The sequence below is a fragment of the Rhinolophus ferrumequinum genome, chromosome 6, assembly GCF_004115265.2.
Source record: "Rhinolophus ferrumequinum isolate MPI-CBG mRhiFer1 chromosome 6, mRhiFer1_v1.p, whole genome shotgun sequence".
Classification (NCBI taxonomy): Eukaryota; Metazoa; Chordata; class Mammalia; order Chiroptera; family Rhinolophidae; genus Rhinolophus; species Rhinolophus ferrumequinum.
The window spans coordinates 95291229-95363317 of record NC_046289.1 but is presented as its reverse complement, the minus strand read 5'-3'; positions in this window follow the sequence as shown (position 1 = coordinate 95363317).

The following is a 72089-nucleotide window of genomic DNA, read 5'->3' as shown; positions in this document are numbered from 1 at the left end:
CTCCTCACTCTGCTTTGTTTCTCCTCTGGGTTATCATTACCTGATATGCGGCATATTTATGTATGTTGTGGTCCTTACCATTTTAGTGTAGTTCCTCAAAGGCATGGCTTTTTCTCTGTTATTAAAGTAACCCATGTTCATTCAACCAAATGTATAAATAGAAAAATAGAATAAAGGATACTAAAACACAATGGTTCCTATTTTGATATGTTTCCCCTAGTCTTTTGGTGTTATTTTGATTTTAACATAATTAAAATCATACTGTCTATATCCTCCTGTAACAGCTTTGTTCAATGAACAGGGGACCATAGATATTGCATCACAATCTTTGGAGTGTGTGTGTGTGTGTGTGTGTGTGTGTGTGTGACCACTGACTGTTGTAACCCATTATGATCAGGTTTTTGCTCCCACCACACCAGGGGCCTGTACTGGAAAGGTCACCTCTGGCTTTCCAGTCTCTCGATCCATTGCCACCTTTCAGTCTTCATTTATTTGACCTCCAGCACCCTTGAAATGCTTCTTGAAGTATTGCTGTCATGGGGTTCAGGGGTACTACCCTCTTCTATTCCTTCTTTCTGTCATTTCAGCAATAATTTGGTGGTATTATATTTGGTTTGGGAAGGTAACATTTTCAAATAAATTCAAAACCCCATGATTTATCACTTATTTTTATACCAACGTGGCTTGAAAGGAAGTTTGCAGTGCTATGAAAGTGAAGTGTTTTGAGTACTTTCCAGAAAACACTAGAAGTCGCCTCTACTCTTGGAGCTTCATTCGTCACAGGCTTGCCGCCCTCTTTCCTTCCCTGTTCTATTCTTTTTGTTTGTTTTGACGATTTTTTTTTATCGTGGTAAAATATACATAAGACTTAGCATTTTAACTATTTTTAACTGTCCAGTCAGTGGCATTAAGTACACTCACACTGTTGTGCAATCATCAGCACCATCCATCTCCAGAACTTTTTCATCTTCTCAAACTGAAACCGAAACTCTGTACCCATGAAACACCGAGTCCCATTCCCCTACTCCCCTAGCCTCTGGCAACCGTTGTTCTACTTCCTGTCTCTATGTTTTGGGCTATTCCACCTCATAAGTGGAATCATAAAATGTATGTCCTTTCATGTCTGGCTTATTTCACTTAGGCTAATGTCTTCAAGGCTTCTCTCTATTTCCTTGAATACTGATTGTGCACCTGCTTTATCTATGCTAGTTTTACACCTGAGCCCGGTTATACTGAGGAGATAGATGTGACGTGGGACAGGTAAACACCACGGCTGACACATCCATCGTTAAGCCTATAACAGGGATTAGCCTATTATGTATTTTCCAAGCTCAGGAACAACAGAGAGGGAAGCGGATAAAGGGAAGATTAAATTTAATAGAGGGAGTAGAGGAAGAAAGACCTGGGACATTGGCTAGGGGACAGGGAGGCTTAGCTGGGATGGGGCAGAGATCAACCTGATTCACCAAGATGTCCTTGTTTCCTCTCAAGAATGGGGGGTGGTAGAGGGTGACAGCGTCAAATCCAAACTCTGTGTTTAGGATCAGAAGATACCATGGCTGGAAGTGGGCTGAGAAATACATGACTACGGTCTCATTATGAGTGATTTGAAGAAACAATCTCAATTCTCACTTGAATCTTTAGGATCCAATCCTGGAGCCCTCTCCAAAAGTTACCACTGTTATCAGTTGGCATGTGTCCTTTTAATTCTTTTCCTATGCTTTTCCAGAAATGAATATAGACAATAGAAATCTATATGTTCCTCTGTGTATGTGGGTTTGTGCATACTGTAACCTAAATGAAATCATGTTCTATGTGTTTTTCTGCAATTTTCCTATTTCATCCAATAGTAGATCCTGGAAATCATTTCCTACAGGTACTTACAGAACTACTTTGTTCTTTTTAATGTGTCTAGAGTATTCCGTAGCATGAACACTGGTTTGGATATTGTTTGGTTGCTTTAGCAAAGAACAAAATAGCAGAGGTTTAAACAAGGTAGGAGGTACATTTTTCATGTGACAGTTCCAACAGGTGGTGAGGCTGGGGCAGGCAGCTCGGCTCCACGACCTCATCCAGGTACCCGGGTTTCTCCTGTTTTGTTGCTCTGCCTTTTCCCAATACGTTGTCCCCGTGTGTGGCAGAAGCTAGCTGACCACCCTCAGATAGGGGGAGTCCAGGCCCCGGGAAGAAGAAAGAAGAAATGGAGGACAAGCATATCCCTTTTAAGGGTATGATCAGGAAAATGCACATATCACTCTGCTCACGACTCCTTGGCTGCTTCTGTCCCTCAGGTTTTGTCCTTGGCTGCAAGGGAGGCCGAGAAACATAATTTTCAGGTGCAAGCACATGAGCCCAGCTATTACTAAAAGAAAGGGGAAGATGGATCCCGGGCCCCAACGACAGTCCCTTCCACGGTATGATGTATGTTCATTTCCTTCATCATTTCCCTATTAGTGGATCTTTAGATTTGTAACTGACGACACTGCAGCTCAGGTAAGGCGACGATTTACCTGTGCTCTTAGAGCGAGCTGGGCAGAACTCAGGTCTCCTGTCCCCCAGTACAGTGGTTTCTCCTCCAGCATTGAGTGTTTACTGGCCAAGCCCTTGGTACCTAGGTCAGCCCACCGAAAAATGTTCTCTTGGTGAGCAGTCTTTATGTGGCTGGGGAAGAGGTGGCCTTCTGACAGGAGTGACCTCTGTGCCACTGTGGACTGACCAAGCAGATGACTCCTTGACACGGCCAGTGGGTGCTGCCACTTGCTGGTCAAGCTCGTGGTGACTGGGCCTGGGCTTATGGTTGGGGCAGCCTGTAGGGTCAGATGTCACAGGCACAGTGCCTGGCGTGTGGCTCAGCACGTGGCCCAGGCCCCCAGCTTGTGTAGAGAGTGGGCACATTTCTGACAGCAAGCCAGAGGCCGCAGAAGAACTCAAGCTTCTCCACACCGTGGAGTGCCAGGGTGCTTTGTGACCCACAAGCCCCCAAGGCATACTGTGTGACAGTGGGCTAAACCCCTCCCTGCTCAGTAAAGAACTCCGCTACCCGGAGCCTCCTCCCAGGCTCCTTTGCACCACCAGCTCCACCATCATCGCTCTGGCCGCAGAGATTTATCATAAGTGCAGCAACACATCTAAAAGAGAAGCGTGACAAATCATACCATGGGGTGTCATGTTGACTCTGACTGACAAATACCCCAGCGGGGCCTGGGATCACACACGGCGAGCCTCCCACAGTGCTGCCTCATGAGCAGGTCACAAGCCACATTCAGGTCCCTAAAGCCTGGATCACTCTCACCCACAGGTCACAGGCTGTCCAGCTCCAGAGCAGCACACAGTTGGCTGGGGGAAGGCAAAAAGAGAAGGGGGAGGGAAAAAGAGAGGGAAGAGAAGAGAGATGAGAGGGAAATAGCAGAGGAGGCCATTGGAAATCAAGAAGCTTCCCAAGTCCACAAGGCTCAGGGAAGTTGGAGTAGGGAGTCAGTCAGAAATTGAGATACATTATGAGAGAGAGAGAGAGAGAGAGAGAGAGAGAGAGAGAGAGAGAGAGAGAGAGAGAGAGAGAGAGAAACGGAGGACAGAGAGAAACGTTGGGCAAAGGAGCCCAACAGGAGGGAGATGGGGACATCCCAGAGGGGCAGGGTAGCTGGATTTTAGGGGACAGTCCTTTAATACTTCCTGAGAACAAAGTCTCTGGATGCGATGAGCCTGGTGCCGTCACCCTAGTACCCCAGAGATGGATCATATCCTGCTGCCAGGCACAACACTGGCCATTTTAATGAATCCAGAAGCAGGTCCTTGAAGCCTAAAGACTGACTCAGATCAATTGACCATAATTGTTCATTCCAGCCCAGGAGCAGTCATGTGATTTCAAACGAGAGAGACAGAATGAGAGCGAGAGTGAGAGTGAGAGAGAGAGAGCAAGAGAGAGAGAAAGAGAGAGCGAGAGAGAGACTTGGAGATGCCCAAGCGTGACTTTCTCCCATGGCCCTCATAGGGTTGGATCAGTCCTAGGCATCTGTCACTTGTCAAGACACCAAAAGCATTTGTGGATATTTCCTCAGGAATCAATGAGCCTGTTTATTCCAAGGTGGCTTTGGGGCACAGAAGCGACCCTCAGACATGCTGGCTTATGAAGACACGAGAAGAGGCTGTGTCCTGTCCTGTTAGGCCCTCACCACTCACCACTGCTGGACGGCTCCACCTAACCAGGGAAGGCCTGGCAGCTTTGGGGGTGGGGGTGAGGCTACTTGGGATCTCATTCCAGTTCTGGCCCTGCCTCCACGAGCAGTGGAGCCCCTCCTGCTCTGAGTCTGTGTTGCCCGGTCTGTGCCAGGAGGAGGTTGGGCCCGGGGCAAAGGCCCTGTGAGCTCTGCTCGGAAGCTTTGCAGAGTCTGTGTGGTCGGTGAGCTAGGCCCTCAGCGTCACTGAGCTACAGGCAGCCCCCTGCGTCCCCAGACTAACTGGTTTGGGAGCGTCCTTCGGGGGACCTGCCTGCTGAGGACAGCTGCCTCCCCCATCACTCTTAGCACACTTTCCTTGCATTTCCAGTGGACCCAAGTACCTTGCAGAGCTGCAGAGCTGGCAGAGATTGGGCTTCAGGCATCACAAACTAAAATGTGCTCCCTGTTCTTAGAAGGTCAAGACCGAGAGGGTGGCCTCTGAAATCAGACACTTGAATTTGAATTCCAGCCTTGCCACTTCCTACCTTTGTGGCTCCACATGATTGATTTAACCTGTCATAGCCTCAGCTTTCTCATCTGTGAATGGGAATAATAACAATGTCTAAATCATAGGGTCGTCACGAGGACTAAAGGAGATAAGGCGAGTAAAGTGCTTAGCACAGTGTTAGGCCCATAGCTCCTCAGAAAGTGCTCTGTCAGCAAAGTTTAATATGTGGCTGTGAATACGTGCGCATATTTGGACAAATCAATGAGTATACACTGACGAGAGCATGTCACAAATTCTGACAGATCACAGAGAGATACAGCAAAAGCAAAAGTTTGCTTTCACCCTCCCTCATCCTAATCCTCTCTCCAAAAGTGCTAGCTGTTAGGAGTTTGGATTCTTCTAGACTATCTTATAAGCATTTATATACGTGTGTGTTAACAAAAATACATGATTTGTTTTGTTTACAAAATAGAATATGTATTCTTCTACAACCTGCTTTTTTTCTTAACAATGTTTCTACAGATATCTTCATTTTTTTTACATACATATATTCCTTAAAACAAAAACTGCTGTGACGTGTTCTATAATACGAGTGTATTGGTTTAACCTCTCTCTGTTGATGAACATTGAGTTTGGTCCTTTTTTCTCTTGTTATGGCAATACAACAATGCATATCTTAGACATACTGCTTTGTATACATGTGCAAGTATTTCTCCAGGATGACTACCCAAAAATGTCTTGGTGGAAGGGTATGCACATTTGAAAATATGATAGATTATGCCAAGTTGCTCTCCAACAATGATATTCCAATTTATATACCTGCCAGCAACACATAACATCATTTCTTAATTCCATCTCCAGGATTATGTTCTTTCTGTTTCCCCCAGTTTTTCCCCATTTGATAGGTGATGAGCAATATCCCGTTACTGCTTTCACCAGCATTTTCCTGATTACTTGTAAGCACGAGCACCTTCTCATGGCTTATTGGCATTTCTTTTTCTGTGAACATTTCTGCCACATTCTTTGCTCCTTTTTCTACTGAATTGTTTGTCTCTTTTCTAATTGATCCATACGTGCAATTTATATATGTGGGATATTATTTCTTTATCTTTTAGTCATGTGGCAAGTATTTTCTCCTAGTTTGTCTCTTGTCTTTTGACTTTATTTTGTCCTTCCTCATTTTTATGACACTTTTATGTTGCTATTGAGTTCTAAGACTTTTAGAGATATATTCTTTCCCCAAGGTTATTTTTTCCCTAATACTTTAATTGTTTCATTTATTATATTTAGTTCTTTAATCCAATTGGAAATTTTTATGGGGCATCGTGTGCAGTAAGAAACCTAACTAGTTGTTTCTTTTTTTTTTTTTTGCCCTAGTGTTTACTCTGTTTTTCTAACACCATTTATTTAATAGTCTATACTTTCCTCACTGATACAATTTGCCACCTTTATCATAGAATCAAATACCATTCATGTGGATTGAAAACTGGCAGCTGTCAGGCCAGACCTAACTCTTGTTTTTTCACATTTAGTCATTTTATTATTTTGAATAATACAGTTATGTGTTTCAAAAGTAAAAAGGTACAGAAGGCTAGTTCAGCAGTGATCTGGAGGCTGTCTACCAAAACCTGCTCTTCCTTTCTCCTTGGGCATTTCCCAGCCTCCGTTGCGACTGTGGTCACATGACTGGGCTCAAGCCAATAGTATGTGAGTAAAGATCTGTGCTTCAGGCCTGGCCCATGAAGACCTCCCCTGATGCTCCTGTAGCTCTGTGCCCTTTCCCAGGCATTAGAACAATAATGTGTACACTTCAAGTCTTGTATTCAAGATGGGGCCGTCACCATCAGTTGGGGCCCACGAATAATCCTGCTTGTCTACAATGCCCACCCTGGATTACTAGATGAACAAGAAAAGAACTAATGTGACTATGCCAGGAGGTAGGGAAATCTGCTTTTTCCAGCAATTCAGTTTATTCTTACTAATGCAGGATCTCAGTGGAAGGTTCCTCTCCTCACTATGTCTCCAGCCCTTTAGTTTTCTTCCCTAGAAACAGCTGGTGTTAGTCTCTGTGTATACTTCTAGAAACAGTCTAGGCATTTACAGTTACATGCACGTGTGTATATGTGCATGCGTGTGTAGTTTTTTCAACTGATCGTACAAATACTAGCCCACCATACACACCATGCTGTGGCTTGCTTTTTTCAGGGAACAATAGATTTTGGAGACCTCTCCATATTGGCACACACAGAGCTTCCTCGTTGTTGTAAGGCTGCATGGTATTCCAGTGCCTGTACGTACTCCACTCTATGGAGATACCATCGTTTATTTAATCGGCCCCCTACTGACAGACATTTGGGTTGTTTCCAGTCTTTGTCTACTGCAAACAATGCTGCACTAACTTGTGTAACCTGTTTTGCAAGTGTTTGAGTGTATTTGTAGGATAAATTCCTAGAAGTGGAATTTCTGGGTCAAGGGTACATGCATTTATAATTTGGAAAACATCATTTAACTGCTAGCAGCAGTGGTCTAGATAGGTTAATGGCCAAGCTACAAGAGGGTCTGTTCTCTCACACCCTCACCGACACAATGAGGAAGACAAATGCTCAATCTGTCCAATTTAAGAGATGAAAACTGGTATCTCATTGGACTTCTAATTTGCATTTTTTATATTATGAGTAAGGATGAACATCTTTCAGTCAATTTCTGTTCATATTCTTTCCCAATATTTCTCGTGTTGTTGTCTTTTTTCTAAAGGATATTTTTATATATTAGGTTCTTTACTCTTTGTCTATTATATGAGATAGAAGGGTTTTTTCCCACCAGATAGTCACTTTTTTTTTTTACGATGGCTTTTGCCATGAAGAAATTTTTTCTATGATCAAATTTATCAATTTTTTTTCTTTTATGGCTTTTGAATTTTTTAATTCTTAGAAAGTGTGATCTGTAAGATTAGAAAAGTATTCTCCAATGGTTTTCCTATAACGTTAATGGTTTTGTTATTAACATTTAAATCTTTGATTCTCTTATTCAACTCATTTATCAAATATTTATCAACCATAGACCATATACCATTGTTCTAGGCCCTGAGGGATAAGCAGTGACCAAAATAGTCAAAAACTGCTGGCTTCCTGGAACTTACATTCTAGAGGGGGAAAGCAGACAACAAACAATCTTTTTTATTTTATTTGTTTGTCTCTTTTTCAATTTTATTTCATTTTTTAAAAATAGTTGTTTTATTTTTCAATTGCTGTTGGCATACAATATTGTATTAGTTTTAGGTGTACAACATGGTGATTAGACATTTATAAAATTTACGAAGTGATCACCCTGATAAATCTAGTATGCATCTAGATTTACATAGTTATTACAATATTTGTGGCTGCATTGCCTATGCTCTACTTTACATCCACGTGACTATTTTGTAACTACCAATTTATACTTCTTAATCCCTTCCTCTTTTTCACTGATCCTCCAACTTCCTTCCAATCTGACAACCATCAAAATGTTTTCTGTACCTATGAGTTTGTTTCTGTTTTGTTCATTTAGAATTTTTTTTAATATTGTACCTATAAGTAAAATTATATGGTATTTGTCTTTCTGTGTCTGACTTATTTTACTCAGCATAATACCCTCTAGGTCCATCCATGTTGTTGCAGATGGTGAGATTTCATTCCTTTTTATGGCTGAGTAATATTCCATTGTATATATGTATCACTTCTTTATCACTTCATCTTTTGATGGACACTTAGATTGTTTCCATATCTTAGCTATTGTAAATAATGCTGCAAAGAACATATGGATGTATATGTCTTATTGAATTAGTGTTTTGGGTTTCTTTGGATAAATACCCAGAAGTGGAATTGTTGGGTCCTTTTTTGTCTCTCGTTATAGCCTTTGTTTTAAAGTCTATTTTATCTGGTGTAAGTATTGCTACCCCAGTCTTTTTTCCTTTTTAATGAAATATCTTTTTCCATCCCTTTACTTTCAGTCTGTATGTGTCCTTTGGTCTGAAGTGAGTCTCCTGTAGGCAAGGGAGGGTCTTGTTTTCTTATGTCATATGTAAGGGTCTTGTTTTCTTATCCATTCAGGCACTCTATCTTTTGATTAGAGCATTTAATCCATTTAATTTAAAGTAATTCTTGATAGGTATGTAGTTATTGTCATTTTATTATGTAGCTACATCTATATATCCATATATAGATATAGATATATATGCATATGTTTATATATATATGTATATGTGTATATATATGTGTGTGTGTATATACATATAGATAGATAGATAGATAGATAGATAGATAGATAGATAGATAGTGTGTGTGTGTACTCACCACCCAAAGTCAAGTCTTCCATCACCTTATGTTTGACCCCCTTTACCATGTTGTACCTCCCACAACCTCCCTTTCCCTCTGGTAAGAACTATATTATTTGTGTCTATGAGTTTTTGTTTGTTGTGTTCAGTTTTATGTCCCACATATGAGTGAAATCATATGGTCCTCGGCTTTATCCATCTGACTTGTTTCACTTAGCATGATATTCTCAAGATCCATCCATGTTGTCACAAATGGCAGTATTTTATCTTTTCTTATGGCCAAGTAATATTTTATTGTATGTATGTACCACATCTTCTTTAGCCAATCACCTATTGAAGGACACTTTGGTTGTTTCCATGCCTTTTGGTTGTTTCAATGTTTTACATAGTGGCTGCACCAATTTACATTCTCACCAGCAGTGTACGAGGGTTCGTTTTTCCCACAACCTCTCCAAAATTTGTTATTATTTGTCTTGTTGATAATAGCCATTCTAACAGGTATTAGATGGTATCTCATTGTGGTTTTGATTTGCATTTCCCTAATAGCTAGTGAAGTTGAGCACCTTTCCATATACCTGTTGGCTATTTGTATGTCTTCTTGGGAGAAGTATCTGTTCAGGTCCTATGTCCTTTTTTTAATTAGATGGATTTCTTTTTTGTTGTTGTTGAGTTGTGTGAGTTCTTTACATATTTTGGATATTAGCCACCTATCAGAGGTGTCCTTTGCAAATATCTTCTCCCAGTCAGTTGCTTCTTTGTTTTGTTGATGATTTCTTTTGCTGTGCAGAAGCTTTTTAGTTTGATATAGTCCCATTCATTTAGTTTTGCTTTTGACTCCCCTTGCCTTTGAGGTCAAATTCATAAAATCCTTTCTAAGACCAAGGTCCATAAGTTTAGTACCTAAGTTTTCTTTTATGCATTTTATTGTTTTAGGTCTTATATTTATGTCTTTGATTTATTTTGAGTTAATTTTTGTGTGTGGTGACAAATAGCAGTATAGTTTCATTCTTTTGCTTGTGGCTTTCCACTTTTCTCAGGACCATTTATTGAAGAGATTATATTTTTTATCATTTTTTTCTTCTTCTTAAAGAAGTCCCTTTAACATTTCTTGTGTACTGGTTTGGTGTTGATGAACTCCTTTAGCTTTTTCTTGTGGTAAGCTCTTTATCTGTCCCTTCATTTCTAAATGATAGGTTTGCTGGGTAAAGTACTCTCGGTTGTAGGTCCTTACTTTTCATCACTTTGACTGTTTCATGCCCATCCCTTCTGACCTGCAGAATTTCTGTTGAGAAATCAGCTGACAGTCTTATGGGAGCTTCCTCACAAGGAAGCTGGGTAGAGAGATGGCAAAACAATCATATAGTCTGTCTAGTCATTGGACAAAGGTTTGGGGAAAAATTCAGAGTTGGCTGAAGCTTGCATGCTGGTGTGGTTATATGCACTTGTTAACTGGTGACTGCTCGATAAGTAGCAATTAAAAAGAGTATTGTCACCCTGATGGGTCTCTCATGATATGTCACGGGATCCTGTCTTAAATGCTGACCGATTAATGTTTCAATAAAGTTGATGAAGACAGAACAACTTCTTGCCAAATTTTCTAATGACCTGAATTTAGGAAAGACAGTGAATACACTGGAGGAAAAATAGCATGCATACACATCTGGACAGTCTAGATTGAAGGGGGAAATCCAATAAGATAAAATTTAATAAGGATAAACATTCAGACCTATATTTGGGCCCCAAAGCCAACTACACAAATCCTGGGTGCACATTCAAAATAGGCATCGGGGGTGGAGGTAGCAGCAAGTTAACTGTTAGCAGGGGTAACTGTTGGGGGGTGGTGGTTGGCTTAGCGTGTGGTATGGCTAAGAACAGAGAGGGTGTAGTAGGGTAGCACTAAGAAAGCACAGCATCCAAACCTGGAAGCAGCGAAGCATGCATGGTGTGAGCTGTTCAGCCAACATCTGGAGGAGCCCAGCGTGGGGCCTGCCCCAGGGGAAGCAGAGCAGGAGAGGAAGCCTGCTTCTGCAGCAGGACTGCCTTGGAGAGAGACAGTTTCCTCAGGTTTGAGGTCAGAAACCTGAACACTGTCCACCTGGAGAGCTGGTTCTACAGCATAGACTTAATTAACTAATTAATTATTTCAACAGATACTAATTGAACTGCACCCTGGGCCGTTTGTGGGCTAAGGGCTGGGCCAACGCAGTGAACAAGACAAACAAGTCCAGGTCCCCACAGAGTCGTGGTCTGGTATGGATGGCAGCCACGAAACAAGAACCACTGAGGGCCAGGACTTTTACAAACAAGTGCGGGGTGCTCTGGGGCAAACAATAGGGACCTATGGTCGGGCTGCGCATGGGCTTCCCTGAGGCCACAATGAATGGTGTCACCTACATCCATCATGGCTGGCTGGAGAGCTACACGTAAACACCTTGAGCCCATTGTTTTTCCAGGAAAATTATCCTGAATTTAAATGGACTTTCACATCCAGCCCCATAATGCAGCCACCTGAAGCTGGGGGAGCTCATGCCTCTGGTAATCCAAGTGGACGGTGTGAGAGGCCAAAAGCCGAGGGCTTAGGCCAGACCCACCTTTGCTACAAACTCTCTGTACAACCTCAGGCAAGCCCCTTCCCTTCTCTGGGCCTCAGTTTCCTCATCTGTAAAAAGAGGATCCTCAGACTCAATTATCCCATGGACTTCGTTTATGTGATTTGGGGGTTCCATATTAAACACCCACACTCACATGTGCACACTCACACACCCACGTTTGACTGTCCCCAGGGGTCCTGTGAGCTCCCCACACTGCTGTATTCACTGACTCAACCAAGCACTTACAGGGTCTATAACTCAAAGGGGCAGGACTCTGCTGGCTCCAGAGACCCTTTGGACATTTGCCTGATACTTAGGGAGCTACAGGGAGACAGGGACCTAGAAGTTCCCATGTGGTGGCACTCAGGTCTGTGCATGAAATGCACCAAGCAGCCAACTTCACGGGTTCTGGGGAACAAGCGTTTTGCAAACCCCACTCCTTCAGAGGGCTTACCCAAGTAGCTGAGATATATGTCAGAGAATCACCCAGCATGGAGAAGGGCTGCCTGGCTCCCCGGACAACTTGTTTCTGGGGCCTGGGTGCCCTTTGGAAACAACCATGACACATACTCACTGGATCCAGCATCTGGAAACTTCTCTAAAAGCCAATTTAGGGGAATCTGCTCATTCCAGCTTCCCCATCAGAGCAAGGGACAGCAGAGGCTGCTTGCCTACTCTCTTCAGGAGAGGCATGGGTGAAGGACATGGGACCCTCTGAAGGAAGGATAGAGGGAAACTGATAGACTCTCTTCTTCCTGTCCCAGGTGGAGGCAGTGGGACTTGCTAAGATTTCTTCCTTCCTAAAAGAAATCCCCAAATGCTCCATCTCCATATCTCTTTCCAGCTGCTGCCCTATTTCTTTTTTCCTTCGCAGTCCAACTTCTATAGAGCTCTGTGCACTAAAGTGCTCTGTTTCCATACTTCCCACCGCTCCGTGACCCACCACCACCTAGCTGCCTTCCATCCCCATCCCCTGAAACTGCACCACCACAGTCACCAACAATGTCCTGTGGTCACAACTGTCGAAGCTGTTCCATTCTCATTCCCTAGGACCACTTGTTTGCATTTGACCCTACTGGTACCTCCCTTGTTCTAAAACCTTCTCTTGTTTTTTACGACACCATTCTCTATTGATCGTCTTTCTACCTCTCAGATCTCTCTTCAATCTTTTTTGCAGGCTCCATTCCCACAGACCAGTGCTTTCAACTCTGGTTTATATTACATCATATTGTCATCGTGTGCTACATGTTTGGCTCTGTTAGTGGACTGCATTCATCTCAACCTCCCTGATAATTACTACAAGGATTCAGAATATCCTCTTTATTGAGTGAGTGGATAGACGGATGAGTGGACACATGAATGGATACACTTAGCACTACTCGTAAAGTTTTGCCCAATGAAAGAGGGTGGAATCCAAGGCCAGTATTGATGGTAACAACTCATTCACCTTTGAAGCACTCTGGCACTTTCTTGACTAGCATGAGAAATGTTCCAGGAGTGGGTGGTGGAACGTGGGAGAGAGATGTGGAACCCGAGTAGAACCAGGCTCATACACGGCTCAGTCCTGCTCGATTCCTGTTCTTTTCAGAATCGGAGTTTTCTGTCACGTCCACTTAACCACAGATAAGAGCGGGAGGGGAAAGATGGAACTAAAGAGGATTATTAGAGGGAAGGGATGGGAAGATAAAGAGGGGAGGGAAAGTTAAGAGAAAGGGTCACTGAAAGAGAGAGAGAGAGAGAGAGAGAGAGAGAGAGAGAGAGAATAAAGGAGAGAGAAAGAAATAGGAATCATGAATTAGAAAAGAGTAAGACTTTGTGTGCTAGACCTTGTATGTACTGAAACGTGTTCACAAGTCATAATTGTGACAACGTAACTGCTTAAAAGAATCTAAGGGTCCTGGATATTATTGCCACTTGGCAGTTGGGCTACTCTTCATTGGTCTTCTCCTTTTCATTCTTATAGCAACAGAGACCCTGTGCTACTGAACTGGCTATAGCTGCCTCCCAGGAAGAGCTGGTTGCTCACTTCTCTGGGCTGTTGGCACCTTTTCTTTCCTCTGATCCAGCTCTGGCTATACTGTGCTACCTGTTAGCTCTTTGCCCATCTGTCTCCCTCAGAATGTGAGGACCTTTTTATTACGGTACCTCTGACCCCAGCTCACGCCTGGCACCTGATAGGTGTTCAATTTAATGGTTTTTTTTTTTCTATCATGGTTTAAGGAATTTTAAAGAATGAAAGTCACAGACTCTGCCCTCAAGGGCCATACAGTTTCCCTGGAGATGTGAGCCAAAACAATATGAGACCTAATAGATTGGTTGCTATCATCAACCGTGATGATAGATGCCAACAGAGCTTAGCTTTCCTGTTTCACTTCTTACCAATCCTTCTGTCACAGAAGCTGGGTCCCATCGTGAAAAAAAAAACAAGAGCCAGAAACAGGCCTTTCTATGCTTAGTAGCCTTTGTTATTACATTTGTCATCTACAGTACATTAAAGTTATGAAAAATTGGAGTTGGAATTAATGGAAATAAATATTATAGAAGTTACAGCTTTTAAATGTTCAGTGCGTACTTGAAGCACTTAACATGAAAATTTAAATGATCTGTTTTTGGGTCTGCTTCTGTTGTTGGACAGTAAGCTTTTGACAGGGTTTTTATTTTCTTTTTCTAAAGTGATTATGACCACGTATCCTGGAACCAGATTTCTGAGGTTCAAATCCTTGCTCTACCACTTACCAGCGGTGTGCCCTGTTTCTTCATTGGTAATGGTACCAATGGAATCAGAACAGTACCAATCAATACGGTGTTAGGAGACTTAAATGAATAAGTGCTCAATAAGACTCATGATTCTCATTATCGTCTTCTTTGTGTCCACAATATCCAGCATCATGCCTTTCACCCAGTAGGGCTTCAACGTTTGTCGAGCTGGAAACGTCAGGAAAAATATTGCTTGTATTTGGAGTGGAAAATTAGAATTATGCTATTAAACATAGATTTTGTAAATTCAATGAAAGAACACAAAGACAATAAAAATAAAGTTAGTTGTCAAGGAATTGGGAATATATGTTATTGCTCTGACTACAACACAAACAAGACTAATAATTCCAGGATCTGTGATGGATCCCCAGAATTATTATGGCTGCAGATGGCTGGCAGGGGAGTTCTGAGCAAGGTGCATAATTGCAATACTATTGCAATACTCACTTGGACCGTAGCTGCAACCCTGTGCTCCAGTGTGTGCCCCTGGCCAGAAGGAGGTGTGCAAGACTGGAGCCCCTGGGAGGCCCCCCTAGAGCAGGTGGCAATAAGCAGTAAGGGTTCGGAGCTTTAGGAGGCAAGGAACAGACCCCTTAAGGTCACGGGGCTGACCTTAAGGATACCCGAATGTACCATGGTGATGGGCTCTCTCCACACCCAGGAATAACCATCTCCAGTGGCCCAGTTGTCTCTAGGGACCAGCTAATTTTATCTCCTCCCTCAGAAGCACAGTGGTAAATTTTTACTCCCAGTTCCACCATTAAGGTGACTGCTCCTCTCTCTGAGTCTCCATGTCTTTCTGCTAGTCTCAGCTGGCAGATTCTACAATGTGTCCCCACTCAGATTCCAGATGGGACAGTCTGATTGACCGCCCCAGTCCTGATTTCACCCCTGGTCTGCCCATTTGGGGCCCTTCGGTTGGGAGTCCTCCATCCCCTTCCTCTAGCTCCCAAGGTTCAGTCTGGCACAAGTTCTTGCTTCAGCCCCAGCCTGGTCTCTGCTTCCCTCGGGAGGGGTGAAGGGTGGGGGCAGAGTCCCTGAAGAGGATGGTGTGCAGGGCAGTCCTGGCTTCACAGGTCTGTTCTAATAAGCATTACTGGTTCCTAGAAGACACTGGGCAGAGGGTAGGAGGGTCATGAGCGGTGGAGGAAGGTTCTGGTGTGAGCACTTTGCTGATGTTTCTGCAGCTCCCTGGTGTCTGTCTGCTCTCTGAGGGCAAACACGCTTCACTGTTCCCACCGTCGTTCTTTGGAAAAGAGACTGCTCCTGGCCTCTGTCGTACCTCTGTTTCTGGCTGCCTCTGTCTGTCACCCTCTGGAATGTTGGCTGATGGCTGTAGCAGTGGGGCTGGGGGTTGGGCGGCCACCTGAGGATTTGTGCAGCCTCAGCTCTCTCCCATGACTTGGTCTCAAGTGGGCTTCAGGGGGGAGTTCCCACTTGCCAGTAGGAAGGCAGAGTGTGCTGTCAGCAGCCTCCTCTCAGGTGGCCCTGACAGCAGCCACTTGGGCAGGAGAGGCTCATTGCCATCTTTGACAGGCTCCGGGAAATACCTTATGCTTATGGCTCAGGCTGTTTCCTCACTCCCTCCCTTCCCACCACACACACACACACACACCACACACCACACACCACAGTGTATAATCATACTTTCCCTTCTCATCTTTAAAAAAATAGAAAAAAGTCAGGAAATACTTCCCCTTTGATTGTCACAGGGAGAGAATGGCCTGCTGGTCTTCCTGCCTGTCTGATGTTATATGCAGTCTTCTCCCAGCTCCTACCAACGTGTTGGAGGTATGGAGCTGGATTGTGGGAGAAACAGTTACCACCAGGCTGCCTCACCGGCTGCATGCGGCACAAGGGAGCATGCAATTCTACCTACACCCCCATTTTGAGAGAGGGTGTGTGGCCCAGATTCATCTTTGTTAGCTCAGTCTCCTGGGCAGGGTCTGTTTCTTTGATCTCACAGTCCTTGGGGTAGGGGTGACCCCTATGTGACCCGGCAGGTCTGAGCCCTGGGGTGCCCTGCCCCCAGTATCACGGATGAGGCCAGGGAAGCAGCGGGATGGGGCGGAGGAAGTGCCCTCCTTCCCACCCTGCACAACGATCTGTGGCTCAAGTCACCCCCAGCTAGGCAAGAAGGGCTGTCCCTGCCTACCTTCCACACACACTTTCCGATTGCTCTTCTGGCTAAGTTCCCTTCCAAGGTTTTTGTTCCTGTTCTTTGAAACATGAAGTCCAAGGTTCATTTGTTGAGCTAGGTGTGGTGGGACAGAGATGAACAAAGCACCATGCTGCCCTCCCGAGGGCAGCTGTCTAGTGCAGAAGGGGGTCATGCCAACGAGCAATCACCACAGGGTGGCGGGCTGGAATGGACGTGGAGGGTGCTCACAAGCACTGGGGGGGATCACCTCAGCCTCAGGCGGTGGAGGTCACAGAGGGCTCCCAGGTGAGGTCCACGGGCTGAATCTTAATGACCTGGTAAAGGCGGACGTGTGGACCAGGGCCCTCAAAACCACCTGGCCCTGAAAGCCAAAGGCAAGGCACAGCTGCTTGTCAGGGTGCTGGCCTGGAGGGGGCCAATGGCCACGGCCTCCAACGGAACAGAAAACTGCAAAATCAAAATGACTAAATGGTCTGTTAAATGCCTACAAAACGTGCTATGATGTCATCCAGTCAAGTGCATTCCCACTCCACTCTTCCACGCTTGTATTTCAATAACATATATTTAATGTGGCCTGTGGGTAAATGGAATGGGCTTGATATGACTGGGGCGAGGCCTCCAAAGACTGCCTGAGGCCTACCTCGGGCGATTCTACAGCAGCCCCGCGGGGGGAAGCGCCCAGAGAAGGGCTGTTAAAGGAGCAGCCTGCGCCAAGGGAGCCTGGGGGGTGGGCTGCAGCACACCACGGCCTCAGGGGCAAGGCGCGTGTGTGTGTGCGTGTGCGTGTGTGTGTGTGTGTGTGTGTTGCGCGATTTGTAAGGACAGGCGCTGAAGAAGCGGGCGAGGCAGGGAACCCAAAAGATCTGGACCGGCCCTGCCTTTCTTTGGCTTCCCAGCACCCGCATTTCTGAGCATCCACAGCATTCCCGTGCCTCCCGCGCGCCCCTCGGCAGCCACAGCCGGCGCCTCTGAAGATAAACACGCATCCCACAATTCACCGTGGTTTGTTTTCCCCTCCAACTCCAGATGGCCTATCTGGGGACGGCCGAGGCCCCTGGGTGCGGCGGTTGCCGATTTTGATGAGCTGTGCACATATGGATACCCAAACATCTGGAGGGGCCATGTGCTGCTCGGGGCAGGCCAGCCCTGGCGAGCCAATCACGGGCCCCGGGGCTCTGGGGTGCTCCGGCCCAGCCAGTGAGCGCCGATAAATTATTCATGACCGAGTTATTTGTGGTGCAAGAGGTCCATCAGCTACTTTGATTAAAAATCCAATGAGTAATGAATATGCAAACGCCAGCGACTGCTCCCAGCAACAGATTTGTCAAATTGTCCATACTTCACCGAGATAAAGGAAAATCTCTTGGGGTCCAGAAATTGAAAAACCGCGCCGTCACATCACAGCATTATCTTAATTATGAAATCTCCTTGGCCTTGCAAATAGCCCGTGTGAAGCTGAGCAGGGCAAAGGAAAAAATCGACAGAGAGACATATATTTGTCTCGGAAACTGGGGGCCTGGCTAGTGAGAAACAGCCGGGGTGGAGGAGAAGCGATTTTAATTCACATGGTGACTCCACAGCCATTTAATTATTTTAATTAGACTTAATTAGTGGTAAATTTACAATGATATGCTTGATACCTGGCATTAAATCTTTCATGCATAAATGTTTTGTTAAAATGAGAAAAAGGCAAGTGGCATTTCGCCAGCAATTACTGCTGAATGTTCTAATGAAAGATTAGGCTGAGTGGTGAGTCATGGAGACAGGCGGCACCAAACTTGTTGGTGAGGCTCCCGCACAACATAACTCACGTGCTGCCCCCACATCACCACTGTCCTTGTAGCTTCGAGAACACCTGCTTTGGGTGGTGGGAGCAGGGCGGCTCCGGGGTGCTGGTTCTGAGCCCCGAGCCTCCGTGTGAGTGTGAGGCACCTAACTCGCCCCCAGAGGGTCTTCATCTGTGGTGCGTCAAAAGCAAGAGTGACGGGGGTCAAGTGTCACGAGCAGGGGGATCATTTGTGAGCACCGGGCATTGCTCCGTGCACTCTGCCTGGACTGAGCCTGGCACCCAGCAGCACATGGGACTAGTTGGCTGGAAGAGATGGGAGCCTTTGTAAGTCTTCGCTGAGCTGTGCTGTGGCCCAGCCTAGGACTAACCACTTACAGTAACTACTACTTGTTTGCCAAAAAGGCAAAGTCTAAGGCATGCCTTGCTCAGAGCTGCAACAGGTTGCAGTTTGTGCAGAGTGGGTGTAGAGATCCTGACAAGATGTCCCTCACCCCACCTTGCTTCTGTCCCCTGCTATTCCTTTACCAGGGAATAAAGACGACTTGTTCCCTGCATTCAGAGATCAGCTTCAGCTGCCTCCTTCCTCCCAAAGAGGAAACACAACAACTCACACCTGGGCCAAGATGGTGGCACTGGAGAGTCTTCTGGACAGGGGGAGAGGGCAAGGACAGGGAGGCAGAAGGTGAAGCAAACTACCAGTCCAGCCACATACACCTGTCACACCCTGATGTCTGGCTGGCCCCGTCCTTGACCACATGCAGGTGCCGTCCTTGCCAGAAGTCAGAAGTCCCAAGGGTGTGACTGGGGCCACTGGTGGGTCCCTGCTTCCCTTCTGAACTCCTAGCTCACGCCTGCAGCCGCTGCCGGCCCTCCCATTGGATGAGGAGCCGTGTTCGGCATACCAATGACGCTGTGTGCATGCTCCAGTCTCCTGCCTCCTTCTCTCAGTCCTGCACTTGATCCCTAGTCACCTTCCCTCCCCAGCCTCCTCCACACTCAGCTCCCTTCTCATTAGCTCAAGCTCCTCTTAATTCAGTGCTTATGCCTTTGGCTCTGACTTAACCATTTCCCTCGAGAGCCTGATGTTATGTTTCCTAAGCCCATTTTGAGTCTCTAGTCTACAAGGTTGTTTCCTGGTTTCAGCCTCTTAACGGGCTTTCAGAATTTTCTACCTCAGCTTCTCTTTCCCTTTCTAAGTAAAGATGTGACTATTGATGAGGCTTTTCTTTTTTCAAATTAGGTTTTCATCTTACTCATTCAAAGGAGTGTTCATGTAGCCAGGTGGGTGTTTCTGTCTTCCAAGTGGTCACTACAGATATCCACTAGAATGGAAGTTCCATAAAGGCAGGGACCTCTTCAGTCTTGTTTCCTGTTTATCTCTAGCCTACCGTAGTGCTTGACACACACAGGGCATTCAGTGAACCTTTTTTTCAACCAGTGAATGCTTAGATCCTGCTCAGCACATAGAATCACTTCTCCAAGGAAAAAGATATTCAGGGCTCCATCTTTGAATGTGAGAATCTGTCTCCCACTGCTGCAACCCAGGAACACAATGCGAATTTGTTTGGTGGAAAAAACTTACATACATACATGATTGTACTTATTCCAAGAGGGAAGACATCGACACCCCAAGATAATGCCTCGTATTTATCCTGTTTCCCCTGAAACAATGGCACCCCCTCCCCCAAGATGTACTGAACTCCTCATTGAGAAGCAATGATGTTGGGCCTGACCAGGCTGGACCATGTTGGGACCAGAATGCAAAAGAGAAAGGAGAAAACTTTTCAGATGAGGGAGAAGAGGTACGAGATAGTGGGTGGAGGCAATCAGACCCTACCCCCATTGTAGGAATTTATAGTCCCTTGAGAGTCATTTCAGTACGACATGGACAGTTTCACATACTCCACTCTTCTTAGAAGGTAAGATAATATAGAGCTGCGAAAAACTCTCTCCTCTCCAGGTGGAGGTGACAGGCAAGTTCTAACTAAAGGAGCACACTCTGCCATAGATGAGGAAGGGTCAAGATTCACAGACTACAGGATGGAAGGTCCTGGAAGTCCACGGAAGAAGAGTGCTGGGAAGACGGACTCAGACCACTTGCTGTTCAATGAAATTGCAATGACGGACATCCAGTAAACGTGGCGGAGTGAACGAACACATGTTAACTTTCATTCGCTCCCCAAACCCTACTAAAACAGCAATGCAGGAATACAAACACATCCACAGTCCGTAAGAGTAAGAGGAGATTGCATGACAAGAAATTCCAGTAAAATTTTTGAAGCTAGGAAGTTACAGAACAAGTGGTAGATAACTCATCAGATGGGCGACAGGCAGGGACCCTATGTAGGCAAGGGAGTGGTGGTGGACTGGGGAGATGAAACGAGGCAACTGTTTCCCACTATAGAACCCCAGAAAGACTCAGGAGCTGGAAGCACCAGGGCCCTCTGGAGGCGAGGTCTGAAAACGGCAGCACTGGTAGGGACGTTGTGGGATGTGTTGTGGTGTATTTCCCAGATGCCTCCGAACCCATTTCCCCAGTTTCTGGGAATGTTGTTCACTGACAGCTCTCAGCACAAGTCCCTCACCAAGAGTTACCCTCAGCCAAAGAGAGCCCCCTGCCCAAGGTCATATCCTCTCCCTGGGGAAGCCCCATAGCCAGTCAATGCAGGGGTGAAAAGGTCCTACTCTCTTGTTGAAGATGGGAAGACTGAAGGACCATCCCAGCTCCAGAGTTCCTGTAGATCAGCTGAAGTCTTTGTCACAAAAGTATAGTTCAACTCCTCCCTCTGCCAATATTATTTCCTTCAATCCTCCCAGGTATTGATCCCAAGGGTACTCCCAGATAAATCTCCTGAATACAAATTTCTGTCTCAGAGAACCCAACTAACAGGGTTAGTGCCAGGAGTGTTGTTCAAGGGCGTAGACTCTAAAATGACATTCTGGAGCTGGTTGGTGATGGGGACTCCATCACTGGTGGTAATGGAGTATGGTTATGGTGGTGCCGTATAGATAACTCCTGGCATGATGTCTTGGTGAAATTGTTAAAATTTTACTAATGGTGCACTGGAAGGGGACACCAGTGGAAGGCCGTACCCTGGTGGGGGCAATATCCAGGACACTTGAGAAGTTCTGGGGAAGTAGTAATTATAAAGACTATCAAGTTAAATGGCTACTGCTAAGGGGAATCAATACATTAGAGAAGGAAATAAAAGGCTGAGGGTGATTAATCACCAATTAAAGACTAAGTCTGAAAGCCTGTGAGCCCAATTGGCAGCATATAAAAAGACTTCAGCTCTTGTGACTGGAGGGCAGGAGAAGCTGAGGATCAGATCTGGGACTTAATTATAAGGGTAGCAGAACTCTAGAAGAGAGTGAAATCTTGACCTCAGAAAGTCCGTCATGCCAAGGTCAGCACCCTATGTGGGAAGGAGTGGGACCCTGAGAACTGGATGGGGCCATCTGGGACTCATCAAAGTTCTTATTCTTTGAACTTTGTGGGTCCATAGAAGCAGGACGTTTCTTTCAGTTAAAAGATGGCATTTCTTTCTTGCTTGAAGGTCGTGCAAAGACCTCTCTCCTGCAAAGCAATGCACACCTTTCTCAGGATCTATTGCCGCCTCCCGTCCTGATCACCAGACTAATCATGACCCATTGTTGGAGTTGGGGCACATAGAGACGCAGGTGACAAATGGAATCTTGACCCAAGTTAACTTCCATTGGGTCACTTAGGTCCACAGACCTACCCATTGTTCATTTCCTGGACTTCAAATGTCTGATTGTAATGGATAAACTTAGTACTTAGCAGAGCTACTCTTTGACACATGGGGTGAGAGTTATTGTAGAGAACGCCAAATGGAAGCCCCTGAAGCTGTCTGCCCACCCAGAGCCAAGAAAGTAAATAAAAAACAATATCACATCCCCGGGGAAATGGAAGAGATTCATGTGGGTTTTTAGACTCAGAAGAGGTGGGGGTGAAGAAGGTGGGAGGGGTCTGTGCCATTTCGCCTTTTAATTCAATGGTCTGCCCCCGACCCCACACTTCACCCAGGAGGATGACAGTGGACTGTCTGCACACTCAAACAGGCCATGACCCCAATTTCAGCCACTGTGCCAGTTGTGATTTCTGTTAACACAGCCTCATGTACAAGTTCACGGCCATTTTTTCGGTGAAGTCCTTCTTTTCCAGCCCTATCAGGAAGGAGGAGTAGAGATATTTTACTTTCGCTTGAGATGGATAACAAAATACATTTATAGTTTTACCCCAGAGCTATGGTAACTTTCCACGCTCTGTCCTAACAGCCTGAAGGGACCTGGGCCATCTGGACATTCCATGAACACCACCTTGGATCACCCTATTGGTGCCACGATGCTGATCAGACTGGGTGAGCAAGACCTTTGGGGGCTTTGGTACTACATGTGCTCCAGGGGTTGGGAGACCAAGTTGACAAAGACTCAGGGACGAGCCACAGCAGTTTTTAGAGGTTCAGTGGTCTGGGACATTCTGGGATATCCCCTCCAAAGTAAAGGACCAGTTTGTCATCTTGAACCTCTCATAACTAAGAAAAAGTACAATACCTGTTAGACCTCTCTGTGTTCTGGAGTCAGTATATCATGCACTGGGGGATACTGCTCTAACCTGTGTATCATACGAAGGTCAGACAATTAGGCTGTTCACAGTGGAAAGTTCGCTAACATAATTAATTGTCTGACCTTCGGGGTCCAGAGTAGGTAAGTTCTATAGCAGGTCTGGGCTGAGGTGTCAGTGCCCTCACAGTTTGGACCAGACCACCTGGTAGACATTAGCGGTATCACTGGTGGTACAAAATGCCGTTGCCCTGTGGAACTTGTGGAAAACACCAAGCAGACAACCACCAGGTAGACACATAGGGTTCTGGAGTAAAGCCATCCCAATCGCAGTGCAGAACGACACAGCTTTTGAAACCCAGCTCCTGGTGCGCTCCTGGGCCCTGGTAGAGAGAGAGAAAAGAACGTCAATTGACCACGTGACCAGAATCGTCCACGGAGAGCTGAGTTTTGTCAGACGTCTGCAGTCATAATATGAAGTGGGCCTCGCAGCCATCTGTCGTAAGAGGGACATGATGCTTCTGGGCTTGGTATGAGCAGGTCAGAGCGAGCAAGGAGCTGCCTGAGCAGGAGGTGGCTTCGACCCCGCGTCTTACCTCAGGCTGTCCCAGCCCCTCTGGCCAAGCTCGCACCCCTGGTTGCCCCTATGACCAGCACCAATGACTAGCTGATGGAGAACAGGACGGCCTCGGTTTGCTCCTGGATGAATTGATTTGGAGCTCGGGTGTGTAGCTGAGAATGGACTGCCGTTGTACTGCACCCCCGTCCCACCCCACCCCCGACACACACACAATTTAGCTGTGAGTGTCCGTCCTCCATTTGCAGAACTTCGGTCTGTATATCTGGCCATCCACTCTGTGTGGAGAGGGAACTGACCTGACTCAGTCATGGGCAGCGCCATGTGTCCCCAAGAGGTGGAATTCATGGTTCTGGGAACCCAGGAGTGACAGGGGCAGGGACCCGGCCTATCAGCGACCCACAGGTGGAGTTTATGCTTCTTTTTCCTGCAACTTTAGGCTTCGTGGGTCTCAAGGTCCTGGCTTTCAAGGGGGGAACGCAGCAAGAATTCCATGACTGCTGTTGATATCTGTGGGCTCCTTGGGCCGAGAGAGCAATAGGCAAAGGAAGGAGCCAGCATCCGGCAGGAGGAGCAGGCTCTGATCGTGGGAGGGAGAGGGGCTGCTGTTATAAAACGGGGCAGGGAGGGCTATAGGTGGCTCCACTCTGGTGACACTCTGGGTGTCCCTTCATGCTCCGTGGCTCAGTTTATACAGGTAACTGACATGTGCAATATCCACAGCTTGAGAAGGGCACGAAGACAAGGATTCAGGTCCCTCAGAGATGAGTCTGGGTCACTCCCCCAGGTTACCTACCCTTCATGTCCCACATAAACACTCGCTAAGGTAAGAAAAATCTAGAATGGGGGAGTGGAAGCACAAGAGTTGGGGTATCATCACGGCATCGAGACCAGCTTCAGTGGAGGTGGGGGTGGGGTGCGCCTTCCTCCTGTGTTTGCCCAGGAAAGAGGAGCAGACTCCTGAGGACCCTGTGAAGGCAGGCCGCTGGAGCAGTATGGGTACATGGCAGTGGTCCCTGCGTGCCCTGCCCAGATGGCTCCAAGCTCCAGGCACTCACTTGGCAGCTTGCTGGGAGGATTGGTGACGCTCTGCTCAAGTCTCTCCCCAGGACTTGCTCCTTGTTAAAGAAAATGCTCTTGCCCAAGGTCACCACCCCTCTCTGGTGGGACCCGACTTCCAGTGACTGTTCAGTGAGGGAGGATAAAGGCGCACCCTCCCACCTCCGGGCAGGAAATTCTTAGGGATGATTTCAGCTCCAGGGCTCCTGGGATTGGCTGAGCTTCTGCTGTGACTGCAGTTCTTTTCTCCCTGAGCCCAACCCCGCTTCCCTCACTGCAGCACAGTCACTCATCCTGCAGGCTCTCCCCAGTACATACATCCCAGAGGCAAAACCCAGGGTCTATTTCCCGGGAACCGGCCTGGAATGGTCTATAAGAGAAAAGGTTAGAGCATGGACTCCCCACCGCTCTCAGTGCCACCAAGCCACGGTTCCTTCCCGGCCTGCAACTTAGGCCTTGCTCTTGGAGAGGCGAAATAGGGGAGCCCCGCGCTGGGGAAGCAGGCCCCACTGAAGGTAGGATTGAGGCGGAAGTCTGAAGAATGAAGGTGGGGCCCTTTCTGCCACCTAACTCCCAGAATGCAGGCAGCCAGGCTTTGAGACCCACTTCTCCCTATCCCTTCCCCAGTGGGGAAGTAAGATTGAGCTATACTTTTTCTGGGGAAAACAATGGGCCCAAGAGTTAATACTTACAGAGACTGGCAGGGGGGAGTACCTCAGGGAATTGGCTCGTCTCCATCTCATGAGCCTACAGTGGAGCCACCCACCCAGTCACAGAGAGCATCCACTGCCTTTTAGCATCTCACTCGTAAATATGCCTGTAAGGCAAGGATTATCAGATATTCGAGGGCAATGTCGAACTTGAAAGACAAACGTCAATACGGAACCAATGGAAAAGGAATTCGGGAGAAAGAGAAACAGTACTGACAGGAAATGAAAACTTTAAATAAAAAATTAGAATCTCAGAGAAATAAGTGACTACATATTGTCTATGCAACAAAAGCAGGATGCTATATAAAGGGAGAGTCAGAGAGATTCTGGAAATTGTAATGACCAAAGCAGAAATAAACATTGTGATGTTTAGAGGAGGGGAAGTGTGTGTGTGTGTGTGTGTGAGAGAGAGAGAGAGAGAGAGAATGGGAGTATAAAAAACTAAATCTTCATCTTCCACAAGGATGATTTTAGACTATATCTAATTTAAAAACGTTAAGAACTGGAAGTACAAACATTTTACTCAGAAATACAAAGATAAATACAAGAAGAAATAACTAAGAAATGGAAAGCCTGTAGGTTTTAGGAATCTGGAGGACATGGACTGGCGGACTGCTGTTTTTCACTAAAAGCCTTGTGGACACACCTGACAGTTTGAATTGTAATACTTGTATTAGCTTGTTAAGAATGCAAATCAAATTTAAAAAATTCATTACAGTGGCATTTGAAATCTGAAACATTTGGGCTGAATCGAAGCTCTGCCCTCCACACCCTGGGTAACCTTAGGTAAACGCCCCAGTTTCCTCATTTATAAAATAAAGACCAGACTGCTTGCTCTTTCAGGCTGTTCTGAAAATTCTGTCCCATCATAAATACAGAAGCAACATTTCACCTGGATAGCTCCGTACAAGCGAAGCTAGCATGGTCGAGAACATTTAACCTGCTGCTGGGTTTGGCCAGCGAAATAGGCTGCGGTGGTTGTGCTTTTTGGATAGCCGCGTTCAAAAAGGCGAATCCCTTTTGGTTGTAAAGGCTTTAAATGTGTCATTCTGAGACAGATTGTCTCATCAGAAATACTAACATATCCGGATGATTTGCAAACCAGCCACCAGCTAAATTTGCTGCCTCTTAAAATAGTGTTGGGATAGCTCTAGGACAGGCCCAGGCTCGAACGCATTCATGAAGGCAGCCAAGACTGCGTTTGGCATAACCACTCCCTCCTGGCCTGCAGCCTCTGCAGCCTGCACCCCAGATACCCAGGACCTGTGTCCTGGGCCTCCTTTCTCCAAACAAAACCCTTCTCTCTGGGAGGAACCGAAAACCTAACCACATGGCAGGGATATAATTGGCCAATGGCAGCCTATGTCAAACGACCTCTGTCCCAGGAGAAGGTGCATTTAAAGGTAGAATAACATATTAAGATAAAGAAATCGAGCTCTAATGGTGAACTAGTGCAGAAACTAGACATTAAAGAATGTTAAAATATAAAATATATTTTGGGAAGTGAGACATCCTACTTCTAAAATTAGGCCCCACACGTGTATAGAGTTGGAATTCCATTTCTACACGTAGGCACGTCCCCCCGCCCCCGTCTGATGGGCTCTGCTCTGAGGCCCCAAACAGCGTCTATGCAGTTCAAAGTAGTAGAATCCTGGGACTTCACGGATAGTTCTTGGAAGGAGTCTTCTCTAACTGCCTTCCTGGTGCAGCCCTTGATGTATGATCATTCGCCCTCCATGCCAAGGGCCCCCTTCTTTCTATAAGACCGAGCGTTATGTTACTGAGAGGAGGCCTTGTTATTAGAAAGGACTTCGTCTGACGATTTGATTCTGTCTCCTCTGATTTTAAGTCATTGGTCCCATTCCCACCCTCGGAAGCAAAAGAGAACAGAAAGTGGAAACTCCTCCTCAGTGATGGCCCTTTGCTCATGCAAAGACACTGCTTTGGTGAGCATTTTCCAAAGGGTGTCCCATTGGACACTAGCTCCCAGGCATGCTGCTAAGACGTATGGGGTGAAACGGTTGGGCGGTCAAACAGGTTTGGAGAACGCTGAGCTAACTGAAGCTGCACAGGTTTCTTTACTGCAGGACTTTCGGGACCTTTAAGAAGCGAATGCACCAAACCGTGCTCTGAGAATGGGACTTGGAATGCTATGCTTTCCAAACCTGTGTAACCTTAGCGTGTTGCTTTAGTGGGGATCTTGTGAGATTTGTGGTGGGGAATGACTGGTCCTGCAGAACAAGCTCCATATTGGCAACCACTGGGGTGCAGGAGCCAGCATCTCCCAACTCACCACAGCCGGCTATGCACGTCTCTCCCCAACTCTGCATTCAGTGATGGCACATTGGGAACTTGAACTTGGCCACAGTGGCAGTGTCTATACCACAGAAACTGGCAAATGTTACACATCAGGGCTCTTTGTTCCTGGAGAGCTGACTGTTAAACACTGGCACACCACTCAATCAGGAGCCTCGAGTTAAAACGACCAGATACCAGGCCTGGCGTGAGTCATCCCTCCTCTCTGGCTCTCTGCCCCCATTCATCTGAATTTGTGAACTCAACAGTCCTTTTCTGCTCTGAGACCCTGTGACTCCTCTTGGAAGGCCCTTCTAGGTTCAACAGCACCAGTCCATTTGCCCATTCTTTATCTGTCATGATTTCCAAATCTCTCACCACCCTGGCTGGCTGCTCCAGACCAAATGGCCTCCATATGGTTAGTTTCCCTTTCAAAATGGAAGCTTCTGGAAGGAGACATCAGCCTCCAGATGTGTGCTGGACAGTGTGAGCTGGTGGGTTATAGCGCACCCAGGTAAGGACCAAGAAGCATCTGAAGGGAGAAGACTCCTGCACAAGGCCGTCCAATGGCTTCAGGATGGTACATTCCTATTCTGTGTGGCCACCTGCCTCTCACACTCATACCAGGCACCATTACGTGGTTATACATCCAGGTTCTAGGCTACAGTGCGAACCTTATCTACTGTGTGACCTGGGGTAATTAGATTCTCTGTGCGTCATTTAATTTCCTTAGCCATAATCTTGGGAAATAATAGTACTTAGCTATATGATTATTATCAGGATTAAATGGAAACACATGTACAGTGCTAAGGATAGGGTCTGGCACATAAGTGCTCAACAAAGGACAGCTTTCATAACTTGTTGTTGTTATTAATCAATTACAACACTCTCCCACTGTTGTAGATGCCTTTGGGGCCCTGCCCAGATCTTCTTGGCCCGGCCAGTTCTCCCACCCCCCAGCTGTTGTGAGTGTTCGAAGCTAATAGCTCACATCTGCCTTCTTCTGTGGAGCGTCTCCTTCAGCAGACGGCAGTCTCCTCTCCAGGACATAGCGCGGAGGTCACAGGCTCCTCCCACCTACCCTTAGGGTCCGCTCACAGCCAATGACGGACTGACGCAGGGATCTGAGAGCCTGGCTTTCTCGGGGGACAGCTCCATGGTACCATTCACATTTCAGAACTCTCTGTAGATCAGGCTCCAGCAAGGCTTCAGCTGAACACATGTTTTTGTTTAGCTTCTTTTCCTGCGTCCCTCACTTTCTTAGAGGTTTCTCTGGAGGCCATTCCCTCCATCCCTCCATAAAGTGCACAGGAATACCTGTCTCGGGATCTGCTTCTAGGAACCGGATCTAAGGTAGCAACTCGCGTCTTAATGTAGATCCTGCTCTGATCAGAGTTAGCACGAGAAGGGAATCCGTGGCTCATCCTGCCCCAGGTCTTGCCCTCTTCCTGTCAGGGTTGGAAGATGGCGTGGGGCCGTCACAGGGACGGAGATGGCATTGATGCAGCACAAAGGTGAAAATGAACAGAGTTTAGCGGGTAGACGTAGAGAGTAGTGAGAGACGAGGCTAGACAGATGAAGCAAGACAGAAATGCAGGGCCTTAAGTGCTAAGCCAAGATGTTTAGTCTTGATTAAAAATGTCCAAGGTTGGAGTCAGGCGACCAACGTTCCAGTGCCAGCTCTGCCTCTCTAGTAGCTATGTGAACAGGAGAGATGGTTATAAATCTTACCTCACAGGGTAAGGATTATGTGAGCTAACACTTTGTATATTTTAAAACGATTGTAACTAACACCTGTTGTTTTTGCTTCTCAAGCATCTGTTCTCCCCTTTCCTGACATTGACATTCATGTGGTTTGGGTGGGCCAATCCCAATCTCTCCCTTGAAGGGTGGCCGAGTCATTATGATTGGTCCAGAGGTGGTCATGTGACCCAAATCAGGCCAGCGATAGTTCTGCCTCTCAGGAATGAGCCATTCTCTCCTCCTCTAAGTCCCATGTAAGCCTGGAATTGCTAGGGATCCTTGATGTCAACACACAGAGCAAGCTGCTTCGGGAATGAAGCTAAAGTAATTACCTAGGCCATCACATTCACTCACTGACTCACCCAGAGCAACTTTCAGTCCTGTAAGTCCCATTCATGATAAGGGCCCTATATAGGTATACCATTTTTAAATCTTTTTTTTCTTAACCGTGTTTTCACTGTACCTTCCCTACATTTAGATTTGTTTAGATACACAAACGCCATTGTGTTATAAATGCCTACAGTATTCAGTACAGTGACATGCTGCACAGGTTTGTAGCCTGGGAGCAGTAGGCTCTACCACATAGCCGAGGTGTGAAGTGGGCTGTACCACCCAGGTGTGTGTAAGTGTTCCCACGATGATGGAATCACCTAACGAAGCATTTCTTAGAACATGTCCCCATCATTAAGTGACACATGACTGTACTCATATGTGATAGTATCAAATAATTATGGGATATAAATCAATGTGGATCTAAAGTGCTGAATAAGAAGAACATGTAAGATGGGAGGGGGCTGATAGTGGTTAAAATATTCTAAGGTCTTATATTGTTTGATGACACAGCTTTTTATTAACTGCAGACTTCATTAAGTATGCATTTTTTTTAAAAATTAAGGAAGACACTAAGACAATGTATAAGCTACAAACCAGTAAAAGGAAAAGAAGGGAAGAAAGAAAAAAGATCATTGAATCAAATAGAAGGAAGAAAAAGAAGAGTAGAAAAAGCAGAGTAAAAAACGCAAAAAAATAAAATGGTAGAAATAAATCCAAATAGTTTAGTAATCACAATATATTTCAATGCATTTAAATTTCTGGTTAAAATACAGAGATTATTCGATTGGATTACAAAAAAAAATCATCTCTATCTCGTGTATAAGACATGCATACATCATAATAACACTGAAAAATTGAAAATAAAAGGATAGAAAAATGTGTCAAGAAGGAAAGCAGAATTGAGAGATAGAAGAAAAGAGATCTTCTTGATGACATCAGGTAAACCTCAGATTCCAGCCTCTACCCCTTGAACATCCAGTTATGTGAACTTGTAAAAGTCCCATTCCTCCCTCCCATTTTGTAAATGTGTTGGAGTTAGATATTTTCACTTGCAGCCAGAAAAAAAGACTAATCAGTGCAGAGGTAGATGTATGCAGCTTGTACTGATTAGTCTAAGAAGGGCCAGACAAGAGTCATGTTTTAGAAAATCTAAGCCTGGTAGTGAGAGGAAGGGAAGATTGAGAGGAAAGAGATGGAAACTAGGCAGTGGACAAGGCAGGAGGTGCGGGGACCTGGAGTAAGGAAATGCCAATTAAAACTGGAGAAGAAATGGGACGTTCTCAGAAACCCCAGTTGAAAGTTTGACTTATTTAACCTTAAAAAGTCTTCATTCACACAGCCCCACAGAACTTACCAGTTTGTAAGACATTAATCGTGAGGCTTCTCTGTCCCGAGGAGAGCCTTTTGAAAATATTTCCAGGTGCTTCTAACAATGTCCATTAAAAACAAAACGAAACAAAAACCCAAAACCAACAGCAAGAATATTTCAGTCACACCTTAGATGGAAGATGGGGATATCTGAAAATCATTAACTCAGGAACGAGAGCTCAATAAACAGAAGTAAGGATATGCTCCACATCTAAGACTAGTTGATGTATATATTTCTAGGTAGAAACCCAGGAATATGCGTGTCGGCAAATGGAATACGGAGAGGTATCTGCTACTTTTCTGAGCTTTATTTTTTTTATATGTTAAATGAGGGAATTGGACCAGCTCTTCAACACCCCTTTTCACCTTGACATTCTGTGAGTTTATGTTTTTTCTTTTGTGTTTTCAAGCGTGAGACATCCAAGTAGAGAAGTGTGTGTGGGTCTTTCATGTGTGATCAACAACCATGTGTGGGCGTGTTTTTCTCTCAGTGGCTCTGGATGCCTACCTGTGTGTGTGCACACTCGTTTGTTCCTTCCTCCCTCTTCTCCTCCTCTTGCTGCCCCCCTTTATCTCTCCCCATAACTTTGTGAGATGCATGAACATTTCTCAGTTATGCGATGTTCGCAGCAGGAGGATGGAGCCAAATAATGGTGTTTCTAGTTATTACTCTGATGAATCACAGGGGAACAGCCTTCACCAAGGTAGAACGGCTTGCATAAAATATGTTCATTCAATTAAAAAAAAAAGAAATTGAAAAATAAGATACTGCCAACATGGGGCTCTGAGTTATGTAGGGTTTATGCAGTGACTCCATTTGCAATTCAAGCAAGAAATACACCAGAGAGACACCTGGGAGCGAGCTCCCTGGGATGGGGGATGGGTTCTCACTGCCAACTACAAATCCTGTGCCTCAGATGAAGTTTCTGGAACAGGGAAGGGGGAAGTGTCGATAGTTCTCGGTCGCTTCCAGCCTGGTCTGAACAAAAGGTTCTCTGCTAGAGATTCTGTGGCCCCCTAATAGGGGGAATTGGTTAGCTCATGACCTCTACTGCCCAGGTAGCCATGTTTTATACCGTGTGACTCCCTGCTCCATCACCTCAGCTGATTGGCTCAGTCATGGACACGGACGTGAAGACATTAGATTGAACTATGAGGTGGCCTGGCACAAAAAGATGAGCTGAGCCAATTGGATTCTGTTTCTCTCTGACTCTAAAACTGTACTTGGACCTGGTATTAAGCAACGTGGAGAGAACAAAGCACTTAACACTGGAATCTATGACGAAGAGCTGGGCCATGGTGGCTGTTTAGACAGGGAGATGGTAACGGTGGCATAAATCTCAAGGAGCGGCCAAAACAGTGGCGACATGCCAACTGAAGTTATACGGGAGCAGAGATTCAAAAACACAGGGGACGGAAGTCAAGAACTAGAAGAGGTGCCAGGGGATAGGCAAGACCACGCTGCCCACGAGGGACATGGTCAGAGGAGCGCTGTGCCAGGCATTTTCCTAGAAGCTGGGAAGAAGCAAAGTCCTCCCCTTCATGTAGCTCATGTATTAGTGGGCCATCACTGAGGGGCTGCTGGGGTTCACACTTCTGACGTGCATGACCACACTTCATATCATTGCCTATCAATTTCATTTTTCCCAAGCCCCAGACAATTGTACTTTGGGAATATCAGCTCCCACCGCACAGCAAGATGTTGGTTGCAAGCAACAGAACTGGACCTTGGGTGACTTAAAAGAGGAGATTTAAGGCTCATGGAGCTAGGAAAACTTCAATTCTTCAACCACAGAATTGAAGAAGAAGCTTTAGGAAGCAGACCTCTTTTGCTCTATCCTTCCCTTCTCTCTGCTAGTTGTGCTTGACTACTTCTGCAGATAGGTCACACATGGCGGGGAAAATGGCTACCATCAACCCAGATTCACTCTCCCAACTCAGGCTCCTCAGCAAAAAGAGAAAAATCCCAGGGAAGATTCTGATTGGCTCAGCTGGTCAGGTGTCTACCCAGCTGAACCACTGTTGCCAGGGAACACAGCCACGTGACTAGCCAGGCCCATGTACATAGCCACCATATGACAAGAGGGGCAAGTGTCTTTATTTTTTTATTTTTATGTTTTTTATTTTTCTGATAGTCCGCCAAAGGGAGGGTTTATTCGGGGGGCAGGGGGAGAAAACAAAACCACCACAGGCTGGAACACAGACGCTCCGACCAGCTGCCCACATGCCAAAGATGGGGTAGACATCTTTAGGAGATAAAACGACATGGAGGTAGAAACGTGAGAGGAAGCAACAATAGTTACCATAGTCCGATGGAGGGTCCTGAAAGAAAACCCCAAATGGCCAAAGCCAGATTTTGGCGCTCGGCCCCTAACTCACGGCAGGCCTTCCCAGAGCTGGAGCAGCCCTTGGAGAAAGCATTTTGCACCATGTAACTTGGAGTCTATTTACTAATCACCTCTGAGAAGTTGGCTGCTGGAATACATTAGGATAACTTGATTGTAAGATTTTAATGACATAACATTGAGACCTCAGGAGGCCTGAGCCCTGCAGTCGATCAATTCACATACCTTTCACTCAGGCCCAAGTGACTGAAAATCATTTTGCTTCCCGAGCTCTTAAAGGTCAGGAGTTGAATGCTTCAAGAAAATCTCTTTCTCTATCACAGGAAACCTCTTGCATTTAGCGTCCCGTCAATCAGGAACACCCCAGGAGGCCTCAGAAGAGGAGTGTAGAGAAAATGTGGCCTGTGTTCCTTTCTTCCTTTCTTCCTTTCTTTTCTTTCTTTTTTTTTTTGGGCTAGGCCAGTGTGTGTGTGTGTGTGTGTGTGTGTGTGTGTGTGTGTGTGTGTGTGTGTGTGTGTGTGTGTGTCTTGGGGATGCTGGCTGAGGGGAGCCCAGATAAGGCCGGTTTGTTAGAATTTACTTGTCTCTTCCCAAGCCATTATGTGGTGCCAAGTTGGAACTCTCAGGGCAATAAAGCCCTTTCTCCCTCAAAAAAGAGGTCTGTTCCAGTTTGTGTCACAGTTTGGGAGGGAGACAGGAAAAAGCTGGGGTCACCACGAAGATCAGGGCACACCTCCCCACATCCACCCCAGACCCCCAGTCGTCTCTTCAAGAAAACCCTCTTTTTCAATGTGCTCCTATGGCTCAGGGCAGGTGTCCAAAATGCAAATGAAGCCCCAGAGCCTTGGTGCCTCAGCTTGGCAGGGAATTTGAAGCTATGTGTCCCCCTCTGCTAACTGGCCTGCAACTTAATGACATGCAAATGGGAGGGACACTGTCTGTCAAATGGGGCCTAATCCCTTTGTTCCTACCTGCCAGCCGGGCAGCCTTTTCTGAACCAGTTTCGGTTGCCCGGACAGCTGCGAGGTGCTAATGGAGAGAGCTGGGTAGCGCAGCGCTGGTTGCCTGGAAACTGCGGCAGCTCCGGGCCTCAGGTGGCAGATGGGCCCTCAGAACACACACCACAGGAGTGGTATTTGCTGGCCTCCGTGCTCACGCCCAGGGAGCTTCCAGTCTCTGAAGGATTGGGGGTTCTGTAGAGAACATGTGACCTTGAGCAGGGGGTCTTCTCTGGGTCTCAGCTGCCTCACCTCTGAATGAGGCAGTTGTTCTCCAAGCAGGTTTTCACTGAGGAGGAAGAGGCCTGAGCTGCTCAGTTCTTCTCTGTCTTGTAAGTTGGGGTTCTGAGTGAAAAAAAAAAAAAAATTAAAGATTCATCTACTAAAATAAATACTTGAGAGGCATTAGATACGATGATCTGCCATGCCTTTCCCATCTCTCGTGGGTTGTGGTTTGCCTCACGGAGACCCTGTTAGACAGACAAACCTGGGTAGCTCCATCTCTCCATTTCACAGATAGTAAAACTGAAGCCCAGAGGGTGAGGTGAGTTTCTCAGAACCACACAGCTAGTTAGTGCCATGCTGAGATTAAACTGCCGTCTACAGATCCTAGATGGAAGTTCTTTCTGCTGAAAAACACCGCATTAGAGGCAGGGTTAGGAAAAAGGTCCGGGACTTCAGTGGATTCCAGCCCTAACATTGCAGATCTGAGAAGGTCAGAGAGTTTTGTACTCAGATTTGGTCAGCTATTGGATAAAGATGATTGATCTTGGCCTTTTGGCCAATCGTGTGTGTGTGCATGAGAGAGAGAGAGAGAGAGAGAGAGAGAGAGAGAGAGAGAGAGAGAGAGAGAGAGAGAGAGAGAGAGAGAGAGATTCCCCACCCAACTGTCCGCTCATGTAACAGCATCCTGTGGACCAAATGTCACCTCGCCATGTAAAGCAGACACTGCCATGTGCATTCAGCAAATGTTTACGAGCACATGCATGGAGCTTGGCACTTCCCAAGTCCATCCTTTCCACCAGGCCCCTGTAGTCGGTGGGGCAGTCAACACACACGCTGCTCACTCAGTCTTTGTGAGTCTTGGCTGTAAGTTCAGGTTCACCTCCAGGTCAGCCTACTCCCGACCTGAGCATCAGGACGCTAGACTGAGCAGAGCTGGTCTCTGCTCACTAGTCCAGAGCCTCTGCAGGTTCAGGGAGATTCTCCCTAATTTTGTGCAGGCTTTGGATGAGGATTTGCACTTACAACTCATTTACTCCTCATGACAATCCTTTCAGACAGGGATAATTTTCATTCCCATTGTGCAGCTGAGAAAACTGAGGCTCAGCAAGAAGGGCAAGTGTCATGACCAAGGACGACCAGCTGTTAAGGGGCAGAGAATGGGGCATGAGGGAAACAGCTTTTATAATTACAAATCTGTTGCTTCCTCTACTACATCCAAGCCTTCTTTTAAAAAGATCTCTGGGGACAGGTTAACTAAATGGCCATGACTCCCTCCTTCTATTAATAACTTAATGGAGTCAGCTTGGTCAAGTGAAAGGTCAACAGAAGGATGAGGTTGGCATGCCCGCTCCCTTCGTGGCTGCCATGGGCCTCTCTGGTCCTTGGTCCTCCCAGTTGGACAAGGGGAGGTCCGGTCAGCAACTCTGTGTGTTCCCTGCAACGTCTGGACCTTCAGGTCACTGTGAATTTCTCAGGCCCCAGCTAAGTCCTTGGCTGAATTATTATTCATTGGGTTCTGCAGAAAATGAGAAATCTGATAAAATTTGCAGAGAGCCGTGAATCTGACTGTTTTCTAACCAAAGCCGAGGCTGCCAGAGGGATATTAACTATCTATGGGGTTTATGGATCTCTCAGTCTCAGGTTACCTGGGAAACAATTAGAGGTCAACACACAACACAAAATGAAATTTGCAGCTGTCAGATCAACCGTTTGGAAATATTCCTTTACCTCCATTCTCTGTCAAGAGAAATCATTCTTGAGAACAGAACCGGCATGGGGCTGAGGAGCCAGGCATCGTGCATGCAGGAAAAGCAGCCACAAGACTCCAGCTAGCCCAGTTCTGCCCAGAGAACATGGGCCTGGGAGCCTGGAGGCCATCCTGGCTGGCTGCTTACTCTCTGTGGGATCTGGGGCAGGTCACCCCATTCTCTGGGCTTAGTTAAGATTTTTCCTCATCTGAAAAGTCTCATCCTGGGTATAAAAGACTCTACCTTTCCTGTTTGGCTTCAGCCACAAATGATTCTATGTGAAATCTCCCTCCTTAAAAACACTTACAGTTGCTAAATGACAAATAAAGGTCTCTGCTGTCTCTTTCTTCCCTTACTAACCATCTTCCATGCCCTGGCACCCCATCCTGCCCTTCACTCCAGGCCTAGTTTGTGCCCAGCCAACTGTTAGTGAAGTGCCAGCCAAAATGCCAACTCATAATGACTTCACGTTACCCCATCTGACAGTATTTATGTTTTCATGGGGAGACCGGGAGCCCCAAAGCCACAATGAGCCTGTGAAGCTAGGGTTTCAAATACTGTGGCACCTGGGAGCTATTGTTAGATGGCGTAAGGCAGTGATGTGTGAGCGTCCTCACTCCAACCCCGCCCATCAAATACTTGGGGAAATTCTAAACTGAGCAAAGGTCAACAGTTTCCTTTCCTGCAAGACTCAGAGATCCCTTCTATCTCCAGGAGGCTAATACAGTATTCGGCATATTCCCAACGCTTTTCAAAGGGCTTAGTGTTCTGAGAAAGCCTTCTGAGCTAGTCTTACCCCTTTATTTAGAGCCAAAGAATCTAAAGCCCAGGTAGCTCATGAGAGACAGAGATGGGGCCAGGGCTTGGGCCTTTGCTTTCATGCCCAGCTTTTTACACCAGCTTCCTGCTTTGTACTGACGACACGGCTTAGTCTGGCTTTGCCAAGGCCCACTTTGCTGAGCTTCCAGAAAGGCACTCTCCTGGACTCAGCATTTCCAGGCACATCCTGCTGGATGGAGCTGGATATCCGCTCTCCCCGCTCTCCCCGAGGCCCAGGTGCAGGAAGTTCCAGAACTCCTGAGGGAACCCACCTGAATGGAACATAAATTCGTTTTTGTTTCCTTTTAACTGGATCGGCTCCATCCTGGAAATGTTGCTTGTAAGTATTTGAGCTCAGAGGCCTGTGGCAGCCTGGGTGCAGTTGTCCAAACAATTGGGGCAGGCCATGCCAGCTCTGCATGCCCATGTAGCTTGCACCTGGGGACCCATATTCCTGGCATCTCTGCCCCAAGTAGGAGAGATGGACATATATAACTGCTCTGGGCTGCAGCCTGCGTCACTGTGCAGTGTGGATGTGAACAACAGAAATCTGATGGCTTGAAAACCAGGTGTCTTTGCCCTGCAGCCTCTCTGCCCACCACAGGTGGCCCCCAAACCTGTATTTGCTACCTTTGCAACCTCTCTTACATAAGCCCCGTTTTGTCTGATCTTGCTGTTGGCACCCGGAAACCCGGGGGTCCATCTGGCTCCCTTTAGCTTTGCATTAGCTACCTAGTGGTTCTCTAGGCTTCTACCAGACGCACCTTCCTCCAACCAGGCCCTGTCTGCCCCTACCACACACAGCACTGAGCCCTCTTTGCGGGTGTGACTCTCCCCACACCTGGCTCTGAAAGTCTCTGGTAGTGGTGATGGTCACACAGCACTGTGAATATACTAAAAACCACTTTAAAAGGGTGAATTTTAACGGTAAAGCTGCTATTTAGAAAAAAGAAAAGAAAAACAACTTCCTGGGTGCCCCCTCTGTTTATTGCAGTGTTTCTCAAACTTTTCTGCTAAAACACCCCTAAAAGCAGAGAAGAGGGGACAGTACCCCCAGGTCTGGAAGTAGCCTGACACTGCCTGTCTCAATCATTTGTTCCTTCACTCCTTCATTCTCTCATTCAGAAAGTATTCTCTGTGCATTTTCCATGTGTTAGAAATGCAGTAATAATCAAAACAAGTGTAAGTCGCCCCACCTGCCGCTTAGTTAAGCAGCAAGTTTCTTCAGGCTCGTGATTTAATTTAAAGCTGCACGTGTATTTTGCATTCTAACCGAGAATATACCTGGGAGCATTTTCATGTAGCATGTTTTTTTCTAAACTCCTCAGCTAAATAGCATTGCTGCTCTGAGAAGATGCCCTTCGTGGGTCCAGAGCTTTGTGTCCTCTCTGCCGCACCACGGTTTCCCCTAGGGGGACCTTAGCTGTCCAGGGTGTTGTGCTTCACTTTCCATCGTCTTGCCCCCTCTATCCCCTTGGGCAGCAACTTGACTTTGGGGGTGTGCCCTCAGCCCAGAGGGCGAGCTTGATTGGTGTTCAGGCATACCTATTGTCCTTGCCAATGGTTGGTTCAGGGAGGGGCACGTGATGTAGTCCTAGCCAATGAGACATTAGGCTAGAGGTTTCCTAGGAAGCCTCTCCTTGCTCTCAAGAAAGAGCTGTGGGAAGCTGTGCTCCGGTTCTCTCTTGCTGGAAATGAACAAGGAAACCCTCTGCCCTGACTGCTGTATTCAGTCCTGTTTTTCTCCATAGGACCAAGTAGACATAGAGACAGGAAGGCTGTCTGAGAAAAAGCACCAGAAGTGATGAAGCCAGAGCCCTAATAGAACTGGACCTGAAGCTCACACCGTGTGTGATTCAACATAAAGTCGAGTTTGTGACATGGAAACTGCGAGCACTCTAATGACTGGAAAGAACTCTAGGTCAAAGTCAAACTTCTTATACTCTGTAACTAGCTCCCTACCCACCTTCTCAGCCTTGGCTGTGCCTCCAGATCGTGCACCGTGCCTGGAACCTCCACACTTTTCCATACCTGCCTTGCTTTGCTTGCCCCTTCGGTATCCAGGGGCGTATCTGGGGATGGTGGGATCCTCAAAGCGCAAGCAGCTGTCCGGAGTAGGTCCTGGTTATTGGGATTGGGCTGTGTCTGCCTCTCTCTGAAGAGAAGCCTGGGAGCTCCCATTGGGCCTAACTGAACGGAACAGGCCCCAAATGTGCAGACACTGGGGAGGCAGACAGTGAGGAGGCAGACAGGTGGGAGAGGGAGGGAGGGAAATGGGAGAGATGCAGACAGGTCTTGGATGAGAGGTAGGGAAGGAGAGGAGTGGAGAAGACAGTAAAGGGATGTGAGAGGGAAGTCGAGAAAACAGGAAAGGGTAGAAAGAAAAGGCCAGGAGAGGAGAGGAAGCCACAGGGAAGGAGTGCGGAGGGGCGGGCCGAGCAGGCCGCCGGAGCCAGGCGCTTACTGCAGGAGTGCAGAGCCAAGTTCCGGGGGAGCCATTTGATCAACAGCACTTTACCATACAAGTGATTCTCATCCCAGCTGGTGCTAGGTGGGCTGGGAACAGCAATGAAAAACAGTTTTATTAACAGCAAAAAAAATCATCCAGGTTATTTGAAAACACTGTACGCACACGCCCCCTCGGGCCCTAGTGAGAGAGGCCAAGGTGTGCAGACAGCTCTCCAGGGACTGGGGGCTTGGGCTCAGCATGGAAGACCTCCCCCAGCACACGGACACATGTGCTCATTTAAATGTGCACACGTGCACACACATACTTTCATGCGTGTACACACACACACACACACACACACACACACTCTCACAGGCCATGGGGGAAGTGCACAGCTATTGGGGTCTCCACGGAAAGGGGCTGATCTGAACTCTTGTTGGAGCCTAGCTGGGAGGGCTGGAGGTCTGGAAGGCTGGGGGCTCCTCGGGAGTGTCTGCTCGACAGGGGCCTGCGCAAGGCACATCCACCTATGTGGCCCCATGTCATCAGAGGCACTCTCCAGCCTAGACAGAACTTGTTGGGCACACACAGCCTCAGGAAATAAGGCCACTTGTCACAGAGGATGAAAGAAGGGTACAAGAATCAAAGAATGTCAAAAGAACTGTCAAATCACACAAAGGCAATTTTAAATTTTAAAGGGTCGCCAAAGATCATAGGAACAGCAGTTTGGGACTATATTGTTTGGAACCCTGGGGTTCTGGGGAGGTGCCATGTTGGGTAAGTGGCAGGGGAGCCGGTGGTCATAGCTCTGGCCCCAGCTCACTTTGATGTCAGTCAGAGCAATTCTGTTTTTATTTTCCGTGTTGTTTAATGTCAGGGTTTTACTCATTTTCTTTCAACAATATGTAAGATAAATTATTACAAAGGAAAAAAAAAATCCTGATCTAGTTCAACCCATTTTGCAGATAGAGAAACTGAGGCCCTGAGACGTCCCTCAGCTTGCTGGTGACAAAGTCAGAATCTGTGCCTCATTTCAAGGGGTTGTTTCCACAGGCTGTTTTTCTTCCATTTATTTAATGAGGATATGTGGTTACTGGGGGTTGGTGGGAGCTGGGGGAGGGGGTCCATTATTCACATTGAGATGGCATTGATGCAAGCACCAGGCTTACGGAGTTTTCCATTTCCCATCGTGTTCTCCAGCTGTCAAGAGTCTTCTGGCAGATAAGCAGCCCTTGCATGGCTAATGTATTATTTCCATAACATATTTATTGATTCTAAATATTTGAGGGGGAGGTTTTATTTTCTCCTTGTCTCCTTGTCTTTTCTTTTTGTAACCATGTGACTCTCCACAGTGGTTTACTTAGAGCCGGAGTGTTTCATAAGCCAGAGTGGATTTAAACTTTATCACCCCCCAGTTTTATTGCTTCTGCCGGGGGATAGTGTAAATATTGCTGGGATTGTTAATGTTCCCTCCCTAATGTGAACAGGGAGTAGAGGTCTCTGAACAAATGGTTTGTTGCTAACAGGTTGGAAAATGCAATTTTGAGATCTTTCATTGAAATTAGACAGAACAGCACCTTGCATTTGGATATTGGGGGATATTTCTCAAAGCCTGGTGTACGGGGCATCATCTGTTGCTCCTGACGACATCTCTGTGAAGTAGGAAGAGCCAATGTCCCACTTTACAGAAGGGAAAAGAAAGACTCACTAAGGACAAGTTTGCACACACTGCTGGAACCATAATTAAGGCTTTGACTTCGGGGAAGCTGTGTGGAACAAGCCAACTTTGTGCAACTGCAGTAGGGGCTTCATATCTCCTACTTATTAGAGTCTCTCCAGCCTGGGAGGAGCTGCTATCTTCAGGACACAGATAAGGGGGTTGAAACACATGGAGACTGAGCACCTTCCTGAAGGGGGAAGGTCGAAGCTTCCTAGGCTGGAAAGGGAAGGAGCAGGGCTGGAGCCCTGGGAGTGCCAGGTTTCCCAGCAGTGAATGTTAAATGTAGGGCAATTTGTCACCCATCAGGTTCTCAGGAACACACCAGAGAAGAAATAAAGGCCCCAACCCCCCAAATGCCCCAATGAAAGGGGGCAGGCAAGGTGGAGGAACTCCTTCTCCATCTGCTTGGAAGGGGGAGCTTTCCCATGCCCCAGGCACATGCATGAGGAGACATGACCCAAAATGTGTGGCCCAGCCCAGCCACAGGGGACCCACTGGACGCAGTAGCAGAGAGGATGAGGGGGCCCCCCCACCCTCCAGGCTAAAACAGGCACAGCTTATCCAGCAGGAGACGAGCATTTTGCGCTATGTACTCCTGTTTATCTTTATCATGGTTTGTTGGTCAAGGTAACACCCATTGAGCACCTACTGTGTCCCCCACACACACACCAGCTGCCTCTGCTCACTCAGTTCCCTCTATTATATTTCCCCTTCTGAAGGGTACCCACGATTTTCCTGATCTCTGAATTCTACCCAAACTTAACCTTCCTGTGTCCCATGTCCTTGATACACAGTCCCCTACCAGCAAGTCTGGTAAACGGATTTAAACCAAGTCCTTACTAAAAGGCTGGTAATTGATACATACGTTCCCTCTTCTAGAAAAGAAGTAAAAGCCTCCCGAAGTATTCAAATCCAGAAAGACCTGGGTCGAGTCCTACTTTGTCACTTACTGGCTTTGTGACCTTAAGCAAGTCAGTTAACCTCTCTGAGCCTCAACATTCTCTTCTGTAAAAACCAGAAAACAGGTGAGGGTTCTACTGCATGACTATTAGAAGGCACGATCCCCGTTATTTGCCCTTTCAATGCCTTTGTGGAGAAGACAGGCTAAGGGTGGAGCCCCACCTCTCCTGAAGTATTCCTTTCTTGACGCAGAACTGAAGGCGGCCTCCTGCTTTGCACGCTGGAGCATTCACGACTTGATTCTCCCTGGATTGTCAGCTTTTCCGGGGCAGGAACCATCACCCACAAAATACTAGGAAAGAAATTGTGGGTATTTTTATATTCCCTGGGCTTTCTGCAAAGTTAGCCATGTGAGCTACTGGCTGATTGACTGACTGGATTTGGGCCCTGTCTGGACACCAGAAGAAGGACACTATTTCTAGGCAGGGACCCCTAGAAATAGAGTGACCTTTTAGCTTTATATCTTGAGAAGTACCAATTTAGGCCACTAATCCTCCAAGGCCAGCTCGCATCCCATCCCTTCCAGAACATTCCCCAACGTCCACTTTTGTTTTGGAGCATACATATCTCATTGTTTAGGAAGGATTTATTCTCTTATTTCTATCCATTTAGCTCTCACCCATTCCTTGACTAAACCTGGGTCTGGGCACTCAGCATAGGTCTGCTACTGAAATAATGAAAAGCCTCACTCGAAACAGGGAGAGAAATGCCAGGTCAGTGTCTACAGCACCAGGTGAGGCAGAATTGGTGACCAGCTCAGCCCCTAGGTAAGAATCAGCTATGGTGAGCACACCACCTGTTTTTGTGCATTTGTATAGCAGGAAAGGGGTTAAAAGTGCTTGATAATAGTTGGTTTTCTTAAAGTGGTTAATGGACCCTTTGCAGTGTTGTCTAGAGTTTACTTTCGTTGAATGAATGAATGAATGAATGAATGATTGAATGCCAGTGGATGGTGTCCATGGGATTTTACTTGGCTTTGAAGTCCTAACAGATCTAATCCATGGTGAGTGGTAGAAACAGAAGAGGTGGGGACAGCTTATTCTTGCTGAAGGCAATTGGGTGTCCAATCTGAGGGGAGAGCATAGCTTGAGAGATACAAAGAGATACAGAGTTTTACAGACACGAACTCACACAGAGATGGAGAAACAAAGGCCGAGACTGTGAGAAAAATGAAGGGGTAGAGACAGAGAAATCATAAATCTGAGGAAAGACCCACGAAAAGGAGTGTTGGCCCCAAATGATCAGAGCAAGATGCACATGACCTTGGGAGGTTTTACAGAGGGCATCGGAAGGGAAAACACGGTTCTGCCCTCAGAGACCTTAGAATTTAGCCGGGGGGTGAGATGCTTGCCTCTGTGAAGGCACAGTCTCCACCTACTCTCCGACACATACACACACTCTCACAACGGGCAGAAGAAAGACTTGGCAGCATGAAACAGACCTCTCTGCCCCTTCAGATAAGCCCACGCCTCAAGCCTGATTTCTGCCCCCTCACCCAAGCCTTCTGCAATTCCCGGACTTCCCTTTTTCTGACCACACAACCAAGAGATTACTTATTTTCGTGGTAAATTCTTGTGGGTTGCTTCTCTTCTGGCTAGGCTGCAAGCCCCACGAGCTAGGACCATAGCTCAGCTGTTGATGCACCTTCTGCATCTCTTTGCAAGGGGTTAGTGCACAGGAGGTGGTCAGTATAGACTGATTAAGGAGGGAAAGAGCAGAGCCAGTTGTTTGGAACAGGACCCAGAATCGAAGGGCTAGGTATGAGCAGGTAACCCACTTTCCCTCCAGTTTATGTTTGGGTCGGGGTGGGAGGAAGAAGCAAGTGAGGAGGAAGAGTACACGCAGTGTGGGGACATTTGTCTGTCTCTCCTCTCTGGGGAAACAACTCTCCACATTGTAAGGATCTGTGGTTCAAATGGGCATGTGACACACCTGAGTGTTCATGTGACTGGGCCTGGCCAATTAGAGTTCTCTACCTCTCTGTGCCCAGTGATTGGTTCAGAGCTGGAGCACTAGGCCAATCAGAGGCCTCTCAGAATTTTGCTGGGATCCTGAAGAAAGAGGCTCCTTCCGTCCTCAGGAAGAGCCAGTGATGAGGATGAGTCAAGGCTGTCGGTGACTGATTTTGCCGGTGTGGGGAGTGCCTGCCTGAGAACAAAACCAACACAGAAAAGCAGAGTCGCGAGATGGAGGAAGAGGCTCATTTCTGGTGTCTTGATGGAACCTGTGATTCAACAGTGCTTGGATCCAGCTTGCTTCTGGAATCTCCCAGTTTGATCAGCCAATAAAACCCCTTCCCCGTTTTCTTCCTTCCTTCCTTCCTTCCTTCCTTCCTTCCTTCCTTCCTTCCTTCCTTCCTTCCTTCTTTCCATCCATCCATCCAATTAGGACCAATAATTTGTAACAGAAATTATCCTGACTAACATAGGGAGTGAATAGTCTATGTGATTTACTCAGACCCTAGTTTCAAAAATTAGCCATAAGTACTATGGTGAAAATGGGTGGTATGCTAGCACCTGGAGCAGAAAGGGGCGGGAGGGGCTTCCTTAAACAGAGCAGAGAAGGCCTCTCTGCGTAGCAGAAAGGAGCCAGCCACAAAAGATTTGAAGGCTGGCGTATGAGTCTGAGATCTCAGCCAGGGCAAAAGCTCTGAGGACAGAAGGAGCTTGAGTGATGGAGGCCCAGGATGAAGGCCACCGTGGCTGCAGCCAGATAAGCAAGGGAGAGATTGTCAGAACTAGACAGAGACACAGGGCCTGGAGGGCTGTAAGAAAGAAAATGGACAGTCCAGATTTTATTCCAGGATGGATACCACTAGGGAGCAAAGTGACCTGATCAGCTCTGTTTGCTCTAAGGAGAAAGACCCAGGAGGGAGCAGGGCTAGACGCAGGAAGTCCAGTGAGGAGGCAGAGATAAAGGGTAAATGGGGGCTTGGACTGTGGGAATTGAGAGTGGGATAGAGAGAAGAGGGTGCTTTCTGCATGTAACTTGGAAGGAGAGCCCACAGATGTTACTGGTACACCAGATAGAGGAGGTGAAGGAATGAGAAACGAGATTTCCAGAGATGTTGAAGACTGGGGTAGGAACAAGTCTGGGGCATACGAGTATATGGAACTACCAACGTAAACGGGCTTTGGAAAGTTAAAAGTGCCAAACACTGTCACTAGGCTGTCACGTTCTGGAGGGCAGGCGCTGGGCTCAGCCTGGAGACTAGCTCAGAGAGGGCTAGATGGCTGGGTGGGTGGCTGGGCGGGAAAGTGGCTGAGTGGATGGATTTGGGATGGAGGAGTCCAGAGAAGGGTGGAAGGGGGATGGTTGCATGGATGGGTGGGGATAAGTGGGTGAGCGTTCACATGGGTATGTGCATGGAGGAGCGGCTATGTCCGTTTTGGCTGCAATACCACATCAGTCAGAATCCTTCCCTGCAGGAAGCGAGGAACCTCACCGCCTCCCACCTGGATTGACAGTCTGTCTCAAACAAACACTAACTGCCCAGGAGACTCAGTGGGCACTGATTTAAAAGGGTTTTGGCACTTTTGGCCTGGAGAGAAGTAAGGTAGACACTGGAGCACTACATATCTGTGAGTCTGGAAATCAGAACTACGGCTTCCTACCAGCTGTCACCACTGGGGGATGAGCAGGACAGGTGAAATCTCCTCTAGCCTCGTTCTGGTTCCTCCTGGCCGGTTCTGTGGACTTAACTGGGAGGCCAGCCAGGCTCTTCTCTCACAGGCCCAGGGAGGGAGCAGCTGGCATCCACACTGAGAGTGTCTGTGGACAAGCAAAGGGAAGTACCCCCTCCAATTAAACACCCCAGAAAACTCTGTGCAGACCAAAAGGATGGTTCTACCTGGGCGCCTAAGGGTCTGGATTCCAGCCTCATGCAATTCTCCACTCCTCTATTAGCTTCTATCAGCCACAGCCTTTCTCTGAGCTTTCTGTAAAACTGGATTTAGTACCCTCTAAGATCTTTTACATAGAAATTTTGTGAAACATCAATTTCTTGGTTGTTTTAAGGAATCGTGTTTTTTTAAAAAAAAAACTATTGGAGTCTGATTTACATAGCGTAACATTCAGCCAGTTTCAGTATATAATTCAAGGGTTTTTTAGTAAATTTACAGAATTGTATAATCATCACCACAATCTGGTTTTAGAACATTTTCATCACCCCCAAAAATTCCGTGTGTGTGTTTGCATCCAACCCCCGTTTCCACCCCCAGCCCCAGGCAACCGTTAATCTGCTTTTTGTCCGTGTAGATTTGCCTCTTCTGGACATTTCATATGACTGTGATCTTTTGCACCTGACATCTTTTACTTAGCATAATGTTTCTGAGGTTCTTCCATGTTGTGGTATTTAAAAGAAAACAAACAAACAAAAGAACAATGGAAGTAATTATAAGTCTTTAAACAAGGACATAATCTCACTTTTCTATCTAATGTCCGAACAAATTACAAAATTTGTGTTAGACACACTGGATTTGAATGGGGTTCGTCCCAACTTTCAAGGCTTAAATGTTCAGTGTAAATTTTGGAAAAGTCTGGTTCTTATATATAACACACGTCTGGTTGTCTGGCTAGGTCTTCTTGGGCCAAATGACTGGCCACTTCTGCTTCTCATTCCTTTAAAAATGGTTTGCTCACCGCTTTGCATCTGTTGTCCTCCCTCCAACTCATCGGCAATGGATTGCTTCAACAGCTACAGGATTTTTGTTTGTTTAAAAGTCACATCGCAGCATTTGTCTGGGGACATGTCTAGGATAGAGGCCATTTTTGAGCAAAGGGTGAGCCAAGATACAAACAATTACGGCGATCCGCAGGCCAGCCCTGACACACTGACTGGGAGCATCAGTCTGCCTTTGTCCACGTGTCTTTTCACCCAGTAGTCGTTGGCAACCCGCTGTGTCCCGAGTGTGTACTAGACAGAGGACCCGGAGGTGAATAAAATGGACTTCGCTCTTCGGATTTCCTCAGTGTGTCACCTTGGACAAATTACTACGTAACTTCTCTGGGCCTTGGCTTCACTATCTGTAAACTTGGAAAAGAGTAGTACCTCTCCTTAGAACTTACATACAGAGATGATACCTGCCAAATGCTTAGAACAGTGACTGGTACTGAGCAAGTGCTCAGTAAGTGGCCGCTATATTATTATTATAATTGACATTATGTGGCACACCCTGTCCTCAGACAATTAGTTCTTGACAGTGACGACACAGACCTGCAGTTAAACAATAGTAAAACCATCTGACAAGCGCTAAGTGGGAGTTTGCTCAGCTTACTGTGGGCACACGGAGGAGGGAGTGATGGGCGTCACCTAGCACGGGGTGGGGAAGAGTGGCCACTCAGAGGCACTGTTCCCAACATAAACGTGTCAAGTCTATATTTTGAACAGCTCTGATTACATACCATTCGCATGAAGAGATTAGCATCCAGTTCAACGGTGACTGTCCCCAACATAGACCCTCCACGTCCCACGTGATGAGTTTCATGGCTGCTTGAAACCGGCCCCGCTGCTTCCCGGCTCCACACCTTGGCGTGTGCTGTGATCCCTACCCGTTCTGCCCTAATCCGTATCCCATCTATCCATCTGAATGCTGCTCCTACCTGACCTGTTCCCAGAGTTCTCTCCAACTCCTCCAGCTGACCTGGGCCCTTCCTTCACAAATCTAAGGACTTTGATGCATTAAGAAGTAACATGAAAGACCCCAGAAAACCCAGCTTTCTTGTTTTACAGATCTAGAAACGCAGGAGATGTGACCTGACAAAGGGCAACGATGGGACCTCCCAGACGTAGCTGTCCAGCCTCCAGGAGTCACCTGGACTCTTCCCCCGCTCTGATCACCTCTGACCCGTGCCCAGGGCCTGCGGTACCCGGGTCCTAATACCCCTCCTGTCCATCCCCCTAGGCCTGATCCACAGTCATCTCTCAGCCTCCTCCCTGGTCTCATTTCCCCACTCTGGTGTTCCCAGCACAGCAAGGCTGATCCTTCTGAAATGTAAACCTGACCATTCCCCTCCCCCATTTAGCACTTCAGTAGCATCCCACTGGCTCCAGAATAAGGTCCACTCTCTTTAGTGACAATTTCCAGGCCGGCATTGGCTGCAGCCTCAACGCTACTGCAGCCTTGACCTCCCCACGTTCCACAGGGGCACCCGAGGGAGCTGTCCTGAAGTCTTTACACTTGACTGGTCTTTAAACCCCCTGGGGGTTCTCACAGGCTCTTGCCTCTGCCTGGAATTACTCCCACCCTTCCTCCCTCTCCCACCCACACTCCCCTTTGCCTGGATGATACCTACTCATCTCTCAGGATTGCTCAGCCTGGCTTTCCCCAACCCAGGGTTAGACCTGCTGCCCTGGGCTCCCATAATTCTCTGCATCAGGGCTGTCATTGCTCTTATAACCATCTTCCCCACCATGTGCACTCTCAGCTCAGGGAGCGCTGGTGCGCAACAGATTGGCAGCTCTTAGCACAATGTCCCACAGATAAGGTGGCTGATGTGTGCTTGGATTGTGCCGCTCTTGTCGTTCCTTTTACTCTATTGTAAAAGTCACATCGATTACTGTGTCTTGCTTTTGCCGCTTAACTGCATTGGGGTGTGAAGGGGCCTAGAACTAACTTTCCTCTTTTCCCAACAGGCAGAGATCAAGGCGTCTTCTTTGTTGCTGATGAGAGCTGGGCTGAAGGAGTGGACCCTCCCAGCCCACTACTCCTGGGCCTGCAGAGGGACACACTCCCCTGGGAATGCTGTTTCCTTCTGGGAGAAGGAGGAAAAGAAAGGTTGGAGGGGCTGGGCCTCTGATTGGATCAGAAGGAACCAGGAGCCCAGCCTCGGCCCAATGAGCTGTGGCTAGGTGGCAAGGCTTCTAAGAACAGGGCACTGCCTTCCAACCCCTGGTTGGACTTAGGGAAGGTGTGTTTCTCAGAAAAAGAGGAAGATGCTGGATAAATGGAGCAATAGTTTCCACTTCCCAGGCCTCTTCATGTTCATTCTTTCTGCTCTGGACATTGCCTTTTGAGAAAAATATTTCTAACACGACATTGTGCTTCCCAACCTTTGTGGGGAAGGCTTATTTATAATGTAAAAAAATGTTTCTGTCTCCCTCCATCCCTGCCACCTACCCATGTAATGACAGTACTCTTACATAAGCTTGGGGGTGACGGAAGAGATTCCAAATTAATTAGCAATATTCATTGTCCCCCCCCTTCCTTAGTTAATGGAATCTCAAGTTTGGGTTGAGCATCTTATAGCCAGGATAAAAGACTATATTTCCCTGCCTCCCTTGTAGCTAGGGTGTGACCACATGGAGCATTGTGTGGCCCTTCTAGAAAATCACCTTAAAATAAAGGGATATATGCCTTCCTTTCCCTTTTCCCTGCTACCTGGAGCACAGATCTGACAACTGGAATATCAGCAGCATCTTGGACTGGAAGCCACACTCTGAAGATGACAGAGAAGAAATATAGAAGTTTCAGCTTCTGATATAATCATAGAGAGTCCAGTCTATATGAGAGAGTAAGAAATGTTGATCTTGCTTTAAGCTACTGCTGTTTGGGTTTTTCTATTGTATGCAGCTGAGTCTAACCCTCAGGAACACAGTACCAAATTATTCAGAGAACCCTTGAAATAAGGCTCCCAGAAGTCGGTGGCCTAGAATTTGGAGCAGTTGAATTAGAAAGCATGTTGCAAAGGAAATCGTGATGATGGAGGGAGAAGGTGTAGGTGCCTAGAAACCACATCCTGGAGAGTTCCAGAGAAGAGTGATGAAACTTCTGTAATGGTCTGGAGCATAGAAATTGCTATAGGACAGAATTCACCTTAACTTTCTAATAATTAGATGGCTTAGAAATGGAACATGTGTGTAAGTGTGCAATGGATGGTGCATTGGAGTTCTCCAGAAATGAATTTAAAAAGATGATCGATAGAGCTGATGATAGATAGACAGCTAGACAGATGATATTGATAATGAGGGATTGGTTCACATTATTATTTATGGAAGCTGAGAAGTCCCATGACCTGCCATCTGTAAACTGGAGGCCCAGGAAAGTGGTTGTAGTTCCAGGTCAAACCCAAAGGCCTAAGAACCAGAGGAGCTAATGGTGTTAAGTCTGAGTCCGAGTCCAAAGGCCAGAGAACCAGGAGCTCTGACGTCCAAGGGCAGGAGAAGATGGTTGTCGCAGCGCCAGCAAAGACAGTGAACGTACACTTCCTCCCTTTTCTCTTCTCAGCTGTTTGGATGAAGTCCACCGCTGATATGACTGCTCTTCCTTACTCGGGCTCCTGCTTCAAATGCTAACCTCTTCCGGAAACACCCTCACAGACACACCCAGAAAGAATGTGTGACCAGCTATCTGGGCCCCCTTAGCCCAGTTCAATTAACCATCCGAGGTGGCCATCACTTTTTAAATTGGCCAATGTTTGATTAAATGATGTGATGCTAAGAGAAATTAGAGAAGATAACTACCAAAAGTTGGGACTTTGGGCTGGAATTTCCAATGTCCACTAAATCTCACGGAAGCCTCCAACAGTGCAAGGCACGTAGTAGGTGCTCAGTACCTCTTTGCCCAATGAATGAATGAATGAATGAATGAACAAATGAATGAATACAGAGCCTAGAGACCAATTTTTATTTTCATCCAAGCAAAAGAAAAAACAGAATTTTGACTGAAAATACATCTAAAAGATGAACCTCTACCCTGGGATAAATGCCATTGACATGGACCGAAAACCCTGTGGAAGCATAACTTAAACACATCTGCGTCCCTGGGAGGGCCACTTCCTATGGTGTATTTGGAGACGGGCATCACCCTCAGATCTGCTCTTGGGGCATCTGCAGGGCGCCGCTCCCCCCACCCCTCTGGGAGTCACTGCTGACAACAGCAGAACTTCTGTCTTTCTCCGTGTGATCCTGCTACGACCATAGCCTCAGTGGAGGAAAGAGGGGAGCCACGCTTCCTGACAGCCGCCCACACTCACCCCTTAATTTTGCCAAGGCCGTCAGGAAGGGGTGCGGACATCAGACAGGAATAGGAGCATAGGGGAAAAATGAAGTGCCAGTGTAAATATGCCACTTCCTGTCAAGAGAAAACAGCACAGTGATAGAGAAGTTCACTGTCTTCTGGAGAAGCACATTTGGGTGCCCGGGGTCTCTTCTCCTTCGACTCACCTAAGCCCCAGCATCCTCGCTCGCCGCTAGTCAACAGGGTGACACTCCAGCACCCTTTAGGGGGACCCCGTCTTATCCACAGTGGTTGGACTCGCTTCAGGACGAAGCCCCTTCCCTACCAGATGGTTTGTTCAAGGGACATTATCATTCCCTAGCCGTACTTTTCCCAAAGCCCAAGGCATTTGATGTAAAATGACACTAAACTAAAATTGGGTGGAGAGGTTGAGGACAGTAGATAGTCTAATGGGGTCCCGGTGCTGCAAAGCAGGCTCTGCTGTAGGGTTCCCTGCCTCCTCATTTTGTTAGTTACACAGTGCACACACACACACACACACACACACACCCCACACACTCCCGAGGATCACCAGTAATCTCCAGGGTCAGCAGAGTTCAGACCCATTTCCTAAATATGTTACCTGCCATCTGGGGAGAGAGCAGAGCGGGATTCTTTTCCCTTTTATTCATTCTTACACTTGCAAACCATCCTGGGAGAATGGTCGCAGTACATGAAATAGCCTCATTACCTTTGCTGCCTTCAAACCGTGGAGGCGCTGTCCCTGGTGGGTCCTTTGGTTCCACAGAAGGTAGCAGAGCTTTTCTCTGGCCGGGTGCCCCCACGCTAACCTCTGAAAGCATAAGGGAGGCAAAGGAGGGCTTATGGCCTCCCTACGCTCTGCAGACCTCCGGGTGAGCCAGAGTGTTGGTTCTTCCTGTTACAGAACCATGAAGTATATCAGGGGTCATGATTTATGGGACCACAGCAAGAACGCCTCTGGAATGAAGTTTCCTTGTATTTAGAGAAGGGGAAAGTAGCTGACCCGTGCCTTCCTGCAGCCCTTCCCTAATTCCAGCACAATCTGTCTGGGAGAAAATGATCAATTTCTTCACACACATCCTTTCCTGCAGCAGACAGCGCTTTAGCAGGCTCGGAGCTTCACGAGAAACATCTGTTTTTTCCTTTCCATTATTCAAGCACTCACTGTCTTGTGGAAGGTTGAATAAGGCAAAATCATAATGCACATGCTTTTATCTCAAGGGTTGGTATTTTTAGTATGAAAGTCAGGCTAAATGAAATTAAAGTCTAAAAAATATAAAAAGGAAGGGGAAATATATTGAGGCTTAGATCATTGGCTGAGATTATCCAAGCATTCTTCAGTGCTGAATCTCCATGGAATGGTGTGTGTGTGTGTGTGTGTGTGTGTGTGTGTGTGTGTGTGCGCGCCAGAGTGCAAGACAAGGGTAGAGAGGAAGCTGTGGTGATGGAGCGGCCTCCGTATCCTTGAGTACAGGCTGGCTGCCCAGTCTGGCCTTCCTCATCGCAGCAGGCAGGAGGACGGGGACCCGACGTTTCTGAGCACCCCTCTGTGGCCGGCCCCGGGCAGTCTCATCAACTTTCAGGAGGACCGTGTGAGGTGGGTCCCATCATTCCCATTTTACAGTCGGTAAGACTGAAGCCCAGAGGCACACGCCCTGACATGCCCAGGTCACTCAGAGGGGAGCAGCAAGGCCAGGAGCTGAGCTCCAGTCTGTCTGATGCCAAAATCCTTCTTCCTTCACGGCACCTGTCACCACCACTGAGGGAGGTTTGTCTCTGGCCTCAAGAATGCGGACAAATGAACACCCCCCTCGCCTACATGTCAAAAACCTGTGTCTCTGGATTAAGAGGAAGGCTTAGTTCAGGCAGGGCCTAGAAAATAATGAAAGAGTGCGGATAGGTGACTGGGGTACGCTTGTGAGCAGCTGGGTCAGTACAGTCTGGGACTGGCTGAGGGACTCCCAGCCGAAGTCCCTCAGCTCAGACCACAAGACAACGCTGCGGTAGTCTGCACAGACCCAGGCAGGCAGGCTTCTCACTGTCCACATGGTCCTAGGTTCAGGCCACCCTGGAGGTGGGCCTGGTCTACCTGCCAGTGACAGCAGGTTGCTGATCAGCGCACAGCCACTGTCCTCCCAGCTGTGCGGAGGCAGCCAGCATTCCAGGCCCCCAGGCCATGAGGAAGGCCAGGAAACTCAACCCAGCACCTAGTCAGTCTCACCTAGTTGGAGAGGGCGGGTCTGTGACCGGGGGACCTGTCCCATGAGCCATCTCCCTGCCAGGAGACAAGGGGAAACTTCTTGGGATGCAGTGTGGAGTAGAAGGAGGTCTTTGTGCTTTAGAGGCAGACAGACCGAGATTCAAATATCTGTTCTGCCACTTCTTGGCTATGTGACCTGGGGCAAGTTACTTAACCTCTCTGGGCCCCATTTCCCCGTCATAAGGATAACTATAACAACCTCATGGAATTACTGTTAAATGAAATGAGGCAAGTACTGAAAGCACTTAGCCCGATACTCGCCTTGAGGCCAAGTCCCGTTTTAGCCTTGCTGCAGGCGTGGGGGGCTGCATGGAGAGCGTCCTGTGTTCTCTTCCTCCTAGAGCAACAGTCATAATAGGCTGGGCGCTCAGGCCAGCATTATCTCTTTCGCTGTCACAGTAACAAGTACTCACTTTACTGTGAAGAAGCTTAGACTGTGACTTGCTCCATGTCACAGCTAGTACATGACAGCAGGGACTCCAGCTTACAGCATTCTTAATTATAATACAAGGTTTCATATTCCAGTAGACGCCATGGAGCAGAGCGTAGCCCAGTGTTTGCACTGTCTTTCTAGAGCTCATTTTGTATGGACTCAGAGGAGTGTGTGCGTACGTGCGTGCGTACAATCGTGTATGTGTGTGCGTGTTTCATGTCAAGAGTAAGGGATGGGGGCTGGATGGGCCTTGAAAGTACAACACTGTTCTGTCAGAATCTGCACTAACTTTCTGTTTGTCTGTCCTTAGGCCATCCATTGAATTCTTCCAGGTCTTCCTGTGCCTGGTTTTGAAATGGACAGGAGAGTGGCTTCCAGGTTCTCACCTGCTTTCAGACAGTCACTCTGAGGCCATGAGATAGTCGCCTTCCAGCCTGGGTGACTCTGAAATTGTCCTCACCCTCTGTGAGAATGCGCTTCTGCTCTTCCAACAAGCCCGGATTCTTCCATGGAGGCGACGCAGTGCCTGGGATTTCTCTGGGTCCCCGGCACTATCCTGGATGCACAACTGGGCATTGAAAGAATCCCACTAGACATGAAAGCAAAATTGTACGTGTAAGCGTGCGTGCCAGACAGCGTGGGTGCATCTTCTTTGAGAAACAGCACACTTTGTATTTACAACAACATGCTGTCCAGAGTACCTTCTAATTGGTGACCTCCATTGACCTTCATGCCTCCCCTACAGGTGAGCAAGAACACAGGTGAGGAATAGGCTCAGAGAGGCTAAGCGACTTGCTGCAAGTCACAGACTTTCATTACAGGCTGGATACCTCTCACCAGGGAGAGAACAGGCCTGGCTGTGGGGTGCAGGCTCCCTTTCCTGGCAGGAGGTGGGCGTGGTCAGAGAGCCCCACCTCCTTGCCCCTGCTGCACAGAAGCCTGAGGCACTGCCAGGCAGGGAAGTGGCTGGCAAGGGCACTGGCTGCTCCAGCCTCTCCTCTGCCCTCTCAGGGCCCTCACCACCCTGTGAGGTGAAGAGCCTCTGGACGGGCTTCCTTCCGCACAGGGCAGATTGGGATGCATGTGGGGTTCTGGCCAGGGAGGGGGAAGTCCCCTACCCAGTGTGTATAGGGACAGGCGGCCCTGAAGTGAAGGGAAGGTGGGGGGGGCGGTGTGGGAGGTGGGAGTGCACGCAGGGCTGCAGCTGAGGGTCCTGCTCTGGCCCAGAGCCCTGGGAAGCCCTGGGAAAGGGTGAAGCCCTGGAGTGATATAGTAGGTGGCGGTGGTGGTGGTGGTGGTGGTGGTGTGTGCGAAAGAGAGAGAGAGAGACTGATGGGCCCTACACGAGAGTTGGAGGAGCCATGGGGAGACGCAGCAGAGGAGCTCTATAGATCTGGCATCTCCGAGATGCCTGCCTGGGACACTGTCCTCTCTGTTTCCACACCCCTTGGCCTCCAGACCCCTCACTGTGCCCTGGACAACACCAGATGGACTATGGAAGCCTCACAGCTCAGGGCAGGCCAGCAGGCAGCCTGGTCCTGACCCCCTTCCCAGCCCCTGTCTGACACAGCCGCTGGGCCTGGGTGTCCTCACAGGGCGAGAGTCCCAAGCTGCACAGGCTGTGTGGCTTCAAAGAGATCATGTGTGTGGCAAAGCTGTCAACAGTAATGCAAGGGGTTTGCCCTGCCGAGAGGATTCTGGGCTTGGGGGATTTTGGGAAAGTGTGCCTGTGCTCTCAGATTTATCATGATTTCCATCCTGACAACAGAGAGTCTAGAGGCCTGCCTGTAAATGGGACCTTCGAGGGATGAGAAGCTGTGTGGCTGGCTGGGGAAGGCTGGCCTGACGTCTTCTCAGCACAGGTAGCACAGGCAATGCTGGGCGTCCGGGGGGTGGGGGGCCGGCAGTGCTCCAGCACCTGGCAGGTGGCTGTGACAGGCCTCCCTCCTGGGCAAAGGGCACAGACACCCAGTCAGGCCAGGCTGCACAGCTGCTTAGCCTTGCCTAACCACTGCCCAAGCCCAGGCGTGGACCCCTTCAAACATCCCCATCTAGAGCTGCCCAGCTCTCCTGAGAGATGAGCTGCTTGACCTGGACCTGGGGGCTCTCAGACCAGGAATCGCAAATCTGATTCCATGAAGCAAACGCTGGCCCTGGGGTCAGAGAGACCTGGTCTGAGTCCACTCCTTTCCAGGGCAAGTTACTCCCTTCCTGAAGCTCAGTTTCGTCCTCCAGAAAAGGGGAATAACAGCAGTGCCTACTCCACAGGGCTCGGATAATTCTTTGTGGAAAAATACATAACCCTATGTAATGTGTAGCAAGGTAACGTGCATATGCTCAGTTAATGTCAGTCGTCATTCTTTGTTGTTATTGTTTATATACTTGTCTCTCTTAGAGAAGACTCTAAGTTCTTTGAGGACAGGAACCATGTTTAATTCAGTTTTGTATTCCTGAGGCTGCCCAACACGATACCTGTTACGGAAATTCAATCTTTTTGTGCAATAAGTACGTGTAATGCGTGTACATCATGCTAGACTCTCATCAGGATCTTGCTTGTGATGAAATGTGAGGTGCAGGAAAAACTGGTCCCCAAATCATTGCATGGTACACAGGTGTCTTCAGAGCCGACACACCCTTTCTCTCTTCTGGTCTCTTCTCTCCCCGTCTCCCAGCCACTGAGGTTCTTAGGACTCTCAGCCCTTCTCTTGGTTCAAACCAGATGGAGACAGTTGCAGAGAGCATCTGATGCCTGCACACACACACTCAAGTGCAGATAACTGATAACCCCTCCTTGTGGTGTTCCTCCTGCAAGGGATTATTTTAATTCTAAGAAAGGTTTAAACTTAGGGCAGGTGTTCTAACCTGGGTTCATTGGCGTTTCAGTATGGGTACGGTCAGTGTACTCACACTTTTTTTTCCTGGGAAGAAAATCAGATTTTCCATTGGTCTGTGGACCAAGAAAGATATAAGAAATTGTTCCCTAGAGCAGTAGAACTTTCTGTGATGAAGGAAATGTTCTATATCTGTGCCGTCCACTCCGGTAATCACTAACCACTCGAAACGTAGATAGTGCAAGTGAGGACCTGAGCTTTTCATTTTATTTATATTAGTTAATTTAGATTTAAATTTAAATAGCCACATGTGGCTGGTGGCTACATACTGGACCATGCAGCCTAAAATGATAAAATTCAAGAATAAAATTTATACATTTTGGAGAGGTGGCATTTTAGAGTATCCAAGAGGATTCTCATGGGAAGAGCTTTCTCAAGATCTCTAAAACTTAAAAACTCACGTATTCATCCATTTATTCATCCATCATCCATCCATTTATTCACTTATGCTTGCACGGACGCATGAGTTGGCACTACCATCTGCCAAGCAGCCACCATGCATGCAGCGCTGAGGCGAGAGAACAAATGGTGACTAAGAGAGGGCCTCCTAGTTCCCGGGGAACCAGAGGGTCTGCCCAGAATGTCCAGGTGGTCTTTCTGGGGGCGGCTCAGATTGAGAACAGTACCACCCCATTCGATAGTCCAATCCTCATGACATTTGGCAGTCTTGTCAACAACAGAATGTTTCTTCCCATTGGAAGAATGTTGGGTCCCAAAAGATGGAGGGAGAGCGGGGATTGCAAAGTGGAAGAGACGGGGGATGTCTCCTGGATGATCAGGTTACAGACGGAAATTTCATGGTTAACTTTTTATGGATGTCAATGAGGCAACCTGGGAAACCAGGAAGCTTAGCATCTGGCTTTCATTGATTTTCAGACTTCTTTTCTTACGTGTTATCACTAGCTCATCTACTCCCCTGGCTGTGGTGGGGATTAATTAGCTTTGTGGATAAAGCCCTTATTGCAGTGCCCGTTGCACAGAGAACACTCTGTGTCAGTTATTATTGTTGTTGAGAGAGTGCCCAGTAAATGTAGGAGTGGTAGGTGCTCAATACATGTTTGTTGAATGAATGCCTGAGGTTGCCAAGTACACAAACTTAAAAAGCATCAAGCAGAACCAAACCAAAGCGGAATTTCAGGGTCATGGCCAAGATAATCACAGTATCTGCAGGGACCACAAAAAAAGGCTTCAATGACAGGCCTTGTGAATGTGCCCATGTGCCCATGATGGTTGGCTGTCATGGCTTTGTGACCCCCATCGTAGGGCCATGGTTTCTCAAGTGAAAGTGGACTAGACGTTGCCTAAGACCTGCTCCAGCTGCAGTGATCTAAGAGTTTGCCACCTGTCTCTAGCTGGGCCTTTTCAGTGCTGGAGGCCATAATGACAACATCCGCATCTCCTCCAGCCAAGGGGCTTCCAATAATCACCATGTGAGCACACTCAAAGACTGGATTTGGGTTCCAAATGACCCATTTTGCAACAGCTCAAGAATGTCCAGTTGTGTCTGCTAATAAGCATAAAATCCAGAAGTGGCATGGCATTTTGGGACATCTGCAAGTAAACTATGGAGGCAGTCTTGGCTCCGCCAGGGAGGGGGGAGGCCAGCGTCCCCAGAAATAGACAAAACAACAACAAGGTCCAAATGACACACTATAGAATTTTTAAAACTTAGTTTGAGTGAATAAGCTCTTTTGTGCCTGGCTGCCGTTAAGCTGGACGCAGTCATCACTCCTTTGTGTGGGCCGCCTGGGCCTCCAATGTGCTCTTTGTCTTGTCAACACAGAGCCCTTTGGCCTCTGATTCCATTGTTCTGATTAAAATGCCAGAATTGGTCTCCAGATCGCTATTGAATTTGTATCTTCTTAGAAAAGGAGAGAAAAATGGAAGTTGAGCAGGCCCGCTAGCCAAGGTGTGAGGAATGGAAAATGTTTCAGGGTGGGAAAGTGGGGGACAAGCATGATCGAGTGTGGGGTTGCTGGAAGACTTTGTCCTGCATAGTTCCGGGGGAATGACGTCTTCATGCTTGAGTGGGGAGCCAGGCTGGAAACAGAAATGCGTGTTGGCATCTCTTGGAATGACCTCAGTCTCCGAAAGAATTCTTCCAAGCTGGACATTTCTGAAGAGTGATAAACCCAGATCTGTCTGCTCCACCAGTGGTGAGGGCGTCTTCATTCTCTCTCTTCTCCTCTGGCTGGCATAGCAATGAGTAAGGAGGTGAGAAGGAACTCAAGACTTGAGTTGGCCCGACCTGGCTGGCTCAGTCATTTCTTAGTTGTGGAGCACTGGGCAAGGTTGTTCATCTCTCCAAGCCTCGGCTTCCTTAACAATGCAATGAAATTACTAAATCTATCTTGTCGAATCGTTGGAGGATGAAATGACTGTATATGAGAGACGTTATGTTAAGAAAAGTGAAGTTTGCATTATCGTTATTAATGTCCAAGGACATTGGCCAGTCCGTGGGTACCACCGCCTTCTCCCCCCCAAGCCCAGCATCCCAGGGATCACAGACCCGCTGGTGCCGGCGTTCCTTCTCTGCTCTATCGGGTGTCGCCACCTTGTACCCCAACCCTCAGGGGCCTAGTGTCTGCATGGGGCTGGATAGGCACATCTCCCCTCTCCATGCTGAGCTCTGTCTTCTGGGGATCTTGCAGCTCTATTATTTTAGGGCCAAGCTTCTCACACTGGGACAGGGTTATGTGATGGTTCACGAAGTAAGTCAGGGAGCATACAACACTGCAAAATAAATTATTGGCGCATCAGTTTTCCTCACTGGTATCTAATTGAAAATATGTTTTTTAATAGTAAGAGGATAATTATATTGAAGAATAGGATACAAAATTAGCATACAATTTTAGGTCAAACCCAAGGTATATCCACAATTGTTTTCATTTGTGACTGTTCCACAGATCTCCCCAGGAACCTCCCATCATATTTCAGTTAATTATGAAATTTTGAAAAGTCCTGGAATTCTGTCGGGGGGTGAAAGAGAAGTAGGAAAAAGAAGCTGAGAGTTAAATTAGCCAGGCGCCTACCAGAGCCCAAGGAAACCAGAAACAAGATAGCAAAGTGGGATGGTGGATTGCGTTTTGGAAAGAAAAAGCACAATGCATCGCAGTGGGCTGGGAGTCTTAACTTCCTTCTCTCAGTCTCTGTATTTGAGTTTATGGGGTCACACAGGCCTGAAACCAAAGCCAGACTTGACCACGGATAGTTCGACGTTCCAGGATGATGGTCCCCGAAAAAGCAAAGTTAGCATCTCTCAAGGTCAAGAAGGCAGGGGAGGCACTGAGCTCTCCTTGGTTAGGTCTTGTCAACACAGAGCCTTTTGGCCTACAATCCCATTATCCTGATTAAAATGCCAGAATTCGAAGGGGCTGAAGAACTGTATGTTAGACATACTACATGGTACGTACTATATGGGGGATGCAGAAACAGGAACCATGGAGGAGACATCCCGGCATTTCTAGGGGGACACAGCCAAGAAGAGAGTCCAGGCTCACCCCACTCCAACCCAGCAACGCACACATCCTGGACCCGGTGAATAATCATGTGAGCCAGATGCAGTACCTGAGTTCCAGGCCGCTGGTTCCAAATAATAATGTTTCTCAGAACTCTGATGCCTGGTAAATATATTCATCTCGAGGCACCTCTTCCAGACCTTCTGAATCAGAATCTAGCTTTAAAAATATGGTTTTATAAGAGCTCCTGAGGGGTTCCAGGTTAAGCTCCATCTCACCCCAAGTGTCCCATGTTGACCCTGGGTCAGTCTTTGAACTGAGTACTCTGTGCCAGGGATGGGGCACATCGTGGGGGAGAATACAAAACTTTAAGACGTGGGCTCTGCCCTCAAATAGCTCAAAGACTTGAAAAGAAAAAGGTAAATCGCAACTTCATGAGTGTAGTCAAGGCAATGAAATGATGACCCTCACTTGGCAATGCTGCTGAGGACCCAGTGAGAGCTACACCCGAGGACTGTGAGGTCATAGGAGGGCTTGCGCCAGGCTTTGTCATCAACTGGCCCAGGGAATTGCAGAATGGGGGGGCAGGCCCAGAGCAAGGGTTTCAGCTGGGCCTGCAGGGGAGTGCGCGTCTCACTCTGCCTGCTGACCCGGTAGGCGGGCACCATTTTCTGCGGAGACCTCGCTGCGTGGGGAGTGGCTGTTGGGAGGAGATGTGTCCATAGATGTCAGAAGCAGATATGAGGGGCCGTGGGGAAAGAAAGCATGATCCCTCTCCCTGGCCCGTGTCTGCGTTCTGTAAAGGGAAGGCTATGAAGTGAAGGGAGCTGAGGCAGCTGTTTTCACAGGGGCTCAAGCAGCGTTATTTGGGAGCCCAGGTGACAAAGTGACCTGCAGAGTAGAAGAAGCGTTTCTCCCCTACTTGCATCCTTGGAACTCCAGGGCGTCATGACGGTTGTCCATGAGCTGTGGGCAAGAGTGGGAGAGCTTTGGTGCCAGGCTGCAGATGTAATTCCCACTGGGAACTTGGTGGGAGAGAAGTGATGCTTGGTGACCATGGCTGATCCTTTGAAGTGGCAACACAATGGACTCCTGAGGCATCCACATGAGACCTTCTTAGTGGATTTCCCAGGAGGAGATGCAGGGGGTGGGGATGGAAAGGTAGGAGGTGGTCCTGCCTCAGCAGGTGAATGCAATGAGCCGGAAACCTCTGCATTAACACTACTACGAGCTAAGGTCTTTTGAGTACCAACAAACTGATAAAGCCGGGAAAAGTGTGTGCTACAAAAGGGCCAGATCATTTTGGGGGCTGAGATGTCAGATTAGGAGTGAGGAAAGATGTCTGTGTGGGCTTCTGTTTGTGGGAACGTGAGTTGCCTAGAATAATGGAAATAGCAGTCTTAACCCAGTGGTTCTTAGCAAAACATTCTTTAGTTATTTGAGGGTCTGACAGCCCACATGAAGCAGGAAGACCAGAATGAAGACCAGAGTGGGTGGGGCCATATGGAAACCACTGGCTCTAATCATATTGCTTGTCCAAGGCACTGGGAGAGGCCGGACCCTCCCGGGAAGGTGACCATAGACTGATGCCATCTGGACATGAAGACAGGAAAATCAAGGCCAAGAACCTAGGGACATCTCTGAAGAGGGCTCCCTTGGAAGTTGGAATGACCCGCCCACTGGCCTTCCTTCACCAAGCAGGGGCTCCTAGCAGGCATCCTGGGGTGTCACTCTGGGCTGAGCATGGGGACACACCTTAGTCAGCGAACCTAACCCGATAGCCCAGCATCCAGCTCATAACTTATAATTGTACATAATGTTAATATTTATTCCTCTCCCATCTCAGGTAATCCCTCCATCCTTTCAGGGAAGGTCCTGTGTGCCAACGGAGACACTCACTCAGGAGACAGGAAGCAAATTGGGCTTCCAAGAAAATTTTCGATACCATTAATGATTCCATTTCCTCTCCGTTCTGCGACTGAGAGCACAATTGGCAGGCGACCTCATCCCCCCAAATTCTGACAGAAGCTGCGATCTGTGGGTGAGATTATATGCCACCAGCACATTTGTTCTGAGCTCCCTGAAAGCTGCAGGGAAGACATCAGGATTGTAGTTTCCTCTGAAATACAAAAATAAAGTAAAATAAAACGTTGTGACAGGGATTTAAATGAGAATAAAATGCCAATTAACTCAGAGGTATTGGATGAGAATACGTTTCTCGGAAGCAGCCCAGGTCTCACTTGGTGGATTAGTTTCAATTTCCCCCAAAGCACAGACCGGTCACACCGGGAAGGCAGACCTCAGAACATTCCAGAACTTAGAGCCAGAGCCTCTACTTATCACTTTAATTGACACTTACTCCGTATGATGTTCATACATTCACCGAATGGGTTCCATTTAATTTGAAATGGGGATTTTTTTTTTCTTTCCTTTATTGAAATATGTAATGTGGTGGGCTTTACAGCTAACCGGCTCCAATCCTGGCATTCCATCCCTTCTCCATTTTGCTTTAAAGGATACAAAAGAACCCTCTAGCCATGATGTATTTGGAAAAGTTTTTTTTTTCCTTCCAACTCTGTAATTAGAAAGCTTCTTGATCTATAGCTTTTCTTTCAGTAGGGCGATGGGATAGGTGCGAAAAAGCAAAATCCCCCTTTTGCTATCTATCTGGTAGTCCTCAAAATTAAATTAACGAGCACAGATCTCTTGGAAAGAGGCCATCCTCAGAATTAGGCTCTCTTGGACCCTGAAGCACATGTGTTTCTGCTCTCAGCCTGCCCCACCTGGGGGGAGTGGGGAGGCAGCATCTTTGCCCAGGAGAAGGAAGGAATCCTGAAACATCACAGGAAAGCAGGTGGGTTCTCCCGCCCTGTGTTTATTAGCGCTGACAGAGGGAGTGCGAGAGCATCGCTCACCCCGAGGTGTTACATACTGATACACTGACAGGCAATTATCTTTGGAGATAGTGGTAAAACACAATAATTAATTGGAAGAGCAAGCGAAAGAATGGTGGCCCCAGGCTGAGGCAGAATGGTATTTCTAAAAACGCTCTGTGAGGCTGGTAATTTAGCCTCAATGGGTCATTTGATTTCACCACCGCCCCCATCCTGAAACCTTCCCAGCGCTTTGTTTTTCAAAAGCATTAGCCTTGAATGTGTCTCAGATGTCAGTACAGTGCAGACCAACCTCCCCTAGCAACTTTCCAAAATGGTGCCTGGCAATAGAGAAAAATCACTGTCTTAGCAAAGTTATCTCACACAGCCCAGCTTTTGTGAGGGGACACGCTGGCAGAGCATCTTTGTTTTAAAGCGAGGCTGACACATGTCTGCTTAAATAAAACATTCTCACTTCAGCTGACTGATTTGGTGGGAGCAAGAAGTTCACATGCCAAAGTATGGGCTGACCTTCACGACTCCCCCCAGCAGGAGGGAAGCCTGCATTGTTGTAGCCTGTGACTAACAAGCCTTGAGAAGTGTGAGGCTTTCTTTTGCTTGTTTTACCAGGGTGACATCCATTGACCTATATTTGATATTCTGCATAATACACATGTGTCAGCGATCACACATTTGATTGAGAAGGGGAAGAGGAAAGGAAGAGAAGGATGGAGGAAGCAGTTTACAGGTTAGCAAGAATGTCCGTATTACAGATGTTTCTTCGGTTGCAAGGGGCAGAAACCATCTGGATTTAACTTCACAGCACAAAGGGCAGATTTATCTTTAGGACACAGGATGTCTAACAGAATTCAAAGGAAAGTAGGCTTCCTGACCTTGGGAACAGGTCAGAAAAAGAAGCTATTTTCTCTCCCTCCATTTCTTGTCCCATATAAGGGCTTCGTTTCCCTCTTGCTTTTCAAACTGGACCCTCTTCCTCTCTGGTCCACGTGGTGTTGGACAACCCCAAGACTCAGGAACCAGGTTACGTATTGAAGGCATGTCCACATGAAGAGTTTCTCACTCATGGCCGTCTCATGAATACAATTCCCAAGTCCTGGACAAGGGTTTAGATTGGTTTAGCTGAAGTTAGGTACCCACCCCTTTTCTAAGCAACCTCATCTTCAAAAATTCTATCAGAAGCCTGGGGGTCTGGTGATTCATGGGTAAGATTATATGACACCACCTAATTTGCAGCAGAGAAATTACTGCAATTGTAAAAATAAGAATAAAATAGAAGAGTGTGACTTACTCTAGAGGGTAAGTCACTCTGAACAAAATGTTTGTATATATGTTGGGGCATTTAGGGGTTCAATGCAGGCAGGGAAGATATCCAAAAACGTAGCACTATAAAGAGAATAACTTAATTTTTAACGAAAGACAATGTTGGGGGAATGTTTCGTCCTAATGGTGCTGAGTTACTTAGAGAAAGCTTAGAGAGCAGAAATCAGAATTTAGTGGTTCTTTACAACCTGCCCTAGATGGTATCACCCTTTTCTTTTTTCTCCAGGAGAGGCATTTTACGGTTTTCTGACAGCCTGCATTTCTTTTTCTGGACAATCTACATAATTCTTTGGTGAAAAATGTTTAGGAGAACTAGATGCTTTTCCCTTTCTTTTATTGGCTATGTAGGAATTATTTAATTCGGGTATTGTAAAAGTCATAACTCTGAGTTACGTGTGATAGAAACCAAATCAGACTGGCTTTAAAAAATATAAGAGGGTCTGTCATAATCATTGTTACTGGGAAGTACTCTGGAGAGTCAGGGAGGGCATGGCTGCAGCCAGAGGAAATCGAGTCTTAATAAGGGCTCTTTCTTACCCTCCTTCTCTCAGCTGAATCCCCTTGTATGTTGGCTCTATTTACTCCTACTGAGATTTACATTTTTCCCTGTAGTCAAGGAAGGTGACTTTTGGCAGTCCCAATTTCACATCATCCTGGTACCAAGACTCAGGCAAAAAGCAGCTCGAGTAGACAAGTCCTTGCAAGGCTGACTGGCTTAGCTTGAGTCACGTGCACATCCCTGAACCAATCGCTGCCACCAGGGCCAGCCCCAGTCAGAGTTTACCCCCAGGGAGTGGGAGGGTCCACCAGAGCCCCACTTTGTTGCACCTCCTAGACCATATGGTTTGTGAAAGGGATGGTTCTCCCAAAGGAAGGGGTGCATGCACACAAACAATATCCAGCCACTAGCAGTATTCGTCTTATACATTAATGTCGGACAGTGACAGGGCACATAGAGGGCCAATAAATAGCTTTGGTGTCAAGATACTGGGACTCCAAGGATCCATCTGATGGTGCTTCCTGTGCTCGTGGGTCCTTGGCATTCTGCCACAAGATGCTAAGAACTCAGAAGCATGCGGAATTACCAAATGGATTTTTTGATAGTAAACCTCCAAGGTGACAGTTAATGTCACTTTTACAGGCTCTTTCCTCTGATCTCTCCTGAAAACATCCTCACCTTTTGACATGGGACCTGGTTTGTTATGATGATGGAAAATAGAAAGAAGGGGACGAACAGGGGAAATGTTTCAATGGGGAAGATTTTTTTTGTTTGTTTGCTTATTTTTTTAACTTTTTATTTTGAGATCATTGTCCATTCACATGCCATTATAAGAAATAATATGGAGAGATCCTTATGCCCTTTATTCAGTTTCCCCACAGGTAGTGACATCCTGCATAACCATCCTATAGTACCACCACCAGGACATCCACACTCATACAACCAATGGGTCTTGTTCAGGTTTCACTGGTTTTACATGTGCTCATTTGAAGACCGGATTTTCATATGTATAACATTTTCTCGAAAGTGACTTCTTTGAGTTTCTATATCCAGAGACCTTCCTGTAATACTCAGGGATCTGGTAAGATCATACCTTGAAAGGAGAGTGGAACTGATCTATTCTATATGACTGAATATAAGCAGGTGTTCATTTCTGTGAATTACAGAAAGTTTTGGATTCCCAACCGAGGAGCTAGGGCTGTACCAGCCGACGTTGGAGACACATGGGAAGCATTTTCGCACTTCGTAGCTGAGGGTAGGGTGGCTTAGAAGGAAGAGATACTGGGGGAGGGAGACACCTAGGCAGCTGAAGTGACCCTTGAAATGAGATATATTCGTATGAAAGGACTGAGGCAAAACTGTGGAAATCAAGAAATGGGAGCATCCTGGGGAGATGTAAGTGTTGGAGAATGGGCAGGACTTCGCACTTGGATGTGTGTGTGTACATATCCACTAATGGCCTTTATCTGTCCCAGGACACAATCCAAGATCCCACATTGCATGTAGATGAGCTTTATTTTAGAATGCCGGAGTGGAACTCTCTCTTTAAAGTGTGAATGATGTTGTCTCTGGGCTTGGCTCAATTTGGCAAATGGCAGGGCTGGGTTGGAAAGAACCAACCTGCCTAAAATTTTCATTTTCATTTTCCAAAATTTCTGGATGTTACCTCTTCAGTTATCTGGGGAGATTTTCAGGGCATCCTGCATGAAATCAGGGGATGCATCATATGCTTCTCCAAGTCCCTTGCTACCTGCTAAGGTGCAGAATAGGAGAAGGCTCAGAGAATTTGCACTGTGGCTGAGGACACACGACTGCAAGGGGTGGCCATGTGATCCCGTCCAGGTCTGTGGGTCTCCAACGTCTGCTCCAGTCCTGGGGGGGGATGTGCCTGCCCTGCTTATCTTCCCTACCAAATAAACAGGGTTGTTTTGGACAAGAATTGTGACTGTCTCTGGATCCCTAGATGGCCTGCACAGTGGCTGACATTTAAAAAAAAATAAGCTCCTCCTTACGTAGTTATGGAAGAAGGAAAGGGAGGAGGAAGAAAAGGTAGTCTGAATCGATATACTCACATCATAAGCATTAGGGGGCTAAATTAATTGCTCGAGTTAGGATTTAATTAGGGCTTACAACAATAGCTGTTTTATCTTGAGTACCCACTGCATATGACAGCCGACGATCCCCAGTTACCTACCTGAGACACTGTGCCCATATAAGCTTCCATAAACTGAAGGCAAACCATGAACTACTGTGTTTCCCTGAAAATAAGACCTAGCCGGGCAATCAGCTCTAATGCGTCTTTTGGAGCAAAAATTGATGTAAGACCCAGTCTTATTTTACTATACTATAAGACCGGGTCTTTAATAATAATATAATATAATATAATATAATATAATATAATATAATATAATATAATATAATATAATATCGGGTCTTATATTAATTTTTGCTCCAAAAGACGCATTAGAGCTGATTGTCCGGCTAGGTCTTATTTTGGGGGGAACACGGTATATTTAAATGGCAGGAGCAATCTATGCAAACTCGTAAGTAAAAGCTTGCTAATATGTCCCACCTTTGGACAAGGCTGGAGATGGATAAGACAGCAGAAGCAAAAAACCACTAAGCCTGGGAGCCAGGAGACCTGGGACCGGGTCTTGGGTGTTTATTAACCTTGTGATCGTGAACTAGGTCCCCTACCATGTCTCCATGGCCTCATCTGAGAAATGATGGTCAAGGTCTCTCCCAGCTAAAAAGTTGTGCCAATCCCTGGGCACACTGCACTTTCAATGCTTTGCCTGAGATTCAGAAAGAATAACTACTATCAGAATTCCTCTTGTTGAAAGCCACATGAGCTCCCCAAAAGCGGTCTTCGCTGGGTTTCCTTATCCTTCCCAGACTCTCTTCCAGCATTCTGGATTTTATGGATCAAGGAGGGAGAAGCCCAAGCGGGCTGACAGGTCTGCCTCTGCCTCGTGCTCGGAGCTCCGTGAGGACACACCCACGTGGGGCTGGGTTCTCCATGAGCAGTGCCCACTTGAGGGCCGGCAGGGAGTGGGCTGCTAAGGAAAGGGAACGAATGAGTGGATGGAGGAACGAATGAGCAAGGAACAAATGCGTGATCATTGCTCTTTGGAAAAGAGGCCCAAGCTTCAGACAGCCCAGCAGGTCTGCCTTTTCCCAGAAAAAAGGGCTGTGTGCATGAGCAGGGCCCCAGGCTCAGCCTTTTTCAGACACTGCGATCCTTCCAACAGCTCTCTGGAGGACATGCCGTTATTCTAGCCCATTCCACAGAGGAGGCGTGAGACGCCAAGTGCCCAGGGTCACACAGCTGAGATCCAAATCCCGACTTGCCGAGGTCCAAGCCAGGGCGTGATCTCTCCACGTGGGCAGATGGCGCCGTGCCTTCCCAGTGCCTTGTCTGCGTCAACAGCTTCCTTTCCGTCGATCTGATACCGAGACTCCCTTCCTAATGGACAGCCGTTGAGCAGAAATGATTGAGGGGCTCTCCTGGCACCCTCAGGGAAGAGGGCAAGGTTCCTGCTTTGGAACGAGATACAACTGGGTCTCCATTCTGGCCTTTCCCCTTACCAGCTGTGTGACTTTGACCAAATCACTTAACGTCTCTGAGTCTCAATTTCCGACCGTGTAAAATAGAGATGATGCCGTCTACCTCTTGGGGCTGCTGGGAGGATTAGAGCTCAGCCATGGAAAGTGTTCCATACAGGCCTTGACGCCTCGCTGGTGAGAAATGGAGCAGTAACAGCAGCACCTACATAGTTTGGAATAGGCGGTTCTTATATTCACCTCAGGAAGGTAAGCAAGGCAGTTGCCTTTTGACACCTTTTTACAGACAGGGAAACTGAGGCACAAAGGGATGAAGTGACAAGCCCAGAAACACATAGTTTATAATGGGTAGAGCTGAGCCTGGAATCCAGATGCTAGACCACCCGCCGTGGGTCCTCCCTTTGTGTTTGGTGTTCTGCTTCTCCGCAGCCCTGTGGTGTGAATATCCCTTTACTTTTCCTCTCGGCCCAGAGTGAGATGAGCACCCTGGTCGGAGGCCCTTATCGATGCATGTCACCCACCCAGGCAAAGACACCGTCCGTGGGCCATGATGTGGGGAAACACGGCCACAAGGCTCTTGCTAATGTCAGTGTGACTGCTGGTCCCTCTGTGTGATGACAGTGAGGAAACAGAACACCTGGAAGCAAAGCAGTGCCTAAAATCAGGTGAGTGGTCACAGAGACCCAGTCTGGTCAGATCCCAGGGATGTGGCCTGATCCTTTCTGCCTGGAATCGGGGGGGTTGAGAGACAGGAGGTCTGGGTGAAGCAAGCCTCAGGATGCTGTACCCCAGGGCCCCAGCCTCCTCAAAGGGGGCACTCTGACCCAGAGTGAGTCCCAGGCCCTTGGAGGTCGGAGCAGAGGACAGCCGAGAGAGAGCACTGGGACATTCAAAGCAGGCTCCTCAGAGGCTGAGGGCTGCACAGGGCCTGGGGCTGGCTCCCAAGCCCAGCCCTGCTCCTCCGGCTGCATCCTGCCTCCCACTGAGTGTGCCAGGCTGCCTGCTTGCACATCAGCCTTCATGTGGGAGAAAGAATGGGTTCACCTGCTCTAAAAAGGTCGTAATTTACCTGTGTGAGGAATTTACCTGTGTGATGTTGAACGGGAATATCGGGGACCAAGCACAGTGCCCCAGGACACCCGCTGAGTGGGGGAGAAGTGGGGATAGCACCAGCTGCACCAGCCTGAAGAGCTCTGCTTCGGGCAAAGCACTTTACTTTCTGATTGGTCTGTGCAAGTGAGGGTCTCGACCTGCTCCAGGTTACACCAGCACTTAGGGACACAGGACAGGTTTTGGGGCCCTCCGGGAGAGAAGGCATTCTGGCTCTGCCCCCTCATTCCCAAAAAGCCTCCAGTTCTGACTTTTGGCTCCACCTCCAGATGAGGTTCTGCATAGAGGTACAGATGGGACAGGAAGAAAACATCTGTCACATCACTCTCAATAAACCACCATTTCCCATAATTCTATCTTCATTTAAATACACCTAGAGCTCCACTGGATGAACCTGGCCTCGGCCTCTAGGGATCCTCAAGACTCAGGATGAGGCCAGGTCACCTAGCCCTGCCCAGGTGTGGGGCGTCTGCACCGCCCACCTTGTGACGGCGATGCTCCTCATCCCGCTTGGCCGGCTTCTCAGGGCCCCCAAGGGGTGGGGACCGGCCCTGACTGAAGCCACTGCAGGCTGGGCCGGCTTTGCCCTGGATGCTGAGAAACACCCGGCTGCTTTCAAAGCGCCTTTCTCTCCTCGTCTTTCTAATGAAAAACCTCATGTAATCTGTTAGTGCCACGTCTGCTGGAGCATGAATTATTCAGAGAAGTCTCTGTTCCGTTATCTCCCCTCCCTGGGGACGCCCCTAGCATTGTCCGCCCTGATGGGTCATTATGCACTCTGTGAATTTAATCTTTTAGGCTATCCGGCCGCACAGAAGAAATGTATGAATAACAATTTTCCTGTAATAACCTTCAACTAACCTTTCAACCAGAGTGAGTCATTCCAATCCCATTTTCACATCAAGAGGAGTCAAAGGCAGACAATTACCTCTTATCTGTTTCAGGAGCTGCCCCCACCTCTGCTGCACCCTTAGTTGGTAAAGGGGTGTTGAAGATCGTTGGGGGAGCCAGAGGAGGAAGTGGGAAGGATTGGTTGATAAGAAATAAGCCCTGGAGTCCCAGTGCCAGGCCTGGGTAGAGGGTCCCAAGCCTCAGCCTTCCCCTGTGGACAGGGGACTGGATGGCCCCGTCCCTCTCCTAGGGCCACTGCATCTGGCTGTCATCTACGAGCAATTCTGCCCCCAACTCCTTCCATTGCCCTGCCCAGAGCTTTCCTCAAAGCCCTTCCATGAATGGCAATTTCAGATCAATTTTTGCTCCTGGTGAGAATTTGGGGTGACCATGCTACTGACATAATAGAGGACAGGAGAAGAAGGGGGTGCTTCTTTTTTTTTTTTTTTTTTAAGACCAGGAATCCTAGAATTCTTCCTGGTCCCTGTAGAGATTTGGAAGGAGCCTGGAATTTGGAGTCAGGTAAAACTGACTTGGAGACATGACGCCTCCAGCTGTGTGACCTTGGGAAAGTCACTTCCCCTCTCTGAGCCTTGGAAGGGCTTCATGGGTAAAATGAGGATAATACAAAACCCTGGACCTGGCTTAGTTACCTCCCGGGGCTGAGGCCCCCCACCCCCACTTTCCCCATCTCCTTTTTTCATTCCTGAGTTCAGCCTGGTTCTGAACATCCTTTTCTCTTCCCCAAGGCCCCTCGGGCTCTGAGGCGGGGTCTGATACACTCATCCACACTCCAGTCTGAGAACAGCCCCTCCCAGAGGCTCAGCAAATCCAAAGAGGAAGCGGGACAATGCTGACCCCAAGGGGGCCCTGGCTTCTTGGTATGTTGCAGAACTGACTTGCTTTTGACTCCTGGACCATCTGCTTTTCTGGTTTGCCACATAGTAACCTTCCTTTTCCTCTTCCTCTGCCCTTACCCTTCCCCTCCTCCTCCTCCTCCTCCTTTTTCTTCTTCTTTTTAACCAAATGAAAAATGCACACCTAGAGTATGACATGACTTCTCCGAGTCATAATTCAGAGTTCAGAACAGATCCTGGGCTAGGACCCTGACTCCCTTCTTGGTGCTCAGACCATCACAGTGCCTCTTAGAGCAGTGTGTGTGAAGGTGGCAGGACCACTGCATGGCCTCAGGCAAGGGTGGGGACGCTCGATGTTCCTCAAGTCAAATCCTGCCAGGCTGCCTAACTTGGTGAGTTTCTTCTCTGGAGTCACAAAATGGTTAGGGACCTGGTCAGGAAGGTCTGACAAACTTCTCCAGTGGAATAACGCCACTCCTCCCACCACTGTACTCTGGAAACCCCAGGAGGCCTATCGACTGGATCTGCTGGAGCTGGAGATGGAGAGGGAGGTGCCATTCTCGTGAGAATGAGAAACAAAAGGGGCAGAGGGCAGGCAAGTACTTCGCAGGATTCCTTTGCCATTAGTTTTCAGGCTGTCAATCAGCAGCTTCCCATGCTCCTGGCCAGCTGTCGGGTCTCACACAGGGCAGGGATGTGAGGGTCCAGCCCCTCATCCATCCCCCT